The sequence below is a fragment of the Neoarius graeffei genome, chromosome 5, assembly GCF_027579695.1.
Source record: "Neoarius graeffei isolate fNeoGra1 chromosome 5, fNeoGra1.pri, whole genome shotgun sequence".
Lineage (NCBI taxonomy): Eukaryota > Metazoa > Chordata > Actinopteri > Siluriformes > Ariidae > Neoarius > Neoarius graeffei.
In genome coordinates this window covers 68,856,592-68,928,680 of record NC_083573.1, presented here as the reverse complement: position 1 = coordinate 68,928,680, position 72,089 = coordinate 68,856,592, and the positions used below count along the sequence as shown (strand labels likewise).

General features: G+C 42.3%; 2 protein-coding genes across 7 annotated transcripts; both read right to left on the bottom strand.

Moving 5' to 3' along the window:
* Positions 1-21,992: 21,992 nt before the first annotated feature.
* Positions 21,993-50,143, bottom strand: ube3d (ubiquitin protein ligase E3D). 2 transcript variants are annotated; one of them, XM_060922302.1, is made up of 10 exons: positions 49,988-50,143; positions 37,373-37,572; positions 36,737-36,827; positions 33,402-33,633; positions 32,821-32,893; positions 29,876-29,951; positions 29,519-29,627; positions 29,081-29,250; positions 27,995-28,133; positions 21,993-22,127 (listed from the first exon to the last, which is right to left on the bottom strand). In XM_060922302.1, the coding sequence occupies exons 1-10, from the start codon at positions 50,062-50,064 to the stop codon at positions 22,107-22,109; spliced, it is 1,188 nt and encodes a 395-aa protein (XP_060778285.1). In that variant the 5' UTR covers positions 50,065-50,143; the 3' UTR covers positions 21,993-22,106. The 2 variants fall into 2 exon arrangements, with proteins under 2 accessions (XP_060778285.1, XP_060778286.1); XM_060922303.1 differs by having other exon boundaries at positions 32,821-32,890.
* A 4,206-nt stretch (positions 50,144-54,349) lies between these two features.
* Positions 54,350-61,884, bottom strand: zgc:91890 (solute carrier family 52, riboflavin transporter, member 3-B). 5 transcript variants are annotated; one of them, XM_060922298.1, is made up of 5 exons: positions 61,767-61,884; positions 61,155-61,304; positions 57,243-58,328; positions 57,043-57,166; positions 54,350-54,987 (listed from the first exon to the last, which is right to left on the bottom strand). In XM_060922298.1, the coding sequence occupies exons 3-5, from the start codon at positions 58,271-58,273 to the stop codon at positions 54,775-54,777; spliced, it is 1,368 nt and encodes a 455-aa protein (XP_060778281.1). In that variant the 5' UTR covers positions 58,274-58,328; positions 61,155-61,304; positions 61,767-61,884; the 3' UTR covers positions 54,350-54,774. The 5 variants fall into 5 exon arrangements, with proteins under 5 accessions (XP_060778281.1, XP_060778282.1, XP_060778280.1 ...); XM_060922299.1 differs by lacking the exon at positions 61,767-61,884 and adding an exon at positions 61,666-61,739; XM_060922297.1 differs by lacking the exon at positions 61,155-61,304.
* Between the last annotated feature and the right edge of the window lie 10,205 nt (positions 61,885-72,089).

Here is a 72,089-nt window from a genome sequence, read left to right as displayed (position 1 = left end):
AAAAACCCCCAAAACATTTGCTCAATATTGTGGCAATAACAAAACCCGCTAGAACATATGAAACTTAGACACACTGAATATTATGGAGTTACAGCAGAGGGGGTAAGAGTGAACACAGAGCTCCTTGAGAGAAGTCTTTCAGAGAGGCAGGAATTATCCAGGTACCAATAGGCATATTATTATGTTATTTTAATTATTTAAACAGGAAGCAGGAAGCACTATAGGGGCTGGAGCAGATCCTGAAAAGCCTGCAGGCTTGAATTCATTTAATGCTAATGAAATGTCTTTAAATGTAATTTGTGATGCCCATATTTACCAATTCTGATTCCAGAAATTACATGGACCTCATATTTTTATGTATAGATGATTATATATATTTAAACGATCAGTACCGCTACCTGGATACTCATCCAAGTATTAGTTTGGAGTTCCATGGTGTGATTGAAGAGATACTGACATGTTGCTTGGATTTAGTTCTCCATATCATGAATGATATCATAAACCGGGTTCCTGAAGCAGGGCAGCATGGTGGTGTAGTGGTTAGCACTGTCGCCTCACAGCAAGAAGGTCCGGGTTCGAGCCCTGTGGCCGATGAGGGCCTTTCTGTGTGGAGTTTGCATGTTCTCCCCGCGTCCGCGTGGGTTTCCTCTGGGTGCTCCGGTTTCCCCCACAGTCCAAAGACATGCAGGTTAGGTTAACTGGTGGCTCTAATTTGACCGTAGGTGTGAATGTGAACGGCTGTTTGTCTCTCTGTGTCAGCCCTGCGATGACCAGGCGACTTGTCCAGGGTGTACCCCGCCTCTCGCCCATTGTCAGGTGGGATAGGCTCCAGTTTGCCTGCGACCCTGCACAGGATAAGCGGCTACAGATAATGGATGGATGGATGGAAGGGTTCCTGAAGCTATTTCTATATTGGTACCATCTCATAGGATGGTATATTGGATCAGCCCTATGGGCCATGAGGATATAAAGCAGGGGCACATAGTCTTTTAAGGGAAATTATGAAAAGGAAGGAATGCAGCACTGGAGGCTTTCTCATGTGTTCCATGAAAAGAACAGGGACAAGAAAATTACTTAAATGACTTAATGATGTTTCCAAAGAGCAATCCTAGCATAACTGTCAGCAGCTATAGTGATATTAGCACTACGGAGGAAAGTAGAGACAGGGAAAGTGTTAGTGGCAAATAGTTTCTGTTTTAATTCATAACTGCCATCTACAAACAAAGAGTGAACATAGAAATTCATGATGAAAATAATTAATATGTTCAAATTTGTGTGCTGCATCTCCTATGGATCCGACTGCCAGACACGCACTGCAGAAGCTGCCCTATGGGTAGATCTTCTAGATGTTATTTCATTTTGTTTCCAGCTCCCACAGCTAATCAAATGAGTAAGATATTGCACTCATAACCTCAGGCTCTGTCTACTACACACAAAGTCCCTCATCCCTCCACTCTTCCTGGAAGACGAACCCAGTCGCGGAGTCAGTATTTAAATATGAAGCGGATTATGCATATTTTATATACTTAAATATAATTACATATCAAACAAGTGAACTGTGAAACTACACATGGGTACTCAGAAAATGGAGAAAGAACAATATTTTATTCTATCCTCGATGCGGGTGCTTTTAATTTGTACTCGCACTGTAGTTTTGTATATAGATTGTTCCTTAAACTGATTTGCACCCTATGTATCACTGTTTTGTCTTATATGCTGCACATTCTGCTTTCAGGAAGACAGTATGTCCCATGGTAGACAATAAAAGTATTGATTTTGGCGGTGTTAAACAATACCACAGATTTCCGTTGTGATGCTTTCATTTTTTGGCAAAGCCCCAAAGAAATCATTGCAGTTGCTGCAGGGAGACAGTGGAGCTGATGTTGAAGATGCTGGCCAGCACAAATTGGACTATTCATCTTGGCTGTGAGGGTGCTAACAGATTGTCACCCTGCTTCACTGTCTCTCCATCATTAAGACACCCCCTATGGAGGTCAAGGCAGCTTGTCGTTTAATTCTGCTGTCGTCTCCTCGTCAGACCAAGAGCTAGTGCTTCCAGGAAATTACAAGTCTTGCTCAGACACTTCACCTCACCTGATGCCTCTGACTTATCCTTACTTTTACAAAGCTTGAAAACAAGGCAATAAACATATCCAAGTTTAAAATATCTTTGGTGTTGTTGTTGTAGAGAATTTCGGAGTGGAGCTACAGTATCTCGCTGCAGATAATCAATCTCTGAAGGTGAGCACACTGCTGCACTTGCCTCAGGGCTAAACATGAAAATAGTCTTCTGATCTTCTTCTTCGTTGTGTATCTTGTTTGCATGGTCAGCCGTTTTCCAAGGACTATCTTTTTACCACTGACACTAAACTTCTTGAAGAAGAGAAAGTCAAATGCATTTCCATAAACTGTGCGAGTTCTGTGCAAGTACAGCTTGATGCAGAGGTATTTTCCTGAAATGTACTGTTTATCAGATGAGATCAGAGATTGCGCAAATTTCCGATTGGAACACACCAACATTTCACAGATGCTGTTAATAAGAACTGTGTAATTTTACCCAGTTTGCACTGCAAACACAGCATTTCATTATTTCACCTAGTGCTTGGTGTCTGTTTTCACTCGAATGTGTTTGTGCCCTTGGGCAGACTGCCATAGTGGGCAAACTTTGCCTCTGGACATGGCATTTGTGTAGGTTCCCTGCCACACACATGTGGATGTCACTAGCTTCACTAATGAGACACTGGGGAGGCAGGAGTGACGCCAGTCAAAGAGAGAGAGAGAGAAAGAGAAGATAGCTCAACACTCAATGACCACTTTATTTGGAATACCTGTACATCTGCACAATTACCCAAACATTCAATTGTGTGGCAGCAGCGCAATACATAAGATCAAGCAAATATAGGTCAAGATCTTCAGTTAATGTTCACATCAAACATTAGAATGAAGTAAAAATATGATCTCCGTGACTCTGACTGTGGCATGGTTGTTGGTGCCAGAGAGACAGGCTTCAGTATATCTGAAACGGCTGATCCTACAGTTTTCACAAACTTTACACAAAATAGTGAGGAAAAACAAAATACATACGGTGAGTGGCTGTTCTGTAACAGGAAACCTATGGTCACTCAAATCACCACTCTTTACAACCGTGGTGAGCTGAAAGCAGAGGTGGAAAGAGTACTAAAATATTATACTCAAGTACAAGTACTGTTACTCTGATGAAATTTTACTTAAGTACAAGTAAAGTTACCAGACAAAACATTTACTCAAGTAAAAGTAAAAAGTAGATCATTTAAAATGTACTTTGAGTAAAAGTAAAACGTTACTTTTAACAATGGGTGTTTTCTGCCTCCATTGTGTTGTGCAAAAATGAAAAAGAAGAGGAAACAAGGATATATGTACATCTCAACCCAGATGTTTTATTTAAAGGAAGTGTATCAAATTGAATGCTTAGGATAATGCTGCATTAAAACTGAGACAAACAAAGAAGGTCAATACAATACCATGGCCAAGCCATAGATTTTTTTATGAGATTTTTTAACTTTTGTGATTAGCCAACCAAATAACAGACTAGTTACTGTTATGTTACAGTACCAACAGGTTGCTACTTCAACATTAGCAATGCCATCCACTATTTTTGGAATATAACCAGCCTATTGTCGGTTTTACTATGGAAACATTATGATGCCAATGACAATACTTACCTCAACATGCTTGCGCAGATTAGACGTCGAATTTTTGTATGCCGCAATGGTTGTCTTCTTGGGCACACATAATCTGCATTGCATAATGAAACTGTCACCTCTTTTCTCTACGAAGCTGAAGTGATCACGCATGTAGGGCCAGGGGTGCACTTCATTACTGGAAGAAATTGCGTTTTCTGCAGGGTCGTCCACCACAGGTTCCTCGGTCTCCTCCATGTCCGCCATCGTCTGTGTGAGACTCGCGCGCGCGACAACTGTCCTTCCCGTGATTCATTTCCAGAACGCATTTCCCCTTCTCTGTTTTAGCCTTTTTTTTTTTTTTACTCAGTACGGTTGTGATGTAAAATGTACCGAAGTACACTACTTAAAAGAAAACATACTTAAGTAAAAGTAAAAGTACACTCTTTAAAAATTACTTGAAAAAGTATAAGTACACAAAAAAGCTACTCAAGTACAGTAACGTGAGTAATGTAATTCGTTACTTTCCACCTCTGGCTGAAAGGCAAATCAGAACGCATTAAACAGCCAACATTGACGAGAAAAAAGCCGCCTTGCCGTTTTGCAATCTTCAACTGCTGAGTGAGACAGAGAGAGAGAGAGAGACATTATGATGCATTAAGAGGATGATCCAGATGAAGCAGATGTTTTCACAGATTGCTAAATGAGGCAGATTTCAGCTCAGTTGGTCATGACGCTGAGCATAACAGTGAGTAGCACAAAGAGGAAAGTGTTTTTGAACAGAATAGAAGATAGATGAACATGGGTGCAAGAATGGGGCATTTACAAAGCATGTACAACGTGCATGAAGTTGTCAGAGGTGATACCACCCAACAATAATTAGAGGAAACATTAAGTGATCTTTGTGCTTATATTAGTGCTACTAACAATAACAGTGAGCAGAAATACAAGCAGCTATACTCAGCACTCTGTTCGCCCTGCTTACAATCCAAAAAATCCTTTGCCTTAGGGAATGTGTGGAGGAGGGAGGTATCCAATCTTTGTCAGCATCAGTGTTACACAAGAACAAGACCAGTCACTTCAGTGAGTACTTTTCTTACACTTAATATTGACAAATCGTTCCTGGAAGCAGCCAGTTAAGCACACAAGCACGCATGATCAGCAGTGAGGGAAGGGGAAAAAAAAAAGGCTTTCGAAGAAGCTTGGAATGTACCGTTACACAAATATACTACATAAACCTCCCGCACAACTAAATGTCCATTAGCATGCTATGAAATTACATATGCTATCACATTTCACTATGTGCTATACAGATAAAGTGTAACAAGGTCCTGAGTCTATGATAAAGCCACAAAGGAAACAGAAAACCTAACCTTGTGCCCTGAGCAGGCAATCTACTTTAGGTATTACCTTTGGCTCATGGGTGTCATTTGTCACAGCTACATGTGCTGTCTGTAAAAGGGTGTGATGAGAGCACAGCTAACTGTGTTACATGGTGCAACCAAATAGCCAGCCTCCCCACAGTCCACCACCACTGCACCTCCAGACACAAACAGCAAGACCTTGATGGAGTAGAACCCACTGGCAAACAGCATTTGCCACCAAATTAGTGGAAGATTGAAGCATTTAACGTGCTTTTGTGAGAATGTACAGAAAACGCCAGTCACTTTCAAGCTGACGTTTCCTCGTTTATTATTATTATTTTTTATTTTTCCTGAGGTTAAGTTATATGCTTGCAGTGCAGAAGAGATGGTAACATTAAGACACAGATGTTTGCATTAAATGCTTCTGTGGTCTATTTGCTAAAGAGCAATAAATGACCCTGAAATTGTTGAAAGGCTTTTAACACAGATTAAATCTATGCATGCTCGCATCCTTGCATACAGTGAGTGGGTCTGCATGTGTCACTTGGACTTCACAAAACACTTCTTGGAACAGTACATACCGTAAATACCTCGAATCCTTCGTACGTCTAAGTATGTAAGTGATTTTTAATGCATCTACATTATTTTATAGTCAATTTTCCAACCACCAACACTACATGTTTACTGCCATTGTAGGTATCATGCCACCATTCTGTGTCTAAGAACTACAACTCCCAGTCCTCTTCCACGTGACCTACGTCACGCGTGGGCGGGATCATCTACGTCAGTCTGCCATGCGCGCATAAGTCCAGGCGGAAGCTCCGCTCTTTGTCTCTCGTGTCCGGATTCCAAGGAATCTAGACGCACAAAAGAGATGCTCTCAAACCCGAAAACACTTCCTTCTTGCAAGATTCACCATCCAGCGCGTTCTGTGCTTAACCACTGGCCAAGGTAAAAGTCCAGAATAGTGCGATCTTTAAACTCAACCTGAGTTACAACCGGTTTATTTGTATTAGAAGTGATGTCACGACTGCCGCTCAAACACAGTTTTAATTTGTAATTAGGACCGACCAGAATTCCTCCTGATTGAAGTTCTGTGCACATTAATCAGAGACTTTCCTTTCATCACGAACGACGCGTCGGATCAAGAGAAGTTTTCTGTCCACAGAATCGACTCACGGAATCGACTCACGTGCTTCATGAACAGCGAAGCTCTGCAACGGCAAACATCTTCTCAGAACTTTGCTAGAGGCAAGATATTGAGTAAAATATATTTGGGCATAATAATTAAGCTAGTCTTAGGAATTTAGCTTTATTGAAATAGTGTGAATTTAAACCCAGGTTTATCTGTTACACTGTTAAACACGCAGCGTGTTGAATTGTTCTGTTTTTGTTTTAATCTCAATTGTTTTAATAGACAGGCTGTGCATGCTTCTCTCTCTCTTATTCTTACTAACATTTTAATTTCATTATTATACATCTTGATCTCATCAAGATTTCAGTGGATTCAGTATGGTTATGAGCTAGTGGGTTAGCTACAGCTTCCCTTTGTCTGCTTAGCAACACAAAGCTAATCAAGGCCTACCATGTGCTCAGCAGGCCATCATGCCTGATAAACCACACCTCAGCTAGAAATCCACAAGCTAGCTTTTTGTTCAGGCCACGTGGCCACTCACAAACACACCCTAGTTAGCTATGGCTAATTCCTTTGTCTTTAGCAACACGTGCTCAGTAGGCCTCACCAGGCCTAACAAACACACTTTAGCTAGGCCATAGGGCCTTTCACAAACACACACTAGCAACACAAGGCTAATCTAGGCCTCCACCACGTGTAGTTAGCTACACGAGGCTAAACACATGGTCAAGTCCTCCCCCCCCACACACACACACAAGCAAACATTAGCAACAGAGCTAATCCTTTGTTCTATTTAGATAACATTCCTTTGTTTTAGCTAGCAACAAGCTAGGCCATACACACACACACACACACACACACACACCATATCATATTTGTATATGTTGATTATCCATTTTTATCTTTGTTATAATAAATCCATTTATTATCAAAGCTGTGTGTATTCATCTTGTTGGTGTTCCAATATTTCTGAAGTCCCCAATCTCTCAAAGAATTCAAAAAGGTGCATATAAAAGTTATGTAATATGGTAAGTGATCGTAATAATTTGGAAATATACCATAATTTAGCTGTTTGGTAATTTATTATTAAGCACCAGGATTAATGGTATGATTCACTAAATGATTCATTGAACGATTCACTAAATGATTCACTGAATGATTCACTTCAAATGAGACTGATTCAATAGTATGATTCAATTCAAATGAGTCAAAGTAAACGATTCAATGGGATTGATTCATTTTAATTATTGACCTTCAAATTTAATGAGACTGATTTAATGAGATTGATCACTTAATTTCAATAATTAACTGATTGCACCTACAGCCATCTAATTGGTTCAAATTTTCCATTAGTTTGTAGTAATAAGCTATAAATCGGGCTTATCAACTGACAGACCATGGGATGGATGCAGACCAAGAGAAGTATTTCAGAGAAGCAAACCAAGTAGTTGAAAAGAATATTGTACCAGAGCCGTACACAAACCACAATGGCTTCTGTAGCAGATCATCTGTATCCAATAACATATGTATTTAGGTCAATTATTTAGCTTAAGGAAGCTCACTGGACCAGAGATGGATAGATTTTTAAATTTTATTTACCCTCTCTGGTCTGATTAGTTAACCTTTGTAAGAAAGAACCTTTATGTAACTGTGGACTTTTATAAATTTTACTTGAATATCCCTGCTCTAAAGTACATAATATTTCCAAAAGGATGTGGACACCTGACCAGTCACACTGATATGTGCTTGTTGAACATTCCATTCCTGATTTAGTCCCTTTGCTATTATTATAATAACCTCCAGTCTTCTGGGAATGCTTTCCACTAGATTTTGGAGTACGGCTGTGGGGATTTGAACATTCAGCCACAAGAGCATTAGTGAGTTCAGACACTGATGTCTGGGGTGCAGTCAGCATTCCAGTTCATCCCAAAGGTGCTCAGTGGGGTTGAGGTCAGGGGTCTGTGCAGGCCAGTGTTGTAGTCGAGTCACTAAACCTGAGTCCCCAGCGTTCAAGTCCGAGTGAAGGCCAAGTCATTAAAGAACATTTCGAGTTCAGTCCGAGAACAAGAATCCAACCGCACCATTTGACGGTGGCTGTTGCTGCCTTCATGTGAAACTGTCTCTGCTACTGTGTTGGACTAACGTTACTGTTTGACTGCCCCATTTTAGTTAACAGGCTACAGATAAAAAGCTTGTTCATCGCTCAGCAAGCCCCGCTCACTATCAACAGGGCAAATAACATGAGAGAGGGTTAACACTCGCTAATTCATCGGTCAGCAAGCCCCACTATCAACAGAGCAATGAACATAGCGCGTCACTTATTTCTCTGGGTGGAGTCTTGACAAATGATGATTGAAGTTCGAGGTTGTCCCCGTCGTCTCCTCGATAGTTCTTCTACATATGGAACACATAGCAGTGCATTTTTTCCCACCGCACGAGAAGTCTGTATAAGCAAAGCGGACAATCCTAAGGACATTCTCTCCAGGCATTTTAGCGCCATTAATGTTAGTTTGTTCCTGAACATGACGTATGAACAGGTGAATGTGCATTCTCTTGCACAAAATTGGTATAAAATAATGTAGATATAAATATCTTATGCCAAATTATTATGGCATGTTACAAAAAAATAAAGAAAAAATCCAAGCCCTCATCTCCAATTTATGAGTCTGAATGCAGTTAACGCACGAGTCCGAGTCCAAGTCCGAGTCCTCAGTGCTCAAGCCAAGTCACGAGTCCTTAAAATTAGGGTCCGAGTCTTGGATTTGAGTACTACAAGCCTGGTGCAGGCCATTTGAGTTCTACTCCCACACCAACCTTGCTTGAGCCTTTAGTTCCAGTGAAGAGAAATCTAATGCTATGCTACAGCATACAAAGACCTTCTAGACTGTGGCAACAGTTTAAGGAAGGCTAGGTGTCCATGTACTTTTGGCCATATAGTCTATCATGCAAAAAGCTGTCAAAGGTGCAAACAATCTCATAACTCCTCATTTCTCACCTGATTTCATTCATTAAGCTTTTAGGAGCATTTGAAAAGAATTAATCAGGTCTATCTGCTTAGGGTAGCACTATAAATATTAAATGGAGCCTACAAACCCCAAATAAAAACATATTAAAGTAATAACCGATATAAATAGGTGCACGGATAATGTTACAGTTTGTAAGAAGATACAGTATGGCCAATCTCAACCATTACTCCATTAACTTTATACTCTTGTATGTGGAAAGTAGAGTCTTCAGTGTGATTTTCTAGGCTCTAAAAAATGAAACAACATTATTGAAAAGCAGCAGAGAAACACAAGAATGGGAGAAAAGCAATAATAATAATAAAAAACGTTTGTCATTACACTTTCAAAGCTGACTTTGTTTTTAGACTCCAGAGAGTCAGCACACCGTACATAATGCTATTGCAAATGTTAGTTTATAAAATCGAAAGTGTAAGTTTTAAAGTCTGATTGGTGGAGCCATTGTAAAATCCTCAACACACACACACACACACACACACCTGTGACCGTAACTGAATTCTGTATAAATGCACCAGATGACAAAGGGAAAAAAAAAAAAAAAACCAGTACAGTCATTGTTCTATACATACAATATTCTTTGGCTATTATGTTGGGTTCGAGTGATTTTAGAATGGGTAAGGGTGTTTTTTTTTTGCAAAACAGAAGCTGAGGGGAACCAAGGTAAGTACTTGTGGCTGAAGAACCCCCCCCCCCCAACCAAATTCCTGTATCTTGGCTACTGCTTCAAAATCACGAAATGTTCCCACCTGCATGAAGCAGCACAGAGCTGACAATCTGATAAGTCACTGACAATCGTAGAGTCGAGAAACAGAAGCTTCTGTCTGAAAGGTAAACAGAAGTGCCATCCATTTTTAACATGCATTCCATGTTTAATCACGTAAAAAATTAAAATACATTAATTTAATCAAGATTAAAATATAATTAGAACAAAATTGAATAATGAGAACGTACTTTGGTATACTGAATTTTTACTGTGTTTTTTTTAGTAGCATGTAATCAAGTTTTTGCAGCATTTTTGTGAAGGTAGGCTTCTTGGTGCCATATCTTTCACCAAATTGAGAGCTACACACTGTCAGGGTTTGTAAGCATTCTTAATTACACTGAACAAAAATAGAAAAACACTTAAGATTTATAGCAATTTTACAGTGTCTTGCAAAAGTATTCATCCCCCTTGGTGTTTGTCCTGTTTTGTCGCATTACAAGCTGGAATTAAAATGGATTTTTGGGGGGTTAGCACCATCTGATTTACACAACATGCCTATAACTTTAAAGGTGAAAATTGTTGTTTTATTGTGACACAAACAATAATTAAGATAAAAAAAACAGAAATCTGGAGTGTGCATAGGTATTCACCCCCCCAAAGTCGATACCTTGTAGAGCTACCTTTTGCTACAATTACAGCTGCAAGTCTCTTGGGCTATGTCTCTATTAGCTTAGCACATCTAGCCACTGGGATTTTTGCCCATTCCTCAAGGCAAAACTGCTTCAACTACTTCAAGTTAGATGGGTTGTGTTGCTGTACAGCAATTTTCAAGTTATGCCACAGATCCTCAATTAGATTGAGGTCTGGTCTTTGTCTAGGCCATTCCAAGACATTTAAATGTTTCCATTTAAACCACTCCAGTAGAGCTTTAGCAGTATGTTTAGGGTAATTGTCCTGCTAGAACGTGAACCTTTGTCCCTGTCTCAAACTTCTGGCCAACTCAAACAGGTTTTCCTCCAGAATTGCCCTATATTTAGTGCCATCCATCTTTCCTTCAGTCCTGACCAGCTTTCCTGTCCCTACAGATGAAAAACATCCCCACAGCATGATGCTGCCACCACCATGCTTCACTGTAGGAATGGTGTTCTCAGGGTGATGGGAAGTGTTGGGTTTGCACTACACATGGCATTTCCCATGATGGCCAAAAAGATAAATTTTTGTCTCATTTGACCAGAGAATCTTCTTCCGTGTGTTTGGGAAGTCTGCCACATGCTGTTGGCCAAAATCCAAATGTGATTTCTTAAGCAATGGCTTTTTTCTGGCCACTCTTCCATAAAGCCCCACTCTGTGGAGTGTATGGCTTAAAGTGGTCCTATGGACAGATACTCCCATCTCTGCTGTGGATCTTTGCAGCTCCTTCAGTGTTATTGTTGGTGTCTTTGTTGCATCTCTGATTAATGCCCTCCTTGCCCAGTCTGTGAGTTTTGGTGGGCAGCCTTTTCTTATCAGGTTTGTAGTGGTGCCATATTCTTTCCATGTTGCTATAATGGATTTAATGGTGCTCCCTGGGATATTCAAAGTTTGGGATATTTTTTATGACCCAACCCTGATCTATACTTCTCCACAACTGTCTCTGACCTGTTTGGAGCGCTCCTTGGTTTTCATGTTGCTTGCTTAGTAGTGTTGCAGAGTCAGGGTCCTTCCAGAACAGGTTGATTTATACAGACACCATGTGACAGATCATGTGACACTTTGATTGCACACACGTGGATCTTCTCATCTCATCTCCTCTAGCCGCTTTATCCTTCTACAGGGTCGCAGGCAAGCTGGAGCCTATCCCAGCTAACTACGGGCGAAAGGCGGGGTGCACCCTGGACAAGTCACCAGGTCATCACAGGGCTGACACATTGACACAGACAACCATTCACACTCACACCTACGGTCAATTTAGAGTCACCAGTTAACCTAACCTGCATGTCTTTGGACTGTGGGGGAAACCGGAGCACCCGGAGGAAACCCACGCGGACACGGGGAGAACATGCAAACTCCACACAGAAAGGCCCTCGCCAGCCACGGGGCTCAAACCCGGACCTTCTTGCTGTGGGGCGACAGCGCTAACCACTACACCACCGTGCCGCCTCACGTGGATGTTAATTAACTAATTATGTGACTTATGAAGTGAATTGGTTGGACCAGCTCTTATTTATGGGTTTCATACGAAAGGGGGTGAATACTTATGCATACTCCAGATTTCTGTTTTTTCATCTTAATTATTGTTTGTCACAATAAAACAAGTTTCACCTTTAAAGTTGTAGGCATGTTGTGTAAAATCAAATGGTGCTAATCCCCCCAAAATCCATTTTAATTCCAGCTTGTAATGCAGCAAAACAGGACAAACACTAAGGGGGATGAATACTTTTGCAAGACACTGTACATACTTATGGTTTAAACATTTTAACTAAATAAAAAATAATGCATATGAAATCACTAATGTGCAATAAAATGCAGATACCTTCATCAATAAATGTCTTCTGGAATACCAGCTACATTCAGCGATCGACAGAGGGGGGTCAGTGTACTGAAAGTTACACTTTACGATTTGCATTCTGTATTGCAGTACATCTTCACACAGAATGAATGAGATTGTCGATTGAGGCATGTAGAATCTTGTCCCATTCCTCTGCACAACTCTTGTGGAGTTCACGAGTACAGTATTTCTGGGAACAGGAACATGCTGATGTGCCCGATGGTCTACATCCCACAGACGCTCAGTAGGGGACACACCTAGTGAATAGAGAGGCCACTGAAGACCAGGGATGTTTTCAGCTTCCAGAAACTGTGCACATAACCTAGCGACATGAGAATTGCCCTCTCCCTGTAGACTTGTGACATCTGGGGCATTGTGATTTGTGACACATTTCATCTGGAGGACCTGGGGTGGCCTTTTATTGTCCCCAACATTAAGATGTGTCTGTGTACTGATGATACTGCTCAGACATTGTTTCAACTGGCCACACCGGTCTGTTGGTTGGATGATTTGAATGGGACTTTACTCATTACGGAGCAGATACAAAGAAATTGTTTTGTTCATTTCAAACCTACAAACAATGCAGGTCTATGCAAAAATAACAATGAAAACATTTCAACTTAAAAAATCTATACATAATTTCCCCTTTTGAAGGTGTTGCATTTATCCATCCATTATCTGTAGCCACTTATCCTGTCCTACAGGGTCACAGGCAAGCTGGAGCCTATCCCAGCTGACTATGGGCGAGAGGCGAGGTACACCCTGGACAAGTCACCTGGCCATTGCAGGGCTAACACAGAGACACAAACAACCATTCACACTCTCAGTCAATTTAGAGCCACCAATTAGCCTAACCTGCATGTCTTTGGAGGAAACCCACATGGACAGCATGCAAACTCCACACAGAAAGGCCCCCGCTGGCCACTGGGATCGAACCCAGGACCTTCTTGCTGTGAGGCGACAGTGCTAACCACTACACCACCATGCTTGCGTTTATAAATTTGTTTATTTAGTGTATATTTTCCTCCATGGACACATACCTGAGATCATTTGTTGTGGTGACATGGACCTTAAGACAAATGTAGATGGGAGGGCCACATTAGTCACTGAATGGGCGGCATGGTGGTGTAGCGGTTAGTACGGTCGCCTTACAGCAAGAAGGTTCTGGGTTCAAACCCAACGGCCGGCAAGAGCCTTTCTGTGTGGAGTTTGCATGTTGTCTGTGTGGGTTTCCTCTGGGTGCTCCGGTTTCCCCCACAATTCAAAGACATGCGGTTAGGTTAATATGGGACAGCCTTGGGCTGAGATGCCCTTGAGTGAGGCACCTAACTCCCAACTGCTCCCCAGGTGCTGTTAGCATGGCTGCCCACTGCTCTGGGTATGTGTGCGCGCTCATTGCTCACGTATGTGTTCACTGCTTCAGATGGGTTAAATGCAGAGAGGAAATTTCACAAGTATGTGATGAATAAAGTTGTGCTTTCTTTCTTGAAGACAGTTGTGCAAACTTGCTGATTGCTTCAGTGACTGCTGGAGGTGTGTTTGGCTTTTTGAAAAACAGGTTCTTCATATTACCTCGTTACATTCTATAGGTTAATCCATGTTTGCTCCTTTACTAACCCCAAATTGATGACTGATTTGCAGCTTGTCAATGAGACCCATGATGGTAATGCCAGTGTGTTAAAAAACTGCCTTTTCTACCCTCTATGCTTGAAATCACTTTGAATGAGGTTTTATATTATTTATATTTTTAATTCAGAAATAAAATGACAGTGGCTAAAGTCTAAACATGGTTTAATGACATGATGCGTAAAAAGAAAATAATGTTTAAATGCACTGCTTTCTACTCTTACACACTCATGGAGCTTTTATTCATACGCCCAGAGACATTCAAAATGGTGAAATAATAAAAAGGCAATTAAAAAAAAAGTCACATGGATGGTTATCTCATAAGAGACAACTATAATATTCTAGGTATCGCTCTCTTCAGAAATAAACTTTTTCTCTGCTAAACAAAAGTGATTTTTTTTATACTTGTAGAAGCACCATGGGAAGCACAGTGGTGTAGTGGTTAGTATTGTCACCTCACAGCAAGAAGGTTCTGAGTTCAAACCCAGTGCCCAACAGGGGCCTTTCTGTGTCGAGTTTGCATGTTCTCCCCGTGTCTGTATGGGTTTCCTTCGGGTGCTCCGGTTTCCCTCAAAGACATGCAGTTACAGTGGTGCTTGAAAGTTTGTGAACCCTTTAGAATTCTCTATATTTCTGCATGAATATGACCTAAAACATCATCAGATTTTTCACACAAGTCCTAAAAGTAGATAAAGAAAACCCAATTAAACAAATGAGACAAAAGTATACTTGGTCATTTATTTATTGAGGAAAATGATCCAATATTACATATCTGTGAGTGGCAAAAGTATGTGAACCTCTAGGATTAGCAGTTAATTTGAAGGTGAAATTAGAGTCAGGTGTTTTCAATCAACAGGATGACAATCAGGTGTGAGTGGGCACCCTGTTTGATTTAAAGAACATGGATCTATCAAAGTCTGATCTTCACAACACGTGTTTGTGGAAGTGTATCATGGCACAAACAAAGGAGATTTCTGAGGACCTCAGGAAAAGCGTTGTTGATGCTCATCAGGCTGGAAAAGGTTACAAAACCATCTCTAAAGAGTTTGGACTCCACCAATCCACAGGCAGACAGACTGTATACAAATGGAGGAAATTCAAGACCATTGTTACCCTCCCCAGGAGTGGTCGACCAACAAAGATCACTCCAAGAGCAAGGTGTGTAATAGTTGGCGAGGTCACAAAGGACCCCAGGGTAACTTCTAAGCAACTGAAGGCCTCTCTCACATTGGTTAATGTTAACCATCAGGAGAACACTGAACAACAATGATGTGCATGGCAGGGTGGCAAGGAGAAAGCCACTGCTCTCCAAAAAGAACATTGCTGCTCGTCTGCAGTTTGCTAAAAGATCACGTGGACAAGCCAGAAGACTATTGGAAAAATGTTTTGTGGATGGAGGAAACCAAAATAGAACTTTTTGGTTTAAATGAGAAGCATTATGTTTGGCGAAAGGAAAAAACACTGCATTCCAGCATAAGAACCTTATCCCATCTGTGAAACATGGTGGTGGTAGTATCATGGTTTGGGCCCGTTTTGCTGCATCTGGGCCAGGACGGCTTGCCATCATTGATGGAACAATGAATTCGGAATTATAATCAACGAATTTGATTTTTTCTCCATAGGGGTCACCAAAAACCCCTATGGAGAAAAAAAAAAAAAAAAAAATCAAGGCCTGTGATGTCGCCCGGTATGACGTAGCCGGGGCCCCACCCTAGAGCCAGGTCCGGGGTTGGGGCTCGTATGCGAGCGCTTGGTGGCCGGGCCTTTGCCCATGGGGCCCGGCCGGGCTCAGCCCGAAGAGGTGACGTGGGCCCGACCTCCTGTGGGTTTACCACCCACAGAGGTAGCAGTAGGGGATTGGTGCAGTGTGGATTGGGTGGCAGTCGAAGGCAGGGGCCTCGACGACCTGATCCCCGGACACAGCGGCTGGCTGTTGGGACATGGAATGTCACTTTTCTGGGGGGGAAAGAGCCTGAGCTTGTGCGGGAGGTTGAGAAGTACCGGCTAGAGATAGTCGGGCTCACCACGCACAGCTTGGGCTCTGGAACCCAGCTCCTCGAGAGGGGCTGGACTTTCCACTTCTCTGGAGTCGCCCGTGGTGAGCGATGGCGGGCTGGTGTGGGCTTGCTTATAGCTCCCCAGCTCAGCCGCCATGTGTTGGAGTTTACCCCAGTGAACGAGAGGGTCGCCTCTCTGCGCCTTCGGATTGGGGAGAAGGCTCTTGCTGTTGTTTGTGCCTACGGGCCAAATAGCAGTATAGAGTATCCGGCCTTCTTGGAGTCCCTGGGAGAGGTACTGAGGGGTGCTCAGACTGGGGACTCCATTGTGCTACTGGGGGACTTCAATGCTCACGTGGGCGATGACGGTGACACCTGGAGGGGCGTGGTTGGGAGGAACGGTCTCCCTGATCTGAACCCGAGTGGTGTTTTGTTATTGGACTTCTGTGCTAGGCACGGTTTGTCCATAACGAACACCATGTTCGAGCATAGGGGTGTCCATAAGTGCACGTGGCACCAGGACACCTTAGGTCGGAGATCGATGATCGACTTTGTAGTCGTTTCATCTGATCTCCGGCCCTATGTCTTGGACACTCGGGTGAAGAGAGGGGCTGAGCTGTCAACTGATCACCACCTGGTGGTGAGTTGGATCCGCTGGCGGAGGAGGAAGCTGGACAGACCTGGCAGGCCCAAATGTATGGTGAGGGTCTGCTGGGAACGTCTGGCCGAGCACTCTGTTGGGGAGGTCTTTAACTCCCACCTCCGGGAGAGCTTTTCCCAGCTTCCGAGGGAGGCGGGGGACATTGAGTCTGAGTGGACCATGTTCTCTACCTCCATTGTGGATGCAGCTGTTCGGAGCTGTGGCCACAAGGTCTCCGGTGCCTGTCGTGGCGGCAATCCCCGAACCTGGTGGTGGACACCGGAAGTAAGAGATGCCGTCAAGCTGAAGGAGTCCTATCGGGCCATGTTGACCTCCGGGACTCCTGAGGCAGCTGACGGGTATCGGCAGGCCAGGCGTGCTGCAGCTCGGGCAGTTGCGGAGGCAAAAACTCGGAACTGGGAGGAGTTCGGGGAGGCCATGGAGAAGGACTATCGGTCGGCCTCGAAGAAATTCTGGCAAACCGTCTGGCACCTCAGGAGGGGGAAGCAGTACTCTGCCAACACTGTTTACAGTGCGGGTGGGGAGCTGTTGACCTCGACTGGGGACATTGTCGGGCGGTGGAAGGAATACTTTGAGGATCTCCTCAATCCCACCGTCATGTCTTCCACTGAGGAGACTGAGGCTGATGACTCAGTGGTGGACTCGTCCATTACCCAAGCCGAAGTTACTGAGGTGGTTTGCAAGCTCCTTGGTGGCAAGGCACTGGGGGTGGATGAGATCCGCCCTGAGTATCTCAAGTCTCTGGATGTTGTGGGGCTGTCTTGGTTGACACGCCTCTGCAACATCGCGTGGCAGTCGGGGACAGTGCCTCTGGAGTGGCAGACTGGGGTGGTGGTCCCTCTTTTTAAGAAAGGGGACCGGAGAGTGTGCTCCAATTATAGGGGAAATCACACTTCTCAGCCTCCCAGGGAAGGTTTACTCCAGGGTACTGGAGAGGAGAATTCGACCAAATAGTCGAACCTCGGATCCAGGAGGAACAATGCGGTTTTCGTCCTGGTCGCGGAACACTGGACCAGCTCTATACCCTTCATAGGGTGCTCGAGGGTTCATGGGAGTTTGCCCAACCAGTCCACATGTGCTTTGTGGATCTGGAGAAGGCATTCGACCGTGTCCCCCGTGGTATTCTGTGGGGGGTGCTTCGGGAGTATGGGGTTCAGGGCTCTTTGCTAAGGGCTGTCCGGTCCCTGTACGAACGGAGCAGGAGTCTGGTTCACACTGCCGGCAGTAAGTCAGACCTGTTCCCAGTGCATGTTGGACTCCGGCAGGGCTGCCCTTTGTCACCGGTTCTGTTCATAATTTTTATGGACAGAATTTCTATGCGCAGCCAGGGGCCGGAAGGAATCCTGTTTGGGAACCACAGGATTTCATCTCTGCTTTTTGCGGATGATGTCCTGTTGGCTTCTTCAAACCAGGACCTTCAGCATGCACTGGGACGGTTTGCAGTCGAGTGTGAAGCGGCTGGGATGAGAATCAGTACCTCCAAGTCCGAGGCCATGGTTCTCGACCGGAAAAGGGTGGCTTGCCCTCTCCAGGTTGGTGGAGAAGTCCTGCCTCAAGTGGAGGAGTTTAAGTATCTCGTGATCTTGTTCACGAGTGAGGGAAGGATGGAGCGTGAGATCGACAGGCGGATCGGTGCAGCCTCCGCAGTGATGCGGTCGCTTTACCGGTCCGTCGTGGTGAAGGAGCTGAGCCAAAAGGCGAAGCTCTCAATTTACCGGTTGATCGACGTTCCGACTCTCACCTATGGTCATGAGTTTTGGGTAATGACCGAAAGAACAAGATCGCGGATACAAGCGGCGGAAATGAGTTTCCTTCGCAGGGTGGCTGGGCGCTCCCTTAGAGATAGGGTGAGAAGCACAGTCACTCGGGAGGAGCTCGGAGTAGAGCCGCTGCTCCTCCACATCGAGAGGAATCAGCTGAGGTGGCTCGGGCATCTTTTTCGGATGCCTCCTGGACGCCTCCCTGGGGAGGTGTTCCAGGCATGTCCCCCCGGGAGGAGGCCCCGGGGAAGACCCAGGACACGCTGGAGGGACTATGTCTCTCGGCTGGTCTGGGAACGCCTTGGTGTTCTTCCCGAGGAGCTGGCCGAGGTGTCTGGGGAAAGGGAAGTTTGGGCTTCTATGCTTAGACTGCTGCCTCCGCGACCCGGTCCCGGATAAGCGGAAGACGACGAGACGAGACCAACGAATTCTAAAGGAAAATGTCAGGACATCTGTCCATAAACTGAATCTCAAGACAAGGTGGGTCATGCAGCAAGACAACGACCCAAAGCACACAAGTCATTCTACCAAAGAATGGTTAAAGAAGAATAAAAGTTAATGTTTTGGAATGGCCAAGTCAAAGTCCTGACCTTAATCCAACTGAAATGTTGCGGAAGGACCTGAAGCGAGCAGTTCATGTGAGGAAACCCACCAACATCCCAGAGTTGAAGCTGTTCTGTACAGAGGAATGGGCTAAAATTCCTCCAAGCCGGTGTGCAGGACTGATCAACAGTTACCGGAAACGTTTAGTTGCAGTTATTGCTGCACAAGGGGGTCACACCAGATACTGAAAGCAAAGGTTCACATACTTTTGCCACTCACAGATATGTAAATATTGGATCATTTTCCTCAATAAATAAAATCACCAATTATAATATTTTGTCTCATTTGTTTAACTGGGTTCTCTTTATCTACTTTTAGGACTTGTGTGAAAATCTGATGTTTTAGGTCATATTTATGCAGAAATACAGAAAAAATTCTCAAGTGTTCACAAACTTTCAAGCACCACTGTAGGTTAACATGGGGCAGCCTTGGGCTGAAGTGCCCTTGAGCAAGGCACCTAACCACTGCTTCAAATGGGTTAAAGGCAGAGGAGAAATTTCACTGTGCTTGAGGGTGCATGTGACAAAGGCTACTTCTCATCTCATTATCTCTAGCCGCTTTATCCTTCTACAGGGTCGCAGGCAAGCTGGAGCCTATCCCAGCTGACTACGGGCGAAAGGCGGGGTACACCCTGGACAAGTCGCCAGTTCATCACAGGGCTGACACATAGACACAGACAACCATTCACACTCACATTCACACCTACGGTCAATTTAGAGTCACCAGTTAACCTAACCTGCATGTCTTTGGACTGTGGGGGGAAACCGGAGCACCCGGAGGAAACCCACGCGGACACGGGGAGAACATGCAAACTCCACACAGAAAGGCCCTCGCCGGCCACGGGGCTCGAACCCGGACCTTCTTGCTGTAAGGCGACAGCGCTAACCACTACACCACCGTGCCGCCAGGCTACTTCTTATTTTTAAATAAATAAATAAATAATACCAAAAACAAAAAACAGCATATTATACTTTCAATCTGCAGGGAAAAAGAAAAAAAAAAAAATCTACTCAGGAAGCCACAATGATGGTTTCAGCATTTGCAGTACATTTAACCCCAAAATAATTCACCTTCTACAATAACCTCATGTACTGACAAAAGAAATGTCATTATGCAAGTGTTTAAAAAGAGAAAAAAAAAAGCCAAGATATTCACACCTGCCAGATGATTTGCATATAAATGTTCTTTAATTGCAGCAAATGCTAACCAGGTCAAGGAGGCTTACTGCATAGCATAATCTAACTGCTTGTCAGATTGCTCTTAAGAGAGCACCCATTTCATTATTAATAAAACTATTGGCACCCCAATAAAAGATGAACAATAATTTTCTCCATGTTAGAGAAACAATTTAATTTAATTGCACTCAGGAAACTAACAGGCTTCAAGTACATTTAGCTCCATGTGCAATACGGAGAATGGTTCAAGACGATGACTACGTTGTGTTAGTTAAAATGATGTGTCCATACCAGCAAACTATATAGGTGGCTTGCTGGAATAAAGACATTGCTCTCATCAAGCATCAAATGGCTCAAATTTCTTGAAAGATTGCAATTGAAGTCTGAGTAAAATCAGGTTGCATGGTCAGAGGTGACAATCTGGAGCAAAAACAATTAAAAAAAAAAAAAAAGTGGGTTGGGTATGAAAGACTCAAGGTCATACTGAAAAGAAGCCAATCCTCACTGTGAAATCCGGCAGTAGATACATGATGATGCGGGGCTCCTTAATTGTGTTACGCTCATTAGGACAATCATGGACTCCAAAATGCACAAAAACCTTTCAGGTCAATATCACAGTGTATATATTCAAAGCCACACAAAAACTGACCACTGAATCAAGCTTTTGTAATGACCAACATCAGTCCCCTGTCGTAAACCCCATTAAAAGCCTGTGGCAATAGCTGACCAAGACAGTACACCAAGCACTTGAACATCTGCAAGTAGTTTGTACAGAGAAATGCTTTTAAATTCATTTAAACGTGTTCTTCCACCTCATGCAGCATCACTAGAAAAGTATTAGTGTCCTTATCTTGGCAAAAGGTGCTTGCACAAACTACTACACATGCTGTAGTGTAGGAATTTTACCCCTTTTAATTTTCCTCACTAAAATGTTATATTTCTCTAAACAAATTGTTTCCCCAGGAAATATTAGACTATAAGATCACCTTGGCATTTCAGAGCACCTCGCCCAAGATTCAATCCAGTAGTTTTTCCATTAGTACACAGTGGCCTTACTTAAATAGACCAACACATGATGTATTTTGCATATAAAGTGTCAAACGTGCATGCTAATTTGACTTTGATTCAAATCAGCATGCACAATTTGACCCAGATTACCAGTTTATATGAATCATAAACTAAGACTTGCGATCACAAATAGGCTGTTTAGTTCTAGTGAATGTCTGTGACCTATTTTCAATTGGGCTTTTCCCCAAGTTATCAAGTCAATCTATTCAATTCATGTAATTTAAAACAATCCAGAAAAAAAAAAAAAAAACCTTGCTAACTAACTCAGTTCTTAAGTCTATTAACATTCAGGTGGGCTTTATTCAAAGACAAAACACACAAAATAGTACATTTTGTTTTTGCTGTTAAACACAGCAGGATGAAAGTCAGACAATTACCATTCATCTTCAGTACCCACTCTCCACGGATTTGGTGTCCGTGTGTGTAATTGTGTACCATTGTATCATTTGGATGTCAGGCATTATGATGCTATACTTGGTACTGGCTACCAACATGGTAATTGTGACAATGAGTGTAGTTTAATTTTCCAGAAGCATGTATGAGGAGTGAAATATTCATGTCGTGAGATGCAACTCAGTCGATTTTGTTTGGTTGTGTTTGTGAAACCTCTTTGACAGCATCAGACAGTACAGACTAGATATTCGATACAATATACTGACTTATTCCAACAGTGAAATAACGTATAACAATGTTCGTTTTTAATATTCAATATTTATTAAAGATGGTCCAAATCCAAACACACAAAATGGTCCCATGATGCATATTAAATGGATTCTACATATTCTGACCCACTTCTCACTCAAATTCATCTTCTCAAATACGCCACCTAGAGAGAAGGGGGGGGGGAAACCATGGTTCAGAATACTGTGCGGTGTTTCATAAACAGTACAAAATATTGGATATTAGAAACACTATCTTCATTCTATGCAACACCCCCCTGCTGACATATCTGTGCGTTTTGAAATAGATCTTGCAAAATTAGCATCTGCGATTTGCTTCCACATCAAATACTTAAACTAGTTTAACACACTTCTAAACATAAGGAATGGGCCAGAAACATTGCATCTGCCATGACGCAAGTGTTTGCCAAGCAGGTTTTGCTTCCTGTGATGGATGAGGGGGTTAAGTTGAGCTCAAGGAGCAGTCCCTGGACAGCGTTACTCAAGGCCCATCATTTTTTACAAAGATAATAATCCGTGTACATAATACATTACATCCATTATAAACACTCAAAGAGAACTGGGGAATAAAACATTGGTTAAAAGCCTTGGAATATTACAGTATGTGCATCTAGAGGCACATGTTTTATATAGTTGTGAAATTTCAACAGTGAATAAAATGTTAATATTAAGAAATGAATGAGGAAACATTTCCAAATACTACGACTCTGTGGCCAATAATAACAACCTTTAGATCCCAGAAGACTCTTGTTTAGGTGCGGAATCTCCTGAGCCAAGCTATGTAAGGTACAAGTCTTAGATCAGTAAAGGCAGTCATGCTGCGTGCCCTTTTGATGGTTACGCGCTGACATTTGATTATCTGAACCCTTCAAACTTGGCAAGGTGACTGAAGACTAATATTTCTCTTGATGAAAGAAGCTTGAATGGCTGATGCACTACAGGAGGGAAAGTCACTCACTAGGAAGAATGGAGGAATGCTTGCTGAAGCTGAGAACAATTCATTTCAGACCAGCAGCAACGTTACTGATGTTAGAAAGGTCTGAGCAGTGTCTAAATTATCCCACACGGTCAATAATAATGAGATAACATAGTACTGAGCTCATCATGCATGCTGTAGCCAGCTACAACATTAGCGCCATCCAGTAGAGCATTTATCTTGTAGCATATCAGCAGCTCCCTTTCCTTTCAGCTTCACGTTTTCTACTCTCAGTTTTTGCAGTGTTGATAAATGAGAAGTGCCATTCTTTATTCACAATGGCAGAAATGCTATTCACTGCTATAAATACTTTTCAGCCCATTAGCCAAGGATGTCTCGGGCAGAAGAATGCATAGTGTTGATGATACCGAGCGAAAAATGTGTTCTTGGCGAAGAACTACTTGAGCTGTCTTTGAAATCCGTATTTTCTTGTATTAAAACATGTGCACACACTCTTGGCTAGCTTAAGCAGAACGAGAGTTTTATGTCACTCATGTTCACAGTGCGCTGTGCAGATAAGTCTCCAGACAGAGCACTCAGCTCCATCTCCTGCAACTCAATCTGAACTCCATCATCTGATTACCGTGGCCCTCGACCCAGTGGCATCAGCACCAGAACACTCTGTTAAAGTGTGTAAACTCACAACTGCTCAAGTACTCTCTACTTTTTCCACTCTGGCATCCCATGCTTGCTTTCACACTGACCATCTGAATCTTTCTGCTTTTCTCTCACTGGACTGCATCAAACGGTCATCAACACAACAGTCTTATTTATGCAGCCTGTTTGTGTTTGTGGAATAACAGGACCCGTACATGCAAATAAAAACGTCACTACTTGTTTCAGCCCCTGCCTGCAAGTTATAACGGCCACTCGCACAGACAGCTTCACAGTGGGCAGTTCTAAAATTACTGCATTACGTGACAAATAGGGTGTTCACACGGCACATATTTGCATCGATGCTGCACCGATGTATTTTGTTGCGATATATCTTACACCGGTGTAAATTTTGCGCAGCGTTCACACGTCACAACCCTGCTTACTAGAGAGAAGCGTGTTAGCACCGGTGCAGCCCCGCTTGCGGTCACACGGCAGTTTCTGCGACCGTGTTATAGTAGCAAAAACTTTATTACTATCATTTCCTTTGATAGTAATAAAGTTTTGATATTTCCTTTTATTACTATCATTTCCTATCATTATTACTATCATTTCCGATAGTAATAATGCGGAAATGAAATATGCGCATGCGTGAAAATGTACTTCTTTTTCCCGGTCGTCATGGCATCACCAAGCGCCGGGAAAACAACGTGGATGAAGACACCAGTGTTGCCAGATATTGCTGACGTTTTCCAGCCCGAAATATGTTCAAATCCGCCAAAATGCACTTAAAACTGCCCAATCTGGCAACACTGGAAGACACGCAGTTCTGTTGTTGTTGATATTCGCCATTTTGGAAGCGCAAAATACCAGGATGCAAATTATGCAATGCCCGTATGTAATCAACTCTCCTCACGCGTAGCGAGTCTACCCCTGTAGCGTTCAGACGTCCCATTTTATATCGGTGCTGCCCCGCAAACTAGCATTTACTCCGGAGTAAATTTCTTAAACCACCTCCCGAGCAGGGTTAGATTTGCACCGGTTTAAGCAGCTTTCAGGGGCTACACCGGTATAACTTTGTACCGTGTGACCGCTCTACCGGGGCAGCCCCGGTGCTACACCGGAGTAAAAGTTGCCGTGTGAACACCCCTAAAGAGGATGCACTTTTTTTGCACCAGAGGTCACTGAAAGTAACTGTAGTGCACTTCATAATAGTAGTAGATGAAATAAAATTAAATGTTAATTAATTAAAAGGTTTCACATCCTGCAACATGAGAAGACATTTGCTTATACATCTGATGGGGGACTTTTGTTAGACATATCCCATTTCTGTGGAAACTTTGCGTGCTTCATTTAAACGTCATTCACTTGTTCGTTCATGTTCATTCCATCCAGTCTAACCACCCATCTCATTCTGTTTTTACCCAGCTCAAGCCTGAATACCACTTAATGAGCGATACTGAAAATGGGGCATACCGTAACTAACAAGGTTTTCGGACTAATTACGATCCTCTCTAATAGAGGATGCAGCAGACACACTGGTGAACTTTTGTTAGGTTTTCTGTGACACTCTCTAGATATGAAATCAGGTAATGCCCCTATTCAAAGCTCTCAGCTCTCTCTGGAGGGAACTGGCATGTCTTTGCATGTTTTCTAAAATGTCGATTGGCAGATACTGTGATCACTAGTGAACAGCAAACACACCGTACATTAACAACAAGTTGGAATCAATGCCACACTTGGAATACATCAGAATTGTAGATCTATACATCATGCTGCAAATATGACAGTGGTGCTTGAAAGTTTGTGAACCCTTTAGAATTCTGCATAAATATGACCGAAAACATCATCAGATTTTTACACAAGTCCTAAAAGTAGATAAAGAAAACCCAGTTAAACAAACAAGACAAAAAGATTATACTTGGCCATTTATTTACTGAGGAAAATGATCCAATATTACATATCTGTGAGTGGCAAAAGTACGTGAACCTCTAGGATTAGCAGTTAATTTGAAGGTGAAATTAGAGTCGGGGGCGGCAAGGTGGTGTAGTGGTTAGCACTGTCGCCTCACAGCAAGAACCTCACACCGGGTTCGAGCCCCGTGGCCGGCAAGGGCCTTTCTGTGCAGAGTTTGCATGTTCTCCCTGTGTCCGCGTGGGTTTCCTCCGGGCGCTCCGGTTTCCCCCACAGTCCAAAGACATGCAGGTTAGGTTAACTGGTGACTCTAAATTGACCATAGGTGTGTGTGAGAATGGTTGTCTGTGTGTCGGCCCTGTGATGACCTGGCGACTTGTCCAGGGTGTACCCCGCCTTTCACCCATAGTCGGCTGGGATAGGCTCCAGCTTGCCTGCGACCCTATAGAACAGGATAAAGCAGCTAGAGATAATGAGATGAATTAGAGTCAGGGTGTTTTCAATCAATGGAATGACAATCAGGTGTGAGTGGGCACCCTGTTTTATTTAAAGAACAGGGATCTATCAAAGTCTGATCTTCACAACACATGTTTGTGGAAGTGTATCATGGCACGAACAAAGGAGATTTCTGAGGACCTCAGAAAAAGCACTGTTGATGCTCATCAGGCTGGAAAAGGTTACAAAACCATCTCTAAAGAGTTTGGACTCCACCAATCCACAGTCAGACAGATTGTGTACAAATGGAGGAAATTCAAGACCATTGTTACCCTCTCCAGGAGTGGTTGACCAACAAAGATCACTCCAAGAGCAAAGCGTGTAATAGCTGGCAAGGTCACAAAGGACCCCAGGGTAACTTCTAAGCAACTGAAGGCCTCTCTCACATTGGCTAATGTTAATGTTCATGAGTCCACCATCAGGAGAACACTGAACAACAGTGGTGTGCATGGCAGGGTTGCAAGGAGAAAATCACTGCTCTCCAAAAAGAACATTGCTGCTCGTCTGCAGTTTGATAAAGATCATGTGGACAAGCCAGAAGACTATTGGAAAAAAGTGGTTTTGTAGACGGATGAGATCAAAATAGAACTTTTTGGTTTAAATGAGAAGCGTTATGTTTGGAGAAAGGAAAAACACTGCATTCCAGCATAAGAACCTTATCCCATCTGTGAAACATGGTGGTGGTAGTATCATGGTTTGGGCCCGCTTGTCTGCATCTGGGCCAGGATGGCCTGCCAGCATTGATGGAACAATGAATTCTGAATGATACCAGCGAATTCTAAAGGAAAATGTCAGGACATCTGTCCACGAACTGAATCTCAAGAGAAGGTGGGTCATGCAGCAAGACAACGACCTGAAGCACACAAGTTCTACCAAAGAATAGTTAAAGAAGAATAAGAATGGCCAAGTCAAAGTTCTGACCTTAATCCAATTGAAATGTTGTGGAAGGACCTGAAGCGAGCAGTTCATGTGAGGAAACCTACCAAAATCCCAGAGTTGAAGCTGATCTGTACAGAGGAATGGGCTAAAATTCCTCCAAGCCGGTGTGCAGGACTGATCAACAGTTACCGGAAATGTTTAGTTGCAGTTATTGCTGCACAAGGGGGGGGGGTGTCACACCAGATACTGAAAGCAAAGGTTCACATACTTTTGCCACTCACAGATCTGTAATATTGGATCATTTTCCTCAAATAAGTTACCAAGTATAATATTTTTGTCTCATTTGTTTAACTGGGTTCTCTTTATCTACTTTTAGGACTTGGGTGAAAATCTGATGTTTTAGGTCATATTTATGCAGAAATATAGAAAATTCTAAAGGGTTCACAAACTTTCAAGCACCACTGTAATAGCAATACTAACTAATGGCCAAAAAAAAAAAAAAATCTAGGAGTTGGACAGGTGAATGACACTCCCTGTATAGCACTATGCGTATGGACACAGCAATGTTATTCATATGATATTCCTCAGAGTACATTTGCACATCTGAGCGTGCAAAGCATTATCCACTAGGGGGCGGGTCATAGCTGAAGCATTTTTTACCTGGCAATTTTCCATGTTGATCTGATTAATTCAGGCCAACTATTCTGGGATGCATATTTGTCACTGTGGGACAACAAGCTTTCTGCTATTTGCTGTGGTGTAATAAGCTGGGTCACAAATTAAATACTAGGATTTTACACTTAAAGTGCGACTCTAATAGATTCAGAAGGTTAGTAGGCAGAACATACTTTTGGGTGGGTGATACATGATTGATTTGAACAAACTCAAACACTTGCTGTTCCATGGGGAAATTATCGTAGATGTATGTGATTTAAGTGATATGCTTACCAATACTCTCGAATGGTTCATACACAAGTATGTGACTTGAGATACAGGTCTAGTTTGTTCAGTCGAGTGTTGATGTTGCATCACTGCGTTATATTTGACATGTCATGTTTGTTTCTAAGAATAGGCTGAATATTCAAGTGCAAAGCTGGCTGAAAGTGTGCTAGTAAAGTTCAGAGGGAATATAAGGCCCAGGAGGGTAATTCTGACCTGGTAGCAGTTCATTGAGCACAGTGAGGAGGGCAGTGTTTTGGTAGAGGATCTCAGGAGCTGCAGCACCTCCTCACATGTGCCCTGGGGGAGGATCAGAGGGTGAACACTGATATCCTTCTCCCATGCATCAACAGCTCTACAGAGACAGATACAGAGGGGGGAGGGGGGAGGAGCACAAGCGACTGAGACATAAATTACATTAATCAGACAGTTTGAAATATGACAATTTTAATTATGTCAAGGCAATCTGTCAGTGCTGAACGGAGAATGAGAACATGGCAGAGGGAGAGCATAGCAAAGAGACTGATGTCCTGTCACATTATGGCAATGATCTATCCAGGACATTTCAGTGACATTTAGCCATCTGTGCTGCAGTTCTGCAGGAAACCCGAAACTGTGCTCTTAAAGTAAAACTCGGCAGTGCGGCTCACAGAAAAAGCACAATGCCAGCAAAAAAATTTCAGCAAACACTTTTGTCATTCTGACAGCATGGACGTACACTTAAGAGTAATATGGTGCAGCTTGGAAGATGCACTCTGTGGCTGTCTGCTACTCTCACCATTTCTGTAGTGACAACTGCTTCAAACTGACAACGTTTCACATCCATGCATGCGCAAACTTTATCAAATTCACTCACAGGATGTGAACGTCAGAGCACTGTGTTATACTGAGACATGGAATAATATAGTGCAGTGCATATACTGGGAGGTTGGACTAATATTGCTGGGTAGAAGTTGGAATACTGCAAGCATACAAGTCTGAATACTGCTTGTGTCTCTGGAGCTGGTTCGATGTACTGTATGCATTAATGGATGTAATGCGTTATATGTTCAGACAGTTCTGGGTAATATTAGATTCCAGGGTTAAATTTGCAATGCAACAAATATAAATCCAATTTAAAATGAAAACTGGGGAAAAAAGAAATCATGCACTGCTAATTAAAAACAGGAACATCCAACCTAAAAGAAGAAGAAGAAAGAAAAAACAAAACATCCTGAAGTATTCATTTCATTAGACCAGACATCAGAAATTATAATCAAGGAGCTGGGCGAGAAGAGCATAAGATGTGAATTTATGACTTACTCATCCTGTTGACCATGAGTGCAGGGGAGGTAAAGGACTTTGATTGCCCTAACTGCCTGGCGTGACTGATGCTTATTGGGATGACGGTCACTGGCGGAGATGAGGATGTCACTGCTGATGGCTTTCTCAGAGAATGAAGCGATCAGTGTGTCCATGTTCAAGAGCCAAAGCTGGGGATATTAAAAGAGCAACATTAACCACAAGAATATTCTCAAGGATGTGTGTCATGGAATGTAAGCATACAGTATATCAGCACAAGATTAAATACATAAATAAATAAAACAAGAACTTTAATTCAATACGTATAGCACTTTTAACAAACGGTCACAAAGCAGCTTCACAGAACTGTAGACATTCCAGATACAAATGTTACAGATACAAATTTATCCCTTTCAACTTCCACTGTTTAGAAAGGTGTGAGATTTAGAGTGGCCTTACCATGATCACAGCTTTACCATCTGGTGTCTGGATGGAAAAGCGAAATATGCTTTGAGCAGATGACAGCTCAACAAGTCTGGAACCAAGGGCTCTCTCTAGGAACTGTTGCCTGGATAAGAAAATGATCAGAATTAAACATGTAAAAACAATTAGCTAAATCTTAACTGCAGCCCTGAAGGACTCCGATACCCCACACATCAGCCAAGCCTGGGAAGTAACTAGTGAGTTTAAATCAGGGACGCCTGAAAGAAACTGTGCTGGACTTCAAGACTGAAATGAATGACCCCTGATTTCAACACATTTACACGCTGCAGTAAGTATTTAGGTGTGCTGTACAGAAAATTTGACAGTACTTGCCTATTTTGTGACAGGGTACCCTCTGCATCTTCACTTCGCCTTACCACCACTTCAGTTATATAGAATTTTAAAACCTCTGCAACAGAAGCATATTTATTTTGCATAAAATTTGCAGACACGAGTTTGAATATAATTCAATCTGTGTATTATTGGCATTGTATGAAGGAAAAAAAAAAAAAAACCAAGAAGTTGTTGTTAGTTTTGTGAAACAGAATGCAATGTGGGGCGGCACGGTGGTGTAGTGGTTAGCGCTGTCGCCTCACAGCAAGAAGGTCCGGGTTCGAGCCCCGTGGCCGGCGAGGGCCTTTCTGTGCGGAGTTTGCATGTTCTCCCCGTGGGTTTCCTCCGGGTGCTCCGGTTTCCCCCACAGTCCAAAGACATGCAGGTTAGGTTAACTGGTGACTCTAAATTGACCGTAGGTGTGAATGTGAGTGTGAATGGTTGTCTGTGTCTATGTGCCAGCCCTGTGATGACCCGGCGACTTGTCCAGGGTGTACCCCGCCTTTCGCCCGTAGTCAGCTGGGATAGGCTCCAGCTTGCCTGTAGAACAGGATAAAGCGGCTACAGATAATGAGATGAGATGAGAATGCAATGTGATGAGGAGACCACAGCGCCACAGATCCAACCATGGTGTAACGTGAAAATACGGAACGTCATCGTATTTCTCTCAAGCAGGCCATTTTTGGCCTCAAAGATATTTTGGCTGCCTGCAAAGTTTCACTTCTCAGTGCCACATTCAACACCTACTACATACTGTGAAGTAATAACTTTTCTTAATAGCTTTCTTGAAGAATTCTGCTCCTTCAGTGTTCACTTGCTGAGAACTGTTTCGGCATCATTTATTTCCTTTGTTCAATTTTATTGGAATTTTATTGGATTTTAACATTTAATGAACAAAGTCATGGTCGTCGTGGTTACTACAGAGGGATGACAAATTAAAGGAACACTATGGACCCCAGGCCAGAGGTCACAATTTCCCACATTCTGATGTCTGACGTGAACATTAACTAAAGCTCTTGAACTGCATCTTCGTGCCTTTATGCACTGCAGCCAAATGATTCCCTAATTGGACATGCATGAAATGTACAGATGTTCCTCATAAAGTGGACAGTGTACACATCTGGAGTACCTTTTTTCTATGAACTTAAACAGATACCTGGGAACTATGTACTGTGAATAAATTTGAGGACTACTTCTAAAAGCCCTATATACAGTGGGGCAAAAAAGTATTTAGTCAGCCACCAATTGTGCAAGTTCTCCCACTTAAAAAGATGAGAGAGGCCTGTAATTTTCATCATAGGTACACTTCAACTATGAGACACAGATTGGGGGGGAAAAAATCCAGGAAATCACATTGTAGGATTTTTAATGAATTAACTGGTAAATTCCTCGGTAAAATAAGTATTTGGTCACCTACAAACAAGCAAGATTTCTGGCTCTCACAGACCTGTAACAACTTCTTTAAGAGGCTCCTCTGTCCTCCACTCGTTACCTGTATTAATGGCACCTGTTTGAACTCGTTATCAGTATAAAAGACACCTGTCCACAACCTCAAACAAACAGTCACACTCCAAACTCCACTATGGCCAAGACCAAAGAGCTGTCAAAGGACACCAGAAACAAAATTGTAGACCTGCACCAGGCTGGGAAGACTGAATCTGCAATAGGTAAGCAGCTTGGTGTGAAGAAATCAACTGTGAGAGCAATTATTAGAAAATGGAAGACATACAAGACCACTGATAATCTGCCTCAATCTGGGGCTCCACGCAAGATCTCACCCCGTGGGGTCAAAATGATCACAAGAACGGTGAGCAAAAATCCCAGAACCACACGGGGGGACCTAGTGAATGACCTGCAGAGAGCTGGGACCAAAGTAACAAAGGCTACCATCAGTAACACACTACGCCGCCAGGGACTCAAATCCTGCAGTGCCAGACGTGTCCCCCTGCTTAAGCCAGTACATGTCCAGGCCCGTCTGAAGTTTGCTAGAGAGCATTTGGATGATCCAGAAGAGGATTGGGAAAATGTCATTTGGTCAGATGAAACCAAAATAGAACTTTTTGGTAAAAACTCAACTTGTGTTTGGAGGAGAAAGAATTCTGAGTTGCATCCAAAGAACACCATACCTACTGTGAAGCATGGGGGTGGAAACATCATGCTTTGGGGCTGTTTTTCTGCAAAGGGACCCGGACGATTGATCCGTGTAAAGGAAAGAATGAATGGGGCCATGTATTGTGAGATTTTGAGTAAAAACCTCCTTCCATCAGCAAGGGCACTGAAGATGAAACGTGGCTGGGTCTTTCAGCATGACAATGATCCCAAACACACCGCCCGGGCAATGAAGGAGTGGCTTCGTAAGAAGCATTTCAAGGTCCTGGAGTGGCCTAGCCAGTCTCCAGATCTCAACCCCATAGAAAATCTTTGGAGGGAGTTGAAAGTCCGTGTTGCCCAGCAACAGCCCCAAAACATCACTGCTCTAGAGATCTGCATGGAGGAATGGGCCAAAATACCAGCAACAGTGTGTGAAAACCTTGTGAAGACTTGCAGAAAACGTTTGACCTCTGCCATTGCCAACAAAGGGTATATAACAAAGTATTGAGATGAACTTTTGTTATTGACCAAATACTTATTTTCCACCATAATTTGCAAATAAATTCTTTAAAAATCAGACAATGTGATTTTCTGGATTTTTTTTTTTCTCTCATTTTGTCTCTCATAGTTGAGGTATACCTATGATGAAAATTACAGGCCTCTCTCATCTTTTTAAGTGGGAGAACTTGCACAATTGGTGACTGACTAAATACTTTTTTGCCCCACTGTACATAGAACAAGCCATTTTTTCAGCTTTACTCAGGTTAAAAAGATGGAATGAGACATACCGAAAAGTGCCTGCATTATTACAGCAGCCTTATTATGTTAGTTTCTGTGCATTTTATGAATCCTACCTGTCGTGACTGCTTCTCCCAGCACTGCACAGCAGTTTTTACAGATGACCACATTCCTATGGCCAAGGGCCTGCTGTGAGACATAGACACAAACCAAAATAGATAGATGATCTGAAAGCACAACCAGGTTTAAGCCATGTATAACTGAAATCAATAACCAGAGAGGAACCATTTACTGAAGTGAAAGATGAATCAGGCGTTTGAACAGCAAAGGGCTCTTCCATTTACTCGCAGCAGACAGAGCCGCAGCAACCCACAGAATGAGGAAAGAAAAGAAACAAGGAAAGAAAAATCAATAGCCCTGAAGAAGTTCGGCTTCTCAGGCTGGCAGAGACTATAAAGAACGGATGTCGTGCCACTTCCTTGAGAACCCTTCATAAAGAAGAAAGAACATCTTTCTTCACTGCCCCTGTCAGCCCAGAGGCAGTGTAGATGGAGCAGAGTTCCGTTAAACATGAATGAGAACTTCTGATGCCCCAAGAAAAGAGCTCAAACACTACCTATGAAACACCGAGTATAGAGGAAGAGTTAGCGTGATTTAATATTGGTTCGATTTTGGTGAGCTTTTCAATGTGACGCACCTTTCCAGAATGCAGATCAGAACCAGTGTTCACATCGGAGGAGTCCACTACACGTGCAAGGCTTTGGTCACAACTGCTGTCTCGGGTCAACAGGAAGTAGGTGTCACCAAGTAAACAGTCCTCTTGCTGAGGGAGAAGCTTCTTGTTGGCAAAAGGATCAGCGTGGCAACACCAGTCATCTACCAGTGTATTCCAGTTCCCATTGGGTAACGGAAGCACTCGCGTGAAAATCCTAAAGCGGCAAATAATGTTATATATTCGCTTCCTTGCTGACATTCAAAACACCCTACTACAGGACAGTGACATACAGCTTGGCCTGTGGCTACGATACTGCATTTTCTCACCATTTCCACCATCAATTGAGCCATGACTAAGTACCCTGACTCAATCTGATTATCCTTCTCAATGATGCAAGCTGAGCTGGGACATATGGGTGAAGCTAAAAATAGTCCAAACCACTGACTGGTCAAATTTAAACATCACAGAATTTTCCTAATTAAGGTAGAATCACTTTTCTAGTATGCTGATTACCTGCAAAAAAATTGGTTCTTTTTTTCAATTGTCCTTTATCTGTTAGATTTAAGAGCTAACCTTACAAGTTATTTAAGTCACACTGGTGATTCAGATTCATTATTTTTTTTTTAGCTTTCTTGTCAGTATTTAATTTAATTTTCGGTAACTTCTTTTGCTCCTTCTTAGAGCATGAGATGCATCTAACCAAATGTCTGTATTTTCATTTAAGATTAATATATTTGACTGTTTGTGTGCATGCTGCCATGAAAAACTCCGTGAGTCTCTTGCTCTGTAATTCACCTTGTGAGAGAGTTCTTTTTAATGTCAAATGAGACATGCATGCAAGAGAGCAAAACTGACTGTACACTCTGGATGGGAGGGATGGCATTACGCTTTCCCGTCAATCACAGAAAACAGGTGATCGTGAGTGTCTGAGCTTATGTATATGGAAGAAGGCTGACCTCGCTTTCCTCGGAGTGTTTTCAGTGTCCTTGTGACACAGCATAAGCAGCGGAGAAAAGCATGTTAGCCAGCACCGCCCCTTATTGGTAGTGCTGTTTGATGGGGAGAGCCGTTTTTCAGTCCGTCTGTCTTCTACATAGATGAGCTTATAGACTTTCATGACTGACAAGTGTCACTGTGATTGACAGGGCAGAGAGAGTAATGCCATGCCATCCCTCACCTACCCAGAACACATGGCAAATTTTGCCCCATTGACTCTTGGCCACGTAGGGTAATGGCATCAGGAATTTAAATTTGTGTCTCATTGACTCGTATGCATGTTGCTCATATGGTGGATTTAATGAGCAATCCAGATCAAAACTAGAAGGACACTCGGTAGAGTGTATACCTCCACCAAGCCACATATTCAGATTTGCATCAAAGTCTAATTAATTTTTCCTTGGTCCATAGCCCGACTTTCCTCAAAATCAAGTCACTACTTTTTTTTTTTAAGTTACGTTGAGAACAGCCAAGCAAAAACGGAGGAGAAAACATAACCTCCTCCAACAAAATCTGTGGAGGTAATTACATAACATTTACACTAAGACAAATGCTTTCGTGTTGAATCATTGTTTAAAAAGCTAATTAAAAAAAAACCCAAAACAATATGTACTGTTCATGCCCATCACTAATCATCAACCTCCAAAGAACTCTATTTTTCACTAATTATGAGCATTGTAAAAGTAAGATGTGAAGAGAAACACAGATACACAGCAAGGACAGCCCTGGGTTTAGATTTACAGTTTGGTGGAAAAGAGCACTTAAAGGAGACACGCAGAGCCATGGCCTCACCTTTTGTTTATAAATGCCTTGAGGCCTCAAGAATGGCAGAGGAATAGTTTTAAGCGTTAACAACAAATCTAATATAGTAATTTTTACGATTAAAATGATTCATATAGGTAGCGGTCTGAGTGAATAACTGACATCTGTGACGTCACAGCAGGAAGCCTATCAGTCTCGTCGCCATTTCCGCTATACTAAAACACAGAGCTAACTGCAACTCCGAGCCTCCATCTTGAGCTAATTTATCGCCATGCCACGTAGATGTGTTTTTGGCCGGTGCAGCAACACGACAGAAGGTGGATTTACATTGCATTCATGGATGCCCAAGAATGTTCAGACTGCAAAGATTTAGACGTGTTTTGCAAGAAGTTCACGGCACACTGGGCGCCTATGAAGTGGTCTCTCCTCTGCTCTGCACATTTTACTGAAGACTCGTACGAAACCTCTGATCTGTTGAGGAGCGTTGGCTATAAGCCCGTATTGAAAGAGGGTGCAGTACCAACAATTAAAGGAAAAGAAAATTACAAGAAAAGGAAAGTAAGTTTAGTTGCACCAGTTCTCCCGGAGTGTGAGCCGAGGGTTGTTGCTAAAACCCAGGACGGGACACATTATCGCTTGGGCAGTGACCTCCCTGCGGTTGTTGCTAAAACCAGTGACGTCCCATCCCGGGTTTTAGTAATTGCCTGAGCCGAGCAGTAATGGCGGAGTACTCACTATGGAGAAAATGGAGAATGAGTGGACCAGCCGTCTGATTTCTCCGCTGGATATGCTCGCCTCAGCAGCAATATCTCACCCTTACGTGGAAGAAGCGAATGAATGGAGAACTGAACGAACAACTGAAAGTCAGATTGTTTCAAAACAATCTGCCACAAGAAGCGAGAACACAGACAGGTAAGCTGCGACTCATTTGGATACAAAACAACAACACTTGTTTACCTGCATTTAGATTAATACATGTAACTTGTATTGTGTTTAAGTTACCGGTATGAGATTATTTAATTTGCTTCAGAATATGATTGTCTCAGTTCATCTGATTATTTAATTAGCCTTTTACGTTTTATCAGTGAAAATGCATGCATGTTGCATAAGTTATAACACCTATCCTGTTTTAATGAGAGTCAACCCACAATCAATGAAGTCAAATCAGTCTTAGTTGAGCAAGTCGGTAACGGTATTTCTTACTTTCACCATAGATTTTTATTTATATGACTTTGGTCTATAGCTGTCAAAGGCCTTGACCTTAAAACCGATTCCTGCTGTGATGTCACACACTCAGGGCTGGCTGGCTCAGCTCGAATGCCAACTTTGCGGTTTATTTTAACTCTCAAAAATGTGTTTTTTATTCCCATTTATGCAGCATACAAGAGTCAAGGATGGAGATACTGTCCACGCAGAAATGTATTCAAAAATAAAGGCTCTGTGTATCTCCTTTAATATCATGTTCGAGTGTTAAAGGTTCTGGCTGAATAAAACTTTTCATTCATCCAGAATCATTGTGCTGTTTGAACTAGTGTTAAACAGCTGAACTGGTTCCTCACCTGTCTTTAAGCAGCATGGCCCCACAGGACTGGCACAAGAAACAATAGCTTCTCTCTGCCCTTAGATGCTGAGCTGCACTGTCCTGAGCCTCTGGCAACAGCAAACACAAACCAGTCACCAACATATTTAATCAAACAACTGGAGAGCTTTTCAGTAGCTAGACCTGCATAATGTTCCAGCACAGGGACAATGAGCACGAACATCTCAACGCAAACAAACAACGTCCATTCAGGACACATAAAACAATACAATACGATAATATAACAGCCAGCAAGAAGTCTGAATGAAGCCACCGCATCTGTTTGGAGATTCATGGTCAAACAGCCACCTGAACTGCTGAGTAGGGCTCAGTCTGAAACAAGCACTGCAGTGGCTCAAAGCCAAAGGTCATGCAATCTACATTCATCATTAATCTCACTTAATCTGTGGAGTGTGATGATGTGTGGAGCCTGAAGGCAGGCCAGCGCTCATTACTCAAATTCCTTAAATGAGGTTACACAGCCCTTGAACAAGTTCATGCTTAATGACCTACCAACTTTGGCCCACGAGGGTTTCGGTGGTCATTATGATATACGGATTTCTCTGATGAAAAGTGAATATAATTAGTTCATACCCACGATGAACTTGGCACATACCTGAACACTGGCCCACCTTCAAACGCACTCTAACATGCAGCTCCTCCTCATTCAGCTCTGGACTCGTCTGACATGAACCCTCCACTAGACTGACCTCTGGGGGTAGCTTCACCTCATAAATCCCATCAGGTATGTGGATTTTTAGGGCCAAGTCTCCACTGGACACATTTACCCCAGATGTGTCCTTAACAACATCAGTTCTACAGAAAAGAAAGAGAAAAAAAAAGTCAGTTTTGTGAAGAACAACAATCATCTTCAAAACAAAATCAGTGCTGTTGATCAAACCAGAAACACACAATCTGCTGGTGAGAAAACATCAGGCGTATACTGCATACAATACATACATAATTAGGATGGTTTCATCCTGAGGCAGAAAAAAAGGAGAAAGTAGAGACCATTCATCAACAATGTCTACTTCTGTCCTCAGCCCACTTCTCTCAGGTTGTCTACTGCTCACATGATGGATTTAATACGGCTTACAAAAAAAAAAAAGTTACATAAAATGCTAGATAATAGTATTAGCTAGTCGGTCTCTGTAGAATCCACAGTAGTTTGGTTTGGAGTTACCCATGTGGGCATTTCTCTTTTATCAGGAATGTAATGTCAGCAGCCTGCTGCCCATCCTCACATAGCATCTATTTAACTAGGCAACATTCTCTGATGTAAAACACTGCACGTCATTAATGAGACAGTATCATTTATTATAGGTGTAAATTACATAATAGCTGCTGTTATACTTCCATTAAGCACCGTCCCCTACGCTATAGGGCAACTGGTGTACATTACATGAGCGCCATCATACACGAGCGCCACAAAGGTGATGACAAGACAAACAAGCATCACCATCTAGTGGTAAAAAGCAGCAATGACCAAGCTAATGGTTAATATAAAATGGTACTGCCAGTTAATAATAATAATAATAATAATAATAATACGCATTAAACTAACACATTGTCTGTGACTCTTGCCTTTAACAGACTCAGATTCTTGTTCTTGGCTGACAGGAGTGGAACCTCACGTGGACTTTTGTAGCTCATCCACCTCAAGGTTTGACGTGTTGTGCATTCTGAGGCCAAGTTTACATTAGACCGTATCTGTCTCATTTTCTTCACGGATGCACTGTCCGTTTACATTAAAACGCCTGGAAACGCCGGGAAACGGGAATCCGCCACCGTCCACGTATTCAATCCAGATCGTGTCTGGTCCGGTGCTGTGTAAACATTGAGAATACGCGGATACGCTGTGCTGAGCTCTAGCTGGCGTCGTCATTGGACAACGTCACTGTGACATCCACCTTCCTGATTCGCTGGCGTTGGTCATGTGACGCGACTGCTGAAAAACGGCGCGGACTTCCGCCTTGTATCACCTTTCATTAAAGAGTATAAAAGTATGAAAATACTGCAAATACTGATGCAAATACTGCCCATTGTGTAGTTATGATTGTCTTTAGGCTTGCCATCCTTCCACTTGCAAGTGGTAAGTGACGCGCATGCCCGACATGCACTGAGATCACACACACAGCGGCTCAGTCCCAAATCACTGCTCGTGCGCTCCACTCGCGCGCTCTGTGAGCTGCGCAGGGCCGGAGTGCGCACCCTCCAGAGGGCACTCGCTATTCAGGGCGGAGTGATTTGGAGCGCAGGATGCCTGTGGAGCCGAGCGTATCCGTGTATTGGTGTTGCTGTGTGCACGCGAATCGTGTATTGGCGTTGCTGTGTGCACACTAATCGTTTTAAAAACGTTAACCTGATGATCCGCTGATACGGTCTAATGTAAACCCCACCTGAGACGCTTTTCTGCTCACCACGGTTGTAAAGAATGATTATGTGAGTTGCTATAATCTTCCTGTCAGCTCAAACCAGTCTGTGCCGAGTTTCCTAAAAGCATCGTAGCACAAAGACCATCGTTAAACAGTAGAGCGAGCAGCACAATGAACGCTCACTCTCTCCTAGTTAAGAGGCTCTTAGCATTAAGAGGCTTTTGGGAAACCCACCACTGATCATTCTCCTCTGATCTTTCTCATCACTAATGCTCCTTTTCCACCAAAGCAGTTCCAGGGCTGGTTCGGGGCCAGTGCTTAGTTTGGAACCGGGTTTTCTGTTTCCACTGACAAAGAACTGGCTCTGGGGCCAGAAAAACCGGTTCCAGGCTAGCACCAACTCTCTGCTGGGCCAGAGGAAAGAACCGCTTACGTCAGCGGGGGGGGCGGAGCTGTTAAGACCAACAACAAGACCGCGAAAGATCGTCATTTTTAAGCGATGAGAAGCAGCAGCTGTACAAACGCGAAGTCAGCCATTATTATTATTATTGTTGTTGCTGCTGCTGCTTCTTCCGTGTTGTTTTTGCTTCGATATTCGCGCCAAGGTTTATGGAAACGTAGCGATGTAACTGACGTATACAGCAATGTAATGATGTATACAACGACGTAACTGACATATACAGCGACGTAATGACGTGACTTCACTTAGCACCGCGAGCTATGGAAATGAAAACTCGTTCTCAGCTGGCTCGCAAGTTGAACAAGTTGTGAACCAGCACCAGCACTGGCCCCGAACCAGCCCTGGAACTGATTTGGTGGAAAAGGGGTATAAGGGTGTTTCAGTCTGCAGACCCTCCTCTCAAGATTTTTTTTTGCACCATTTTGTGTAAACTCTAGAGCAGTGTTTCTCAACTACTGGGCCGCAATTTTTTTTTTCAAACTGAAGTTCATTTTTACTCATAGTAGAATACAATTGCTGGGTTGCATCCAACATCACAGCTGCCTCATTAAGCTATGGTCACAATACAGCTCACGATGCTTTGCAATGGGTTATTAATGAAAAGGAAGCATTTTGGTGGTGATGTACACGTGAGCTAAAAGTTGTGGTCACACAGCAGGCAAACACTTGACCGTCATGCCTTTGTGCGCTTGAGTCTGGCACAGCTCAAGCGGCTGCCTTCACTCACGGAGTGCGTTGTGCATGCTCTTGGAACCCAGTCATTATGGGAAACACCCGATACTGATTTGAGTGCAATCAGCACACGCAATCAGTTGCCGTTTTCACAGAGACTTTGCAAAGCATTATCATTATCACGTTTGTTTCTAGCCATGTTTAGAACACTGTTTAAATACTCTGCTTTGCTTTTAGAAATCTAATGCCTGCTAATAAACACTCTTCCTGCGCTTGGATCCTTCTACCTTGTAGTGTCCTGATCCCCAGATCTTTAACCCAGCCACATATAAAAAGTTGTTCGCCTCCATGCTCTTCCAGGTTTTCATCTGTTTGTCCGTGTAGAATGATGTCTACAGCACCAGGTAGTTTGAGACGTCGGGGAACTCAACGGATGGATAAATTTTCCAATTTATAGGAGAAATCCTTCTTTGTTAGCGTGTAAGGATCTAATCCCATTGAGTGGTTTCTATATCCACTTATTTTGAGTGTACTTCTTGGTTTTAATAACTTGCTTGTTCGCTGAACACAAACATGGCAATAAGGTCTTGTGTTAATTGACCAGACTCCACTTTTGGATCATTGATCCCTTTTGACTGAGAACGCCCTGCATGCATGGTTTTATGTTGGCTTCTGGCACATCCGTACAGTTTTAAATACAATTAAAAACAGAGGTTTTTTTTAAAAATTGCATTTATTTAATTCCTGGGCTCCCATCTGTAACGGGGAGTGATGTTTCATCCTATTAATGCACTTTACAATAGATTATTAGATTCTAATAGAATAGATGCGCCAAAATAACTGGGAGTCTTTTTTTTTTAAATGGACCCCGACTCGGTACAAGTATGAACAGGTGGGTCTCAGAGCAGAAAATCTTGAGAGGAGGGTCTGCAGACTGAAACACCTTAGTGATGAGAGAGATCAGAGGTGGGTTTCCCAAAAGCCTCTTAATGCTATGAGCCTCTTAACTCTCTGGTGACGGTGGCAGAGGACTATGGACAAACTACTGAACATCATGGACGATGCCAGTCACCCTCTGCACACCGTCATCAGCAACCAGAGGAGCCTGTTCAGTGACAGAATGCTCCTTCCCAAGTGCAGGACGAACAGACTTAAAAACTCCTTTGTCCCTCACACCATCAGACTGTACAACTCCTCTCTGGGGGGGAGGAGGGGTAACAGGAGGACAGAGGACGGGAAGGAGCAGTAGCCTAGCCTAACAATAAGCAATACCGGACAATGTGCAATCCCTCTCCTGCTGGACTTTTTTCTTCATATATTTGTACATGTAAATACTTACATTTATCTAGAAGTTTTCTAAAGACTTAATTTATCTAGAAGTTCTCTCTTTTTTCTATTCTATTCTCTGTTTATCCTGTAATGATGCTACTGGAATTTTTATTTCCCAAAGGGATCAATAAAGTTCTATCTAATCTAAACTAGGAGAGAGAATGTTCACTGTGTCGCTCCAACATCTCATTCTCATCATCTCTAGCCGCTTTATCCTGTTCTACAGGGTCGCAGGCAAGCTGGAGCCTATCCCAGCTGACTACGGGCGAAAGGCGGGGTACACCCTGGACAAGTCGCCAGGTCATCACAGGGCTGACACATAGACACAGACAACCATTCACACTCACATTCACACCTACGCTCAATTTAGAGTCACCAGTTAACCTAACCTGCATGTCTTTGGACTGTGGGGGAAACCGGAGCACCCGGAGGAAACCCACGCGGACACGGGGAGAACATGCAAACTCCACACAGAAAGGCCCTCGCCGGCCACGGGGCTCGAACCCGGACCTTCTTGCTGTGAGGCGACAGCGCTAACCACTACACCACCGTGCCGCCCGTCGCTCCAACATGATTGACTAATTAGATATGCAGGTGTTTCTAATAAAGTGAACAGACCATGCATAACAGAGTTACTCGCTTTTTAGGCGGATTTTATTCCTGTAACCAGAATAAAATTGTTACTTATATTTACCATTTCATCTTTGCACTATGCACCATATTGCACCAAAAGGGAAAATCCTTTCTGTGATGAACAGCTAAAATCCAGATTCATAGATCAGTAATATCACTTGTAAAATATCTGCACACTCGTACAGTAATTCTGTGCACACTGTATACTTCATATTTATCTATTTCATACTTGACTTACTTGGATTACTTTGCACTATGCATCTATTGCACCATTTTTGTTTGTTTTTGTATATACGCTTATCATCTGTTTTGTACTGTGAGAGCTAAGTGAAAACCGGAGTCAAATTCCTCATGTGTGTCCACAAACCTGGCAATAAAAGTGATTCTGAATGTAGTGTTGGGAGTAACGTGTTACAAAAGTAACGAATTACTGTAACGCATTGCTTTTTGCGGTAACGCGGTAATGAAAGGCATTACAGAGAAAAATTTGGTAATATTTTACTCGGTACAAATGTCAGTAATGCGCGTTATAATGCATTTTTAACCTGGAATGAAGTGGTGGGTTTTTTTTCCTTCATACAAATTCGCCAAAATCACCACGAGATCAGCAGAGGTGAAACGTCCGCGCAAAATGTTTCACTTCCTTTTCCTTTAGGCTAGTCAGACAGGAGAGAGAGAGAGAGAGAGAGAGAGAGAGAGAGAGAGAGAGAGAGAGAGATGAGTGAACCTGCAGCTGATCTAACATTGGATAGCGCATTCTCCAGATGGACATACGCCCATTACTTTAAGTTTGTGAAAAATAAGGATGTGAAGAACATCGTATAGTCATGAAAGTGTTCTGGATTTTCCTGGAATTCCGGATTTTTAGATTTTCATGAAAATTCCTCTGGATTTTTTCCGCTAATGACGAAATACCTGGAAATCCGGATATTTGACAAAACTCTTGAAAGTCTCCGGTTTTCCGAATAAAGAAATTTATTTTACAGATTCTTCATGTTCCTAGACGCAGCGTAACACTCCACATCGTCCTCGCATGGGCGCGGTCCTTAAATAGCCCAAACATAGTTCACTGATTAAAGACGGGTGTTCTTTGTTAACGGCGCACGTGCCGGAGCTCGTTAGGCACGCGCGCCCAAGGCGCGCCTTCAGGTGCACGTGCTGCTAAGGCGCGCAGGACTGACACCGTTCTGCGCAAGCGCAACACAATTGCACTAGAAAGCATGTTCAAGCTGCCAGTGTAGCTGCAGCCTTTTTAGTTGCAAATTACGAGTATTTTCTCGTGTTAATAATTTGCCATGTCAAAACAAGCAAAACTTTCCTCCTTCTTTCGACATGGAGAGGTAAGCAATTTATTTAATATACATTTTCCCCATCAAAGTTACATTTTGTGGTTTCGAAGCCAAGTTTTAGTGCTGTTTCTAGCACACATCATCAAGAAAACATGGAAGAAACAGCAGTAACGGAAGAGCCGGTTTCTAAGCTGCCTAAAACTAGCAATGGGAATTATTTTTTGTTACATAATGCACTCAGGCCAAGTTTACATTAGACCGTATCTGTCTCGTTTTCTTCGCGGATGCACTGTCTGTTTACATTAAAACGCCTGGAAACGCCGGGAAACGGGAATCCGCCAGGGTCCACGTATTCAATCTAGATCGTGTCAGCTCCGGTGCTGTGTAAACATTGAGAATACGCGGATACGCTGTGCTGAGCTCTAGCTGGCGTCGTCATTGGACAACGTCACTGTGACATCCACCTTCCTGATTCGCTGGTGGTGGTCATGTGACGCGACTGCTGAAAAATGGCGCGGACTTCCCCCTTGTATCACCTTTCATTAAAAAGAGTATAAAAGTATGAAAATACTGCAAATACTGACGCAAATACTGCCCATTGTGTAGTTATGATTGTCTTTAGGCTTGCCATCCTTCCACTTGCAAGTAGTAAGTGATATGCGCTGAAATCACACACACAGCGGCTCAGTCCTGAATCACTGCTCGTGCGCTATACTCGCGCGCTCTGTGAGCTGCGCAGGGCCGGAGTGCGCACCCTCCAGAGGGCACTCGCTGTTCAGGGTGGAGTGATTTGGAGCGCAGGATGCCTGCGGAGCCGAGCGTATCCATGTATTGGTGTTGCTGTGTGCACGCGAATCGTGTATTGGTGTTGCTGTGTGCACACTAATTGTTTTAAAAACGTTAATCTGATGATCCGCTGATACGGTCTAATGTAAACCCCACCTCAGGCTGCCAGTCAGTGTGTGCCCCCCCCGAAAAATCCTAGCTACGCCCCTGATTTATATGAGAAATTTGGTATTCATTGGTGTGTTTAAATTTACAGACAATACGAACTAATGTAAACAATTGGCTTCAACTCGCATAAATATGAATTGGAAATGTTTAGTTCACTTTAGCTTATGCGAACGCACAACTCTATTAAAAGATTGAGCCTCGTTTATCAATGTCCCCAACATTGAAACCTGAAAGCTTTAGAAACTCTAACAGACCTTTACTTTTTAACAGTACTGTTTTGGGATTTTGCCGAGTTTACCTTCAACTGTCTGATTTTTTTTTTTTCCAAAGTAATGAACTGTGTAGCAGGAAAATCACCGCGTTTTCTAAATGCACTCCTGAAAATTACTCATTAACTAGGGGAATTAAATTTGATATTTTTGACATGTTAATCATTGATGTACATGAAAGAAAGGCTTAAAAGTACTAAATAAAATAAGTACTAAAAATACTGAAAATAAGTACTAAATTTAGTACTGAAAATAAGTACTAAAATGCACTAGAATGCAGGGTTTTGCAGGTTATGTTTTTTAAATATTTTCAGGGGACGCCCCCCCCATATCTTAGTTTGACTTTCAAAAGTTCAGGGGTTTTTCTTTGCTCCACTTTCATTTCTAATCGCAGTCAAATGCACTGTGTGCTAAACCTAAAGAACTGTCCACTTCCCGAAACAGCACCAGTAATTTAACTAAACATTTACAGAGGTGCCATAGTAACATGAAGTTAGCAAGGAAGCAAGCGGAGGATGAGAGCGGCGATAAAATCACAAAGCAGCCAAAATTAACGTTCTGCCACTCGGAGATGCTCCTTCAGCCTCAAGAGGTTTTGTAGCGGAGTGTGTTGTTGAAGATATGCTGACAGTTTGTTTACATTTTTGTCCTGTATAACAGTTTCTTTTTCTGGTCAGAAGTCAGACTAAAGTGATTGAGCTGCCTTTCCTTCGAGGGCTAATAGGCCTAAGCACTTCAGTATCATTTAAAAGCACTTTGATTTTGTTATTTCTAATTCTGTTTTTCGAAATGTGACCGCGTAGCCTCATATAGCTAATAGTCATTGTCTAGCTGTGATTTAAAAGGCTTGTGTTTTGTTTTTCAGGCCAGTTTTATTGTAGGCTACGATTTGCCATAATATGTTCATTTTTGGAGCGGCACAGTGGTGTAGTGGTTAGCGCTGTCGCCTCACAGCAAGAAGGTCTGGGTTCGAGCCCCGTGGCCGGCGAGGGCCTTTCTGTGCGGAGTTTGCATGTTCTCCCCGTGTCCGCGTGGGTTTCCTCCGGGTGCTCCGGTTTCCCCCCACAGTCCAAAGACATGCAGGTTAGGTTAACTGGTGAATAAATTGACTGTGAATGTGAATGGTTGTTTGTGTCTAAACACAGTCCACATTGTCCACAGTGACGTTGTCCCTGTTTACATTATTTCGAATCAGCGGATCATCAGATTAACATTTTTAAAACGATTCGCGTGCACACAGCAACGCCAATACACGATTCGTGTGCACACAGCAACGCCAATACACGGATACGCTAATCACATGACTAATTAGACGGCACGTCACATGATCCCAGTGCATATCGGGCATGCGCGAGTCACTCACCACTTGCAAGTGGAAGGATGGCAAGCGAACACCTTCTCCAGCAGATAAACACACCTGGCTGTGATGTTCATGTTCTCACTGAGTTTAAGCGCCTGAAGGAGGTTGAAATGTGTAAATAAACCTCAGTGCGGCTCAGCGCTTCCTCCTGCGCTCCAAATCACTCCGCCCTGAACAGCGAGTACCCTCTGGAGGGTGCGCACTCCGGCCCTGCGCAGCTCACAGAGCGCGCGAGTGAAGCGCACGAGCAGTGATTCGGGAATGAGCCGCTGTGTGTGTGATCCCAACGCCAGCGAATCAGGAAGGTGGATGTCACAGTGACGTTGTCCAATGACGACGTCAGCTAGAGCTCAGCACAGCGTATCTGCGTATCCTCAATGTTTACACAGCACCGGACCAGACACGAACTGGATTGAATACGTGGGCCCTGGCGGATTCCCGTTTCCCGGCGTTTTAATGTGAACGGACAGTGCATCCGCGAAGAAAACGAGACAGATACGGACTAATGTAAACTTGGCCTATGTGTCAGCCCTGTGATGACCTGGCGACTTGTCCAGGGTGTACCCCGCCTTTCGCCCGTAGTCAGCTGGGATAGGCTCCAGCTTGCTTGCGACCCTGTAGAACAGGATAAAGCGGCTACAGATAATGAGATGAGATGTTCATTTTTGTTAAATTTCTGGAATGATGGAGTCATATCCCTTAGGGCTAATCTTTTTTTATGAAGCATAAACTACGCTTAATGCTGTAAACTTAAACAATAAAGGCATAGAAATGCTAATTTTGTATCCTGTCGTATCTTTAGACATTACAATACAATGCAGTTCAATTAATGTTAATATGAATAGGCCTAAAGTTACAGTATTTCTATCACAATTTGCCAGACTTTGACCTTTTGTCTGTTCTTGCGATGACTGTTCCTTGTATTGTGCCATGAGCCATCACTGTGGCTATTATATTCTACTGTTTTTAACCATAAGCCTAGCTCAGTCAGATACTCCGTGCTTCCACGGAAGGCGGTCGCATTTTCTGCTCTCCCTCTCCCTCCTTTTTTTCCTTGCTTGTGCTTGTGTGTCTTGTCTCGTCTGCTGTACTTTTTGAAGAGACTCTCCCTGCATTACTTTCTAAACTAAAAAAAGCATGGAATTGATAAACTGGTCTCCTAACGAAATTGACACAGTTTTCTCGACGAGAAGTCTGGGTTCGGGGGAACCCATCTGTCCTGCCGGAATGTTTGCGGCTGGTTACACGATGGACGCATGGGAGCGGTGGTGGGTCGTGTGCCTGGCGATTCTTTCTGTGGAGGACATTGAAGATATCTAGCTACCTATTCGGAACCACGATTACAGGACTTTTGCTGATTGGATTAGGCATTGCCCTGGTATATCCTTTTTTTCCTTATCTCTCCTCATGTTGTGTTTCCTTTTAATCTTCATCCCTGTCTTCCTGTCCTGTCTACCCTAAGTCAATTGTATGTTGTATATGTACAGACAGGTTGATGGCTAATTTCGCTGGTACATGTGACTAGTGACAATAAAGGGCATCATTATCATCATACCACATCACCTTCCACTGGATGTGTGATGAGCTAATTGAGCGTCTTGAGCTACATTTAGATTGCCAAATCCATACTTCCAGTTACAGTGGTGCTTGAAAGTTTGTGAACCCTTTAGAATTTTCTATATTTCTGCATAAATGACCTAAAACATCGGATTTTCACACAAGTCCTAAAAGTAGATAAAGAGAACCCAGTTAAACAAATGAGATAAAAATATTATAATTGGTCATTTATTTATTGAAGAAAATGATCCAATATTACATATCTGTGAGTGGCAAAAGTATGTGAACCTTTGCTTTCAGTTTCTGGTGTGACCCCCTTGTGCAGCGATAACTGCAACTAAATGTTTCCGGTAACTGTTGATCAGTCCTGTACACCAGCTTGGAGGAATTTTAGCCCATTCCTCTGTACAGAACAGCTTCAACTCTGGGATGTTGGTGGGTTTCCTCACATGAACTGCTCGCTTCAGGTCCTTCCACAACATTTCGATTGGATTAAGGTCAGGACTTTGACTTGGCCATTCCAAAACATTAACTTTATTCTTCTTTAACCATTCTTTGGTAGAATGACTTGTGTGCTTTGGGTCGTTGTCTTGCTGCATGACCCACCTTCTCTTGAGATTCAGTTCATGGACAGATGTCCTGACATTTTCCTTTAGAATTCGCTGGTATAATTCAGAATTCATTGTTCCATCAATGATGGCAAGCCATCCTGGCCCAGATGCAGCAAAACAGGCCCAAACCATGATACTACCACCACCATGTTTCACAGATGGGATAAGGTTCTTATGCTGGAATGCAGTGTTTTTTTTTCTACAAACATAATTCTTATTTAAACCAAAAAGTTCTATTTTGGTCTCATCCATCCACAAAACATTTTTCCTTCTGGTTTGTCCACATGCTCTTGGACTGTAGACAAGCAGCAATGTTCTTTTTGGACAGCAGTGGCTTTCTCCTTGCAGCCCTGCCATGCACACCATTGTTGTTCAGTGTTTTCCTGATGGTGGACTCATGAACATTAGCCAATGTGAGAGAGGCCTTCAGTTGCTTAGAAGTTACCCTGGGGTCCTTTGTGACCTCGCCGACTATTACACGCCTTGCTCTTGGAGTGATCCTTGTTGGTCAACCACTCCTGGGGAGGGTAACAATGGTCTTGAGTTTCCTCCATTTGTACACAATCTGTCTGACTGTCGATTGGTGGAGTCCAAACTCTTTAGAGATGGTTTTGTAACCTTTTCCAGCCTGATGAGCATCAGTAACACTTTTTCTGAGGTCCTCAGAAATCTCCTTTGTTCGTGCCATGATACACTTCCACAAACATGTGTTGTGAAGATCAGACTTTGATAGATCCCTGTTCTTTAAATAAAACAGGGTGCCCACTCACACCTGATTGTCATCCCATTGATTGAAAACATCTGACTCTAATTTCACCTTCAAATTAACTGCTCATCCTAGAGCAGGGGTGTCAAACCTGATCCATAAAGGGCCGTGTGGCTGCAGGTTTTCATTCCAGCCATGCAGCAACACACCTGACTTGGCTCATTCAATCAACTGAACTGTCTTCACACAGTCAAATACTTGCAGCCACACCCACCCTTGATTAAAGGGTGGGTGTGTCAGTTGATTGAATGAGCCAAATCAGGGTGCTGCTGCATGGCTGGAATGAAAACCTGCAGCCACACGGCCCTTTATGGATCAGGTTTGACACCCCTGTCCTAGAGGTTCACATACTTTTGCCACTCACAGATATGTAATATTGGATCATTTTCCTCAATAAATAAATGACCAAGTATAATATTTTTGTCTCATTTGTTTAGCTGGGTTCTCTTTATCTACCTTTAGGACTTGTGTGAAAATCCGATGATGTTTTAGGTCATATTTATGCAGAAATATAGAAAATGCTAAAGGGTTCACAAACTTTCAAGCACCACTGTATTTTGGTGAGAGTAACTTAAAAGTAATGCAATAGTAGTGTAATGCCTTACATTTTAAATACAGTAATATTGTAATGTAACGAATTACTTTAAAATGACAGTAACGAGTAATAAATGACGCAAAACAGTTGAAGTAACTTGCCCAACACTGCCAGAATGTGCATTTAGCTGATTCAGTAGCTTGTATCTCTCGCTACTGTAAACCAAACTTTTGTTTGCGTAATTTAAGAAACTGCAGCTCGTTAATCTGCTTAGCCGAGCAAATTATTAGAGAAAACACACAACCGCTACATATTCACTCTCCAAAACTCCAGCAGCGTGCAGTCCTAATGCTACTGTTAGCACTTGCTAATCATCAGCCGGGAAACTTTTATAAGCAGTGAAAAAATAATATAAACTTGCCGTATGATTAACAAGCCGCTCTGTAACCGCTCTCTCAGCTCAAGAAAGATAACTTCTTGTTTTTTCGACGCCTCCATTTCTTTAAAACGCCAATTTATAAGTGATTTTCCTGAGTGTTAGTATTTCTGTAGTTGTGGTTACTATACCAGCAGAGAGGTTTACTGCCATCTAAAGGCAGTGGTGTGTAACTACATTCAGGTTTATGTACTGTTATGTAGCTCAGAGTTTATGGAATAAATACAGACTAAATCATCTCATCTCATCTCATTATCTCTAGCCGCTTTATCCTTCTACAGGGTCGCAGGCAAGCTGGAGCCTATCCCAGCTGACTACGGGCGAAAGGCAGGGTACACCCTGGACAAGTCGCCAGGTCATCACAGGGCTGACACATAGACACAGACAACCATTCACACTCACATTCACACCTACAGTCAATTTAGAGTCACCAGTTAACCTAACCTGCATGTCTTTGGACTGTGGGGGAAACCGGAGCACCCGGAGGAAACCCATGCGGACACGGGGAGAACATGCAAACTCCGCACAGAAAGGACCTCATCGGGTGCTGGACCCGAACCCAGGACCTTCTTGCTGTGAGGCGATAGTGCTAACCACTACACCACCATGCCGCCCATGAGAGCTACATATTTTGCACTTTTAATATGTATTAAAGGAACATGCATATATCCATCCATCATCTGTAGACGCTTATCCTGTTCTACAGGGTCGCAGGCAAGCTGGAGCCTATCCCAGCTGACTATGGGCAAGAGGCAGGGTACACCCTGGACAAATCGCCAGGTTATCGCAGGGCTGACACAGAGACACAGACAACCATTCACACTCACATTCACACCTACGGTCAATTTAGAGTCACCAGTTAACCTAACCTGCATGTCTTTGGACTGTGGGGGAAACCGGAGCACCCGGAGGAAACCCACGCGGACACGGGGAGAACATGCAAACTTCACACAGAAAGGCCCTCACTGGCCACTAGGCTTGAACCCAGGACCTTCTTGCTGTGAGGTAACAGTGCTAACCACTACACCCATGAAAGCTACATATTTTGTACTTTTAATACAACCCCGATTCCAAAAAAGTTGGTACAAAGTACAAATTGTAAATAAAAACAGAATGCAATGATGTGGAAGTTTCAAAATTCCATATTTTATTCACAATAGAACATAGATGACATATCAAATGTTTAAACTGAGAAAATGTATCATTAAAGAGAAAAATTACATGATTTTAAATTTCATGACAACAACACATCTCAAAGTTGGGACAAGGCCATATTTACCACTGTGTTTACCCTTTTCTCTTTACAACAGTCTGTAAATGTCTGGGGACTGAGGAGACAAGTTGCTCAAGTTTAGGGATAGGAATGTTAACTCATTCTTGTCTAATGTAGGATTCTAGTTGCTCAACTGTCTTAAGTCTTTTTTGTCGTATCTTCCATTTTATGATGTGCCAAATGTTTTCTATGGGTGAAAGATCTGGACTGCAGGCTGGCCAGTTCAGTACCCGGACCCTTCTTCTACGCAGCCATGATGCTGTAATTGATGCAGTATGTGGTTTGGCATTGTCATGTTGGAAAATGCAAGGTCTTCCCTGAAAGAGACGCCGTCTGGATGGGAGCATATGTTGCTCTAGAACCTGGATATACCTTTCAGCATTGATGGTGTCTTTCCAGATGTGTAAGCTGCCCATGCCACACGCACTAATGCAACCCCATACCATCAGAGATGCAGGCTTCTGAACTGAGCGCTGATAACAACTTGGGTCGTCCTTCTCCTCTTTAGTCCGAATGACATGGCGTCCCTGATTTCCATAAAGAACTTCAAATTTTGATTCGTCTGGCCACAGAACAGTTTTCCACTTTGCCACAGTCCATTTTAAATGAGCCTTGGCCCAGAGAAGACGTCTGTGCTTCTGGATCATGTTTAGATACGGCTTCTTCTTTGAACTATAGCGTTTTAGCCGGCAACGGCGGATGGCACGGTGAATTGTGTTCACAGATAATGTTTTCTGGAAATATTCCTGAGCCCATTTTGTGATTTCCAATACAGAAGCATGCCTGTATGTGATGCAGTGCCATCTAAGGGCCCGAAGATCACGGGCACCCAGTATGGTTTTCCGGCCTTGACCCTTACACACAGAGATTCTTCCAGATTCTCTGAATCTTTTGATGATATTATGCACTGTAGATGATGATATGTTCAAATTCTTTGCAATTTTACACTGTTGAACTCCTTTCTGATATTGCTCCACTATTTGTCGGTGCAGAATTAGGGGGACTGGTGATTCTCTTCCCATCTTTACTTCGGAGAGCCGCTGCCATTCCAAGATGCTCTTTTTATACCCAGTCATGTTAATGACCTATTGCCAATTGACCTAATGAGTTGCAATTTGGTCCTCCAGCTGTTCCTTTTTTGTACCTTTAACTTTTCCAGCCTCTTATTGCCCCTGTCCCAACTTTTTTGAGATGTGTTACTGTCATGAAATTTCAAATGAGCCAATATTTGGCATGAAATTTCAAAATGTCTCACTTTCGACATTTGATATGTTGTCTATGTTCTATTGTGAATACAATATCAGTTTTTGAGATTTGTAAATTATTGCATTCCGTTTTTATTTACAATTTGTACTTTGTCCCAACTTTTTTGGAATCGGGGTTGTATATATTAAAGGTATATATATATATATATATATATATATATATATATATATATATATATATATATATATATATATCTCCCTGTGATAACCTGGCGACTTGTCCAGGGTGTACCCCGCCTTTCGCCCGTAGTCAGCTGGGATAGGCTCCAGCTTGCCTGCGACCCTGTAGAAGGATAAAGCGGCTAGGGATAATGAGATTATATATATATATATATATATATATATATATATATATATATATATATATATATATATATATATATTCCCACTGTGTTGCATCACCTCTACTTTTCACAACACTCTGTAAATGTTTGGTAAAATTTTGAAGTGAAATGTTGCCTGATATAGGATTTCAGTTGCTCAACAGTTTGGGTTCTCCTTTGTTATATTTTTCATTTCATAATGTGCCAAATGTTTTCAATGAGATACAGATCTGGACTGCAGACAGACCAGTTTAGCACCTGGATTCTTTTACTACGGAGCCATGCAGTTTTAATACAGTATGTGCAGAATGTGGTTTGGCATTGTCTTGCTGAAAGAAGCAAAAAGACATCATCTGGATGGCACACATTGCTCCAAAACCTGTATATATAATTCAACATTCATGATGCTTTCCCAGATGTGCAAGCTACCCATGTCATGTGCACTAATGCCCTCCATACATCACAGATGCCGGCTTTTGAACTGTGCACTGATAACAAGCTGGATGGTCCCTCTGCTCCTTAGCCTGGAGGACGTGGTGTCCATGATTTACAAAAAGAATTTCAAATTTCAATTCATCAGACCACAGGACAGTTCTTAACTTCACCTCAGTCCATTGTAAAAGAGCTCGGGCCCAGAGAAGGCGGCAGTGTTTCTGGATATTGTTTATATCTGGTGTTAACTTGCATTTCTGGATGCAGTATTGAACTGTTTTCACAGACGATGGTTTTCTGAAGTGTTCCTGAGCCCATGCAATGATTTCCGATACAACATCATGTATATTTTTGATGTTCTCTGGGATGCTCTTTTTATACCCGATCATGTCGCTGACCTGTTGACAATTAACCTAATTAGGGTTTTTTTTGCTTGTTTTTTTTAACACTACACAACTTTTCCAGCCTTTTGTTGCCCACCCCAACTTTTCTGAAATGTGTTACTGGCACTAAATTCAAAATGGGCATACAAATTTTTTTCAAAAAACAATGAAATTTCTCAGTTTCAACACTTGATATGTTGTCTTTGTAGTATTTTCAATGAACACTAGATAAATTAACAGCTTTAAGTATCCTAAAAGTTTACGAAATGCTAAATTTCAGTGTATTTACTTATAACTTTAAGAATTCTTCTAGTATAACTTTAAGAAGTCAGGAAAAGTCACTTAAAGATAATGAAATGCTGTTAAAAATTTAACATTTAAATTTACTTAAAGTCACTACTTTTAAGAATACCAATAAACGGTCTTAAAGTTACTAGTATATTTAATGAATTTAAAAAGATCAGTAACGGTACTTAAATTTACTACTAAATGTAAGGGCTAGTATTAAAGGTAATTTAAATACACTACTAAATTTAAGGTTCCTTTAACGTTTAGATTAAAAGCAGTTAAATTCACCTTTTCACCGAGTGGACATTAGGGTTTCTGTGATTTGCAGATCATAGCATTCTGTTTTTATTTACATTTTACACAGCATTCCAACTTTTTTGGAAACAGGGTTGTATTTAATTTGACCAGCAATAATTTGAATTAAAGCATTACAACTTAAAAAAGTAATAAACAATTTAAAACATTAAAAAATGAACAGTTGCTTTAAATAGCATACTACGAAGGCACTTTTCAGTAAGCATCAGTTAAATTAACATTAACCATGACATACAGCTATATCTTTACACTGGTCTGTAACATTATAGCTCTATCTTGTGTAACTAATCTAGTGCATTTAAAGGGTACTTAATACAGTGCAAGTATTTCGATAAAGAGAACTAATTCTTGCATAACATTTCAGTAGAGTCTCTGTACCAGTAAAATATTCACAGTACTATTGTAACTGGTCCTCTCCTTTCTTTGTTTTTTATTCGAAATTAACTGCAACACATTTATGCATTACCATCACCATCATTTAATTAAGCTTGTTTCATTTGGGGCACTTAGTGTTACAGGGATCACCTGATTTGAAGAGTCCATAAACACTGACTAAAGGAAACATTGACATGGCCCCTAACATGGAACCGAGTTGCACTACAGCACCACACCACACAAGGGCGCTGCGTCCTTCATCTCGCAGGATCACACCAACGATCACCTTCACATAGGACAGAGTGAGGGCAAATATCACCCAAGTTATCACCTGTATCGTAACAGAGAGGGGGAGGGGGTGTTAAATATAAAACACAATGTCCAATCATGTTAAAGCACACCACAATAAAAACTCTGAGGACATCTGACCATCACACCCATATGCCCTTGCTGAAAATCACATTCCAGATTTTGTTCCCTCTTTTCTCTTATAATAACCTCCACTCTATAAGAATCTCATGGGGTTTCAGTTCTGCAGTTTTGATCTGCAGAATCATACGCTCAGTAATTTATGTAACTAAAGCCAAAAATGTCAAAATATTCCATAACATTATCTTATATCATGCCTTCCATGATTACTGGCACACCTTGTAAAGATTAGCTAAAAGGGTTAGACAAAATATCCACCTTTTGATGAAGTTTCTTCATTTCACATTGGAAAAAATTAGAAATTTATAATTAAATGAGATTTAAAAAAATATTTCTTGATGAGGTACTTGTTTTTCTCTGAATAAATTTATTTCAATTAAAGGTCAGATTTTTCTCATTTTTTCAGTGTGAGATGAAGCTACTTCACCAAAAGGTGGATTTTTTTCCTAACTCTTTTTTACTGATCTTTACAAGGAGTGCCAGTAATCATGGAGGGCACTGTTTGTTTAACACTAACGTTAGCTAAGCTAACTAGCTTAGCACTCAGTTTCTGCAGCTAAACATTTCTGGGAATCCTTTACTCCTGGACACTATAAGTCCAAACCTGAAGAGTTTATGTTGTGATCACTGATTTAGCGCATACATGACTCTCTTTAATATTTTCCCCAGAAATTAGGGCTGTGCTCGTTTGCCATCAGTTGCTCACGATATCGTACCATATATATCGCAATATATCGAGTTAAACGATGTCTTTAATGTATTGTAAGCAGAGGGCGCGAATACGTTTGGCGCCAAAATTATTCAATCAATGAGTCTCGAGACGAGGCCATGGAGACATGTGGGACGTAATTAGCGGCTTGCAGCGTCTGTAGTAGAGCGCACTGAAGCAGAGCACCTAATTTCTAGTGTGCATGCCCTGAGTAACTGGAAGCACCATTTGAAAATAAAAATGTTTTTGGTTGGAACAGGTTGCAAGCATGAATTTCCATCGATTTCTGGCATGAAACATGCTTTAAATCAAGTGAAAATTGATGACAACCTGCTACAGAACCAGGAGATATGCGTGAAATATGTCATATATGGGATTTTCGATTTTCAAGTGAGTAAACGATATCGTATCGTACCCCCAAAAATCGTGCATGATCGAGTATCGTGAGCTGTGAGCACAGCCCTACCAGAAATGCACAGAAAATCTGTTTTAAATGATGACTAACTTTTGAACTGTGTTGACAATTTGATCCAAACACCATTTGGAAAATGACATTTTTTTGGGGGGGCGGCACGGTGGTGTAGTGGTTAGCGCTGTCGCCTCACAGCAAGAAGGTCCTGGGTTCGAGCCCCATGGCCGGCGAGGGCCTTTCTGTGTGGAGTTTGCATGTTCTCCCCGTGTCCGCGTGGGTTTCCTCCGGGTGCTCCGGTTTCCCCCACAGTCCAAAGACATGCAGGTTAGGTTAACTGGTGACTCTAAATTGACCGTAGGTGTGAATGTGAGTGTGAATGGTTGTCTGTGTCTATGTGTCAGCCCTGTGATGACCTGGTGACTTGTCCAGGGTGTACCCCGCCTTTCGCCCGTAGTCAGCTGGGATAGGCTCCAGCTTGCCTGCGACCCTGTAGAAGGATAAAGCGGCTAGAGATAATGAGATGAGATGAGACATTTTTGGGGGTCAGAGGATCTTATTAACAAGTTAGGATAAGAATCATTTACAGTACTTTTTTCTTGACATTAGTTTATGACACTGGGGAAGGTGGTCCTATTAAGGACACCTAAACACATACAGAACACACAAATCCATACGTAACTAGGAAAATACAGGAAAAATTAATTGTAGCTTTCAGTTAGTAGAGATATGCAAGACATTGAGTTTGCATAGTTCATGAAGATATTTATGTTCTGTCTGTTGGTATGTGATTGTATCACAATTGGAGTTGAGAGACATGTAACTGGTAGAAGCCTCACCATGAGTGCAGCTCCTAATTCATGATGAACCAATAGAGGACAGGGACTTAGTGCTGCCATGGCCATGATGTAGGCTCCAAATCCTGTACCAGCCACTGTGAGAACCCCCATCAACATCAGAGACCTGGGGTTGAGGAAACGGTAAGTCAGGATATACATTAAAGCCTTGCATTCATTTATTTTATCTGTCTGTGTATTACCTGATTGGGAAAAACATGGCGATAAAGCAGGCCACAGGGTTAGCCACTGCAGCCATAGTAGTCGCCAAGTGATAGGCCTGATTACCATACGGCAGGCAGGAGTAGGATTGTACTGAAGGGAGAACCGCATTGGTTAATGCATTAACCCAAGCCAGAACAACAAAAATGAAGACCACCTCTACTCTGTTGTAGGTGCCTTTCCCAAAGGTGCTGCGAGGTTTATTTGTTGGACCCTCTGGATGTTCCAGCATGGGTGTCTGTTCTGCTGGATGGTTCTGCAAGGTGAGGCTAATGTCAGCCTTTTCTTGGTGCTTTGCATTACCAAGATACTTCTCACATTTATGTTCTTGGACTACAGCAGGATAGTAGTTGAGCATCACGAAAGCACCCAGGCACATTGCCATCATGATGCTGAGGAACAGGAAGAAAACCTGGACAGAGAAGTTAGCTGGTTGGTAATGTGCCTCTAGTTCACCACTGGTCCCTTCAGTGTAGTTGACAATGCTTAAATTTGCATTTGCTGTAGCATTTTTGCATTGGACCACCCCGACACCCTGAATCAGAGCCACCAGAGCTGGAATCAGGCCACTCAGGCCCTCTCCAACGAAATAGGTAGTGAGGTACCGAGGCTGGAGCCTCATCATAAATGGCAGGAAGGTGACAGAGGAGGTGCAGTCCACTACTGAGAGTAGGAAACTGAGAGACAGCAGAGCTACACTGTGTAGATTATTTCCAACAAATAGTGTGTGCTTCCAAAGGAAGGCCAGTAGGAAGGTGGCCAGAATGCCCAACACTACAATTGTATAGATGACTGGTCGTTCATCCAGTGCTCCTGGCCTGAAGTGGTGCATTAGTGTGATGAAAAGTGGTCCAACATTCGCCAACTGGATGATTACAGTGAGGTAGGAGGGCAGGTACCAACGTTCAGGGATCTCATGTACAATCAGTGGGAGCTCAACCCACATCCCATTGATGGCGACCCATGACCCAATGCCAAAGAGGCAAGCCAATACGTGTGTCAACAGTGACATGATGCAGAGAATGATTTCAGTTTTTGATTAGCCAGCAGGTAGTAATGAAGGTCATCTGAAACATAAACAAGAGATATCATTAAAGCAGGTTCACCATTTCTCAGCTCCTCATATAGCTTCTATGAGCAAATCTATCGGCTTCTAGCGTCAAGGGTTCTCAAATTTCTTGTAGCCAGGGACACTTAACTTCTAAAGAGTAATTTAAATTCCATGGACCGCCTCCATACAGATTTAAAGCAAACAGACATGAAGTAAAAATACAGAATGTCTTCTCATTAGTATATTATAGCCCTTACGTAGTGAGTGTATGTACTATAGCAGCTATTTGGCAGCATTAACGGCTTAATTAAAACCTTAATACAAAACACTAAATTATATTGCTTCGCCACAATAACTACTGTTTCTAGAAACAAGTGTGTGTGTTTTTTCTAGAAACAGTAGTTATTGTGGCAAAGAATAAATAAATAAATAAATAAATATATATATATCAAAGTCCTTCCCACACCATTCATGGCACATTTGGCAGCAATGATCTCCGTTTCGTAGCCCTCAGCCTCTTGCCTATATTACATAGCTAGGGTTACAGTGGGGGGCTAGTCCTCTGGTAACCACAAGAGCTTGACTCCCCACTCACCTGTATTGCAGCATGCCTTGCCAGACAGCAGTAGGCACCATTTTTATAATGGTCTTTGGTATGACCCGACCGTGAGTAGAACTCGCGATCTCCCGATCGAGAGGCGGGGACACTAACCACTAGGCCACTCGCTGGTGTGTGTATATAATATATATATTTTAATATATGAATACAAGTGTTTTACTGGGAAATATACCACTACTTGTATGTTTAATACGAGCTACATCTGGGACATGGAGATCCAAAACTGTGACATAAATATCTATATGTCACTCGTGAGGAAATTGATGAATTGTTTTGATAAATTTGAGTACTTTGTGAATGTGTCTATATAAGAAAAAGAACATCACCCGTTGGCTTGAAGAAATGAAGTTTAACTTCTCATATCGAAAAACTTGCATTTTTCCTACGAAATACATCGCGGATCTGAGTGACATATTTTCCTATATTTCGCTCTGATGACGTCACTCCCAGTGTTTTCCCACTGACTGGACGCACGTCAAAATGGTGAACCGGTTCAAAATTAAAACTGTTTTGATTAACTTGCGTTTTTTTTGTGTGTGTGGATGTCTCATCTCATCTCATTATCTCTAGCCGCTTTATCCTGTTCTACAGGGTCGCAGGCAAGCTGGAGCCTATCCCAACTGACTACGGGCAAAAGGCGGGGTACACCCTGGACAAGTCGCCAGGTCATCACAGGGCTGACATATAGACACAGACAACCATTCACACCTACGGTCAATTTAGAGTCACCAGTTAACCTAACCTGCATGTCTTTGGACTGTGGGGGAAACCGGAGCACCCGGAGGAAACCCACGTGGACACGGGGAGAACATGCAAACTCCACACAGAAAGGCCCTCGCCGGCCACGGGGCTCAAACCTGGACCTTCTTGCTGTGAGGCGACAGCGCTAACCACTACCCCACCGTGCCGCCTCTCTCTCTCTCTCTCTCTCTCTATATATATATATATATATATATATATGAGTGATTCCACGCTTATGGGGACATGAACTTATAGGTACTGAAATGGGGACATGAACTTATTTTTAAAAATTCACCTAAAACCATTTCTTTTTTTTACCATCAGGTCACAAAACATGTAATCTTTAATGAATGATATGTTAAAAGATAACTTTAATTTTCTGAGATGTAATAAAAACATATTTATATGCCAAAGTCAGAACGTAACAGAAGGGGCGGCACGGTGGTGTAGTGGTTAGCGCTGTCGCCTCACAGCAAGAAGGTCCTGGGTTTGAGCCCCGGGGCCGGCGAGGGCCCTTCTGTGTGGAGTTTGCATGTTCTCCCCGTGTCCGCGTGGGTTTCCTCCGGGTGCTCCGGTTTCCCCCACAGTCCAAAGACATGCAGGTTAGGTTAACTGGTGACTCTAAATTGACCGTAGGTGTGAATGTGAGTGTGAATGGTTGTCTGTGTCTATGTGTCAGCCCTGTGATGACCTGGCGACTTGTCCAGAGTGTACCCTGCCTTTCGCCCGTAGTCAGCTGGGATAGGCTCCAGCTTGCCTGCGACCCTGTAGAAGGATAAAGCGGCTAGAGATAATGAGATGAGATGAGAACGTAACAGAAGTGTTGTGGACATATATATTCTCAATTTTAACAATGTAGAATTACTTTTTGAAACATAGGAAGGTGATGTTTTAGCAAATATAATTAATAAACATGTGTAGTAGAATAAACATACACATTCTTTCAATAAGATTAACATGGTATATAGCTAGATTGTAATGAATTTGTAACAGACGCGAGATGGACAATCATAATAGAAGTAATGTAACAGACATCATTTTGGAACTCATAGGCTTGACTTTGGCATATAAATATGTTTTTATTACATCTCAGAAAATTAAAGTTATCTTTTAACATATCATTCATTAAAGATTACATGTTTTGTGACCTGATGGTAAAAAAAGAAATGGTTTTAGGTGAATTTTTAAAAATAAGTTCATGTCCCCATTTCAGTACCCATAAGTGTGGAATCACTCATATATATATATATATATATATATATATATATATATATATATATATATATATATATATGTGTGTGTGTGTGTGTGTGTGTGTGCACATTATATGTCCTATTTTTTATTAATTGGCAAAAAATTGCAAAGTTCTCTGTAGATGAAAAAATGTCTTTTAAACATAATCCACAAAATCAACAGCTGCTGAAAGAAAAATTAATTGGAAAGTATGTTCTAAATTGGAATAAATTTGTTTTGTAATTTCACCTCTCAGCCACTACTAGTGGGTTTTAGGTATATATACACAATCTGAAGGAGAGTTAAAGCAGAACCCATTTCAGAAGTTAAGAAACCTCAACTATCCAAAGAAAAGTGTGCTTTCTCTCGGTGTACAAAGGATACAGCCAAAACTTCTTTCTGTAGAAAGCAAGATGAATTTAGAACAATTTTAGACAATGTAAAGGTTAAAATCACAGTTATAATACAAATCTCATCATTTCGCATGCTGTTTGAACATGTTCTAAGAGTTACTCAGTGGGTCTGGCAGAGGTCACATAACCTGTCCCCAAAAATCCCACTGACCTACACCTGACCATCAACACATACGGTACTAATCATTTACTACACATTTAATACTATATTATAAGGACATATTTAAGTAAACAAGCTACTTTAACCCTAAACAGTAAACACTTCCTCCTCTTCTTCTTCCTCTACTCATTTATTCACATTTACTTCCTCCTTCCATTCGGATAGTACATAATGATAACCTACAAACCTAGCTGAAGAAGGAGCTTTAGGTACTGAGTGTCCTTGGATCCCCTTTTACTTTCTACAAATAAAAATCCATCACTACACACACAAAGCCACATAGCCTACCTTAGGCCACCCGACTCTGCGATTGTATTCAATACATTCTAAACAAGGTGATTCTAGTTACATCAGCCAGCATGTGTACACTAATACATTCTCTCTCTCTCTCTCTCTCTCTCTCTCATGCTGTTCAACTGACTGTAGAAACAGTGCGCAGGCGCAAGCTTCCTGTGCGTCACATTCTCACCCTCTTACCCAATGGAAGACATGGCCATGTGCTCAGCCCTCCCTGTCTACCATGATGAAAAAGAGATCAGGGAGAGGAGCAGGACTCATGATGTAGGAAGACACCTCCTCCACTCCTCATCCACTCCTCCTCCATTTCCTGTTCAAGCTTGTAATTTTCCACAACCAGGAAGTGTGTAAAACACTGCGAAGGAGCTGCCCATACCTTATGCTTAAAACTGGAGCTCTGTTTTTTTGAATAATGCATTTTCCTGTTTGAACATCAACAGTACATGAATATATGTTTTCGAGCTCCAGTACTGTGCAAAAGTCTTAGGCACCCTCTTTTTTCATACACACTTTGTTATAGATTTCCATTTTATGACCTCTCGAGTCAGTACAAAAACATTTTAGAGTTCCGAACATTCGTTTTCCAGCACAAAATTAGATGTTACAGAAAAAAAGAATGTTTGTTTGTATTTGAGCAGTATATTACATGAGAGCACTTTTCAGATTAAAAAAGAAAACATAATGAAGGCTACTGGGTTTTGCTGCAAAATTAAGAAGCGAGTGTGACAAAGTGTCCAGAAGAACTGTGGCTGGTTCTGTAAGATGCTCAGTAAAACCTACAGCTCATTTCCTTATAAAACTGCCCTCACTGTACCTGAGACTACTACTTTTTATTTTTAAGCAAAGGGTCGTCTCACACCATATACTGACTTTGTTTCATTTATTATGGCTTACTGCTGTTTATAGTATTTTTTTAATGTTGAAACATTTCATTTCATTATTTTTAAGCCATTTTTGGTCTACAGCATTTGTGCCTAAGACTTGCACAGTACTGTATATCCTTCTACTGATTAATCCTGAAGTTCATAAAACGCCCTTCATTTCGCTGCCACAAACATCTGATTACTTGTTCATTTACTTGATTCAAGATATTCTGCTCGTGTAAGAATGTCCTCCAAGATACTTAACCCTTAATAATTAACATACTTAAAATGTACTCCATTTTACTGCTATGAAGATCTTATTATTTATCTAATGATACTCTACCCTGATAATAGGAACATGATAAAGTTAAAAAAAAAAAGACACCACTATTTATGTTATCTTTGTAGATAATTCTGTGTTAGTTTCTGTCAGTTTGATTCAGGACATAAACAGAGATTCAATATAATTTTTTCACTCTTTTCTAACATCTTGTCTTGTGAAAAAACTAAAATAAAATAAAAATAATGGCCATGACCCATTTTGCATAACATAAGCCACTTAATCACTTAAAAATAATCACATACATTCCAATTTTTTTTTCTTAATTAAGAAAATTGCACCGGTTTCTAGGATAGATTGGTTTATGTTTATGCTTATTACAGAGGGAAAGTGCATTCCACTGAGCTCTAGCACTGGGCCATTTCCGGGAAATAAGAGTTTCGGTCATGGTAACAGCGTGTGTATGTCAGCCTCGGTTTGGAGTTTTCGGTTTCGAAAACTGTAAGAGGTAAGAGTAGAATAATATAAAGTACAGACACTCAGTATATTTTACTTCCGTGATTTTTAAATTGTTCATTTTTGGATTACGCTTCATTTTTGTGGCTACTGCCTCATAGAGTATATATATATATATATATATATATATATATATATATATATATATATATATATTAGTGCTGTCAAAAATGTCGCGTTATTAACGCGTTAACTTGACTCAATTTTAACGGCGATAATTTTTTTATCGCGAGATTAACGCTCTGTGACATGATGCCACGCCCCGCACAGCCAGAATCCTCTGCCCTCCCCCGAAGAGCCACGGTGCTCGGCTTAGGTTTCATTTTCCCATCGGCGGCTCCAGCCCCACTTTGCAGTGGCTGTGACAAGACGTGTTATGCTCTGCAATAAAAAAAAAAACCACTGGTACAACCATTGTTCGAACTATGCCGATATTTTCGGGGGGTCCCTTTTTTTTCCCTTGGGGGGGTGCTTGCGCTTGTCTCAGAGCGCGGCTCTCCATCGCGCGCTCACTTCGGATATGCAAATGCTTCCTGTTACACATGATTGCTATGTCAATAAACATCATTTTGCCAATATTTTAGAGACCCCCCCAACATTTCCCAAATCATGTTTTCAAGGGATCTCATGTCTGTTTCAGGGGATCTCGGATCCCCCGAGTACCCCCCGTAGTTCGAATGGTGAGCAAGCCCATTCACTTTTTTATGCTGATAAGAGAATTACAATGGTTTTTCATGTGACAAAAATGTGCGATTAAATTGCGATTAATCGCGAGTTAACTATGACAGTCGCGACATTAATCGCGATTAAATATTTTAATTGCTTGACAGCACTAATATATATATATATGCTATAAAGGTACTGGGCAAGCTACCTTAGGGCGTAGAGACACCAACATATGAGAAGTCGGAACGGCCAGCCTGCCTGAGTCAGACCAAGCCAAGGTTCAGCCCTCTGACTCAAATGGTGAATATCACCTTTGACCGCTTCTCTCCAGTACCGCACCTGGTGATTTGTGTCTCCCTGTGAGTCCACTCCTTGTGTTTCTGGAAGAAGGGTGCAAGTATGTTAGTTGGGCAGCTTACTTGCTAGCAGCAGCGAGGTCAGCACCCTTACTGCAGTGAACTTTTTCAAACCCGCTAAAGACTCTTAAAGATCACTAAAACAAATCCTTAAGATCAAGTGGTGGCACAAGGTGACCAACATCGAAGTGCTGAGAAGGGCTAGCTCCACAACCACAGAGACCACGATCTGCGGCAATCGCTTAAGGTGGCTCGGCCACGTTTGTAGGATGCCAGACTACTGACTTTCGAAGCAGCTCCTCTTCAGTGAGTTAGCTCATGGAAATAGACTGCGCGGCCGACCAAAGAAAAGGTGGAAGGACTGTGTTAAGGAGGACATCAAGATCTTTGACCTAGAGAATGACTGGCATATCCTCATGGCCAGCCATCCCGCCTGGAGGCACCACATAGCCAGTGGCAAGCTTCTGTGTGAGCAGACTTCAATGGCGAGCCGAGGAGCGGCGCACCCGACGACACCAAAGAGTCCCCCATCGTTAGTATTGACGGGAACCGTAAGTAAGTAAGTATTTACTGTATGGACATGGTATCAGAAAACAATTTTATTTATAAGCAGTAGCCACATGTACCCATAGGGTACCTATTTTTTTTCGCGATATCTTCCTTCATATTCATTATAAGTGCTACCGGGCGAGGTTTGTTTTGCCTGGCAACACTTGTTTCATTATGTAATTTGGAATTTTCATTTACTTGAATTTGTCATTATGTAGAGGCCATGCAAAGGCAGAATATATTGCATGGTCCTGAAAATGATTCAGAGTTTTGGTTTAAAATCTTTTTTCCCCTCTTCAGTAGTAAGGAGCATGGGTCTGCGGGGGGAAAAAAAGTCTCACTGCAATTACTGCAAAAACAGAGAAGTCATTGACCCAAGATTAATGTGTTATGAAGTCAAATATTTAAATCAATCCTGATCCTCTGTCAGTACTAAAAGGTAATGAAACTATAACTAAAATTATATTCCAATTCAGTATAATTGAGGGTTCATATGATTAAGTTTAGCATCAGTCACTTACAACTACTACTTAAGGTGAAGAATTAAGCAAACATCTCTGAAGTGCATGAATGTTATGTGAAATATATAAAGTAATTCAGACTTATGACTTCTATCATGCAGAAGAGAAAGATTCCTACCTGGTTCTGTGCTTTGCTGCTTCACATGCTCCACGGTATCAAGCCCAATGTGAAGTCTAATTTTCACTATCGGACTGACCTTGCTTAGGAATGCATGTTTAACAATGGAGGAGGCTGCTCCCATAAAGCAGTGAGTCCGGCAGCTCAAACAGCAGGGTGCCAGAGGAAGGTGGGTATTGGCTAATCAACCATCAGACAGCATTTCTATGAGGCACCTCAGAGGGGTACTTTTGCCTACAAATTCCAAATCTAGTGGCCAGACCACTAAGCAATGACATCCTCTGTTTTCTCTCACATTAATGCATCGCTAGTAGTTAGCAAGTCCTTTCTTTCATCAATGTAGCAAGTAGTGTCACCTTTTTTTTGAAAACCTCTTGTAGGATTAATACCTTAATACCTTCCTGTGCTGTTTTTGTTTGGAATGAGTACTTGAATCCCTGTGCACTACAACATTTCATGGCCATTCATTATGTTTTGTCTTTCCTACTTCAAGGTTTCACAGGAAAAGAGGAATGTGTGTTCTTCCACTGAGCCACTCTGGTGACATACAGTGTCATCAATTTACAAAAACCCAAGGTTCAAACTACAAATCAACTTTGACATCGTGTGACAATATGTCTTTTTTTCTTTTTTTAATACTTCTAAGCTACCAGCTAACTTTCAAACTGTGCACTTTAGATACCCAGTGGTCTCCATGTAGACTGTTTCCATGACACAACATTCTTGGAGATCAGGTTCACTAGGAAACTCAATCCATCCATCATCTATAGACCGCTACCTTGTGACGTCAGAGGTTACATGATTTATGTTTGCACCGCCATATTGGAAGACCAGCGCGAGAGACACACACAAACACACTTCACAGGGCCTCTGGTGTTAACTGAATATTGGAGGTTGTATTATGAACGTGAAGTGGTTATTTTTTAATGGAGTTTTTTTTTGTTGAGCATTCTCATGCTGCTGCTGATAAGCATAAAAATAATTTAATCTAGTTCCCATGGGAAATTTATTTGACCTTTTATTGATATTAATCTGAATAAAACATTCAAAAATTACCTTGCATTTCACAACATGATTTTCATTCTTCATCATGACAAACACACGACGGACCCAGCCACACACAAACTGATTATAAGCATCCAGGCTTTTGTAGGCTTTTAGATTGTCCATGGTGTAGGCACTTGGTGAGAATACCAGATAATTTACTATGTCTGGATAGGTCACAGCTGGCAGGATGTCAACATCTTGCTCCCACTCAGCTCCAGCATCACTGTAAGGGTCAAAACCATCAATCAGAGTCAGTTTCTCTACTTATCGCTTCCTTTCAGCAGGCTTCAGGGCTTTGAAATAATCTCTCATGTCCACAGACTATGCACAGACTAGCCACTGTTTTTTCCAAGTCTCACACAGGTTTCTTTTAAGTCTACTGTTGTGTCAATAAATCATAAACAAAACACCTCAGATTTGTTTAAGTTGTTTGCCACTCCACTTTATTCTCGTGGGTTCACTTACCACTGCTGTTATTTCCCCCTAACCATGAGTTTGTTGGTCTCCCAATATGGCGAAGAGTGCCATTATTTCCGGTAGTGGTGATGCAGCGGTAGTGGTCTATACAGTTTATCTATCAGGGTTGTAGAAGAAGCTGGAGCCAATCCCAACTGACTTTGGGTGGGGTGGGGGTGGGGGGGCACACTGGGAAGGTCACCAGGGCTAATACAGAGACGAACAACCATTCACACTCACATTCACACCTATAGGCAATTTAGAATAGCCAGTTGACCATTAGTTAACTGTGGGAGGAAACTGGAGCACCTGGAGGTAGGCCATGTAAGCACAGGGGGAACATACAAGGTCCACACACAAAGGCCCCAGTCAGTGGACTGCCAGGTTCGAACCCAAAAACGTCTTGCTGTGAGGTGACCGTGCTAAACACTGTACCACTTTGCTGCACGGTAATGCAATCACATTCTAAAATTTTGTCCTAATGCAGTCATGTAATGCCTCTACAATGCACGTAGATAATTTTGCGAAAATGCTGTGAAAGATATATAATTGCATTTTCTGGTTTGATCCACCATCCAAGGTGAATTTTCAAGTTCCTGGGCACACACATTGCAGAGGACCTCACCTGGACCACAAACTCCACAGTGGCAGTGAAAAAGGCACAGCAGTGACTGTACTTCCTGAGGATCCTCAAGAGGAACAACCTCCATGAGCAGCTGCTAATGACCTTCTACTGTTGCTCGATCGAGAGTGTGCTGACATACTGCATCGCTATGTGGTACACCAGCAGCTCTGTGGCAGACAAGAAAGCCCTTCAACAGTGGCATAGCAGGGGGGCCCTGGGGTGCCTGTGACCCCCCCCCCCCCCCCCCTTGTCGGACCATACATTTTTTCAATAGCCGCATAAGAATATTAGAAAAGCGCCCACTGTAATTTTTCTAACTCTTTTTTTTTTTAAACTAGATTGTCACCTCAGGCTCATTAGGGTTTCTATAACCTTGTATGGACTTCCTGTGGTTTGGGGACGAAAACCCAGTTTGGCAGAGTGTGTGTGGGAGAGGCGGATGTAAGTGCAGATATGTTAAATAATACACAGTGCGATATGAGCATAAAGTGCGTAAAACGCACACAACAGGCAAACAGTCTGAAACAGCAGGCAAAGTCGTAATCAAGGAAACAGGCAGGAGGTCAATCGAGGTGCGGACAGAATATCAGAGGCAAAACTATACAAGATCAAGGGATGAGAAACAGGAGTCAAAAAACCAGGAGGTCAACAAGAACAGGAAACAAGGCTCAGTAAGGCACACTAGATGTGGTGTAATACTTCGCATCAAAGAGCCATCGACTCTGCACAGAAGATCATTGGCTGCCCACTGCCCTCTCTAGAGCAATTCTACACCACCCATTGCCTCAGCAGAGCCACCAACATCTTAAAAGACCCTTCCCACCCTGGACACCAGCTTCTTGAACCACTGCCCTCTGGTAGATGATTCAGGTCCATTGCATCACAAACAAATAGACTAAAGAACAGCTTTTACCTGAGTGTCATATGTGAACTGAACAAAGCCAGTCATCTACACAGATGCCAGCGGTACGGACAGAAACAGGACTGAATGGTAACACAAACTGTCTACACCTCTCCATGCCTACCTCTTACCTGAATAGTATATGTTTTTACAACCACATGCACCTTATTCTCTCGACCACCTATATTTACTTATTTATATTGTTCCTGCTCAACTGCACTCTGTCAACATGGGCAAATGTGCAATTATCACGCCTAATTGTGCAATACATTCACTTATTACTGTGCAATAATCCACTTTATTTTTTTTGCGGGGCAGCACAGTGGTGTAGTGGTTAGCGCTGTCGCCTCACAGCAAGAAGGTCCTGGGTTCGAGCCCCGGGGCCGGCGAGGGCCTTTCTGTGTGGAGTTTGCATGTTCTCCCCGTGTCCGCGTGGGTTTCCTCCGGGTGCTCCGGTTTCCCCCACAGTCCAAAGACATGCAGGTTAGGTTAACTGGTGACTCTAAATTGACCGTAGGTGTGAATGTGAGTGTGAATGGTTGTCTGTGTCTATGTGTCAGCCCTGTGATGAACTGGCGACTTGTCCAGGGTGTACCCCGCCTTTCGCCCGTAGTCAGCTGGGATAGGCTCCAGCTTGCCTGCGACCCTGTAGAAGGATAAAGCGGCTAGAGATAATGAGATGAGATGAGATTTTTTTTGCGGTCCAAATCCTTTGCTCTGATTGGCTGGCGAGCGGGTCCATATCCTACGGTACGGACCTCTGGCGACTCGCTCGTTCACAACAACAACAAACATAGTAGCATTTTTTGTCAACATTTATCTTTTTTTATATGATTTATTTATAAGATTATCAAAAATCTTATAAATTTTTGCCAGCATTTCTCAGGAGAACAGCATTAATTTTACATCATGGATAGCGATAACGACAGTGTTCACAGCGAAAGCGAGTTTTACTACCCTGAGGAAGAAGAAATAAAAGAAAACATTTCAGGAGAAAGCTAAAAACCTGTAACTTGCTAACACCGAGCAAAAACATGGCTGAATCCTGAATGACTCCTATTTGTATGAATAGGGGACTACATAGGCCGCAAAATGTAGTTTTTTTCCTGCCATGGAAGTGCACTTGTATACCGAGGAGGAAGCCATTTGCATTACAGCCATGAATGAGGATTCAAACTGGCGGCTCGGCTTGGTTTTCCCTTTCGGGCTCTCTCGTTTTCTGTTAGAATTTGGTAAAGAAAAAAATAAATATATTATTTACCAGCTTAAGGTCGGACCATATGGTGAAATACCGTGACCTCAGCATTGAATACTGACCCAGAGGGCTTCGCTCAGTACTTTCAAGACCTCGGTCACGGTATTTCACGATACGGACCTCCCAGCTGGTAAATAACATATATGTATCATAGGTCACACCCTAGATACATAGAACTATTTTTTAAAGCAGTTCTTGAAAAGACATATTTATCTTTTTTATTGATTCATTTATCTATCTTATAGATTTGTTTATCTTTTTACTTGAATGTTTATCTTGTACAGATCTGACTTTTTTCCCCCCTTAATACTGTTTGTTTGAATACACTGACTGGATTGCTTGCTTCAGTTTCACTGTACTGTACAGTGCAGTGACAATAAAGGAATCTTGAAGCAACTGCCAAACCATATTATACTCAAATAATGTCCCAGTTGATATGTAGCACTTCTGGTATGATTTTTATTATTTTACACACCTAAAAAAATCCAAGACTTAAAATAAATGAAATTAATTTAAGTAAGTAAGTAAGTAAGTAAGTAAGTAAGTAATACTAGTGTATAATTTTGGGCCGAGTGCATTAAAAACTCTTCTCATGTAAACTTTTCAATGAAGTACACAAGCTGGTAAATTTTGGGTGTGTCATCTGTGACGTTTCATCAGTTCTGTTGTGCTTTCGTGTAATGTAACTACACTAGCAGAGTTATGGGTGTGGTACTTGTCAGCATTTTCCAGTAAAGGATATATTCATTTATCTCTTAGGTTTACTGTATCAGCCCATTCCTAATCTAGACTAGAGGACAATAAAGCACTCAAATGCATCTTCACTAGATTTCCAAAAGGACATCATAGTTTTGTTGTATTTGGTTGTACTTACCATTAATTTTCATTTATTACCTCACCCGCTATGGAGTAAGCAGGGTGAGGTATTGGTTTCGGTCGGATTTCTTTGTTTCATTGTATTTTTTGTAAACAATATTACGGGAAAACGGCTGGATCAATCTTCATGAAACTTTCAGGATAGATGGGCACTGGTCTCAAATAGAACCTTCAACATTTTGAGGGTCATCCAGTCAAGGTCACCAAAAAGGTCAAAATTATTTTTTGTTGTGGCTACTGCCTCATATACAGGTGCTAGCTAATATGTCATCATGCTTTAAGAATGTAAGAGTGTAACAATCGCGCACTGCGTATGCATGAAAATGGCTGGTGAGTGTATACAATTCAGTTCACCATTCGAAATAAATGGACTAGACTAAAGAAATCGCTTTCAGACATGTTTATGCTTATCACAGAGGGCAAGTGCGTTCCACTGAGCTCTAGCACCGGGCCATTTCCAGGAAATAAGAGTTTGGGTCATGGTGACAGCGTGTGTACATCAGCCGCGGTTCGGAGGTTTCAGTTTCGAAAACTGTAAGAGGGAAGAGTAGAATAATATAAAGTACAGACACTCAGTATATTTTACTTCTGTGATTTTTAAATTGTTCATTTTTGGATTACACTTCATTTTTGTGGCTACTGCCTCATAGAGTAAATATATATGCTATATTTACTGTATGGACATGGTATCAGAAAACTATTTTATTTATAAGCAGGAGCCACATGTACCCATAGGGTACCTATTTTTTTCATGATATCTTCCTTCATATTCATCATGAGTGCTACCAGGCAAGGTTTGTTTTGCCTGGCAACACTTGTTTTAGTTTAGGTTTTAGTTGTAGTAGCTATAGTATAGTACTCAATCCAGCCACTGGGGGTGCATAAGCGTACTCTTGGTGCCGGTCCCAGGCCCGGATAAATTGGAGAGGGTTGCGTCAGGAAGGGCATCTGGCATAAAACTGTGCCAAATCTAACATGCAGAATGAAAAGAGAAATACCATACCGGATCGGTCGGGGCCCGGGTTAACAACGACCGCCTCCGGTACTGTTGGTCAACAGGGTGCCAGTGGAAAGTGTGCTACTGTTGTGCCAAAACAGAGAAGGAGAAAGAGACCGTGAAAGATGGAAGGGAAGGAGCTTAGAATTGAGGGTAGGAACACTGAATGTGGGAACACTGACTGGCAGAGTGAGAGTGTTAGCAGGTATGATGGAAAGAAGGAAGTTGGACATTTTGTGTGTGCAGGAGACGAGGTGGAAAGGAAGCAAGGCCAAGAACATTGTAGAT

Excerpts from the sequence above, each read along its gene's own strand:
- ube3d (XM_060922302.1), bottom strand. The coding sequence starts at position 50,064 with ATGGAGGCGTCGAAAAAACAAGAAGTTATCTTTCTTGAGCTGAGAGAG. Across the intron at positions 37,573-49,987 it reads AGCGGCTTGTTAATCATACG|AACTGATGTTGTTAAGGACA; the intron begins GCAAGTTTATAT and ends TCTTTTCTGTAG. Across the intron at positions 29,251-29,518 it reads ATGGTAAAGCTGTGATCATG|CTTTGGCTCTTGAACATGGA; the intron begins GTAAGGCCACTC and ends TAATATCCCCAG.
- zgc:91890 (XM_060922298.1), bottom strand. The coding sequence starts at position 58,273 with ATGTCACTGTTGACACACGTATTGGCTTGCCTCTTTGGCATTGGGTCA. Across the intron at positions 57,167-57,242 it reads GCCATGTTTTTCCCAATCAG|GTCTCTGATGTTGATGGGGG; the intron begins GTAATACACAGA and ends CCTCAACCCCAG. Across the intron at positions 54,988-57,042 it reads AATTAGGAGCTGCACTCATG|GTGATAACTTGGGTGATATT; the intron begins GTGAGGCTTCTA and ends GTTACGATACAG.